Below are 60,948 nucleotides of genomic sequence, written 5' to 3' on the forward strand. Positions count from 1 at the left end.
ATGCTGACCTGTCCCTTTATTTAATTGAATCTATTTTTATTATTTTAAAATATATTTTTATTGATTCAGAGAGGAAGGGAGAGGGATAGAGAGGTAGAAACATCCTTGATGAGAGAGAGTCGTGGGCCGGCTGCCTCCTGCACGCCCGCCCCCCACACCGGAGATGGAGCCCGCAACCCGGGCCTGTGCCCTTGACTGGAATCGAACCCGGGACCCTTCTGTCTGCAGGCTGGCGCTCTGTCCACTGAGCCGCACAGGCTCAGCTTGGCATGTACCTTGGAAGCGCTCGGTTTGCGGTGTGGATGGTGTGGGGGTGGGAAAGGCCTGGGAGATGGGGGAGACGGGAGGGGGTGGAGGAGGAGGCAGCCGAGGGTGTTTTCCCATCACTTCGCCAGTAACACCAGGTGGAACCTGCAGGCCATCCATTAGGCGGCCGCAGAGCACCGGGCGGGCAGTGGCTGGGCCGTCAGGAGTGGTGATAACAGACCAGGGGAGTCCTGGGGGAGGCAGGGGTACCCCTGTCCTGAGGCCTGGAGGCCAGCCCCCACCCCGACCCCCACCCCATTTCCCGCCCCCTGCAGGGTGCTCCAACCCACTGAGCAGCCCAGGCCAGGGCAGAGGTGGAAGGGGGCGTCCGTCCGTCCATCTGTCGACCGGACTGGGACAGGACGCCGGGCCCCACCCCTCGCCGGCCATCCTAGGCCGGTGGCTTGGCCAGACCAGCTGGCTGGCCGCTGTGCCTCACTCTCTCCTTCCTGCTCCCCGATCTCTCCTTCCTGCTCCCCGATCTCTCCTTCCTGCTCCCCGATCTCTCCTTCCTGCTCCCCGATCTCCCCCTTCCTGCTCCCCGATCTCTCCTTTCCTGCTCCCCGATCTCTCCTTCCTGCTCCCCGATCTCTTCCTTCCTGCTCCCCGATCTCTCCTTCCTGCTCCCCGATCTCTCCCTTCCTGCTCCCCGATCTCTCCTTCCTGCTCCCCGATCTCTCCTTCCTGCTCCCCGATCTCTCCCTTCCTGCTCCCCAATCTCTCCTTCCTGCTCCCCGATCTCTCCCTTCCTGCTCCCCGATCTCTCCTTCCTGCTCCCCGATCTCTCCCTTCCTGCTCCCCGATCTCTCCTTCCTGCTCCCCGATCTCTCCCTTCCTGCTCCCCGATCTCTCCTTCCTGCTCCCCACAGGCACGGACGGACGGTGAATCTGCAGGACGCAGAGCCAGAGAGGGCCGCAGCCTCCGGGCACGGCGCCAGGAGCCCCGTGCTCCACCGGAAGCCTGCGTGTGCCCAGCCGGCTCGGGCGGGCGGAGGAGGGCAGCCTGCCCGCCAGCCAGCCAGGGCGGCAGGGCTGCCATCCGTTTCGTTCCGTGAGAAATGGGGTGTCCCCAGCCTCGGCCGCAATGTTCTTGTAATTTGCCAGGACGGCCGGGAGCGTCTCGGTGAGGAGCTCAGCATTCCTCTTGCTTATTCCCTGGGTCTCGGGGACAGGGAAGGAAGAGGGGAAAAGACCCCCCACACCCAGCCTCTCACACTCCGTCCTGTCCGCATCAGCGCTCGGGGGCCTCACGGGCTCCTTCTGAACCGCGAGGGCGAGGAAGGGCTGGCTGTCCGTTCTGAGAGGGCTCCAGGAAGGTGGGGCCGTAACCTCTGGACTGCTCTTTCTTTTTTTAAAAAATATCTTTTATTGATTTCACAGAGGAAGGGAGAGGGAGAGATAGAAGCATCAATGATGAGAGAGAATCATGGACCCGATGCCTCCTGTACGCCTCCTCCTGGGGATCAATGGATAGAGCATCAGCCTGTGGACTGAAGGGGCCCAAGTTCCATTCCGGCCAAGGGCACAGGCCCGGGTTGCAAGCTCCATCCCCAGTGTGGGGCGTGCAGGAGGCAGCCGGCCTGTGGTTCTCTCTCCTCATGGACGTTTCTCTCTCTCTCTCTCTCTCTCTCTCTCTCCTCCCTTCCCCTCTGAAATCAGTTAAAATACTTTTTTAAAAATCTGACATGGAGCAGGAGCCACACAGTCCCCCTTCGGGAATGGGAACACTGGGAGGCCAACAGGGGGTGATCTCTCACTGATGCTCCGGCCACCCTCGCCTACACCCACGGGAGGTGTGACCTCACACGTGTTAGAGTCACGTCCACGTGAAGCCTGAGAACAGACAGTGCGGGCACCGGGTGCTGCAAGCACCTGAGGAACACAGCTGCTTCCCCGGGCTGTCTGTGGCCAGGAAACGGTCAGCGCCCATGTCTGCCTCCCTGAGACCCCAGCACCCATGTCTGCCTCCCTGAGGCCCCAGCACCCAGGTCTGCCTCCCTGAGGCCCCAGCACCCAGGTCTGCCTCCCTGAGACCCCAGCACCCAGGTCTGCCTCCCTGAGGCCCCAGCACCCAGGTCTGCCTCCCTGAGACCCCAGCACCCATGTCTGTCTCCCTGAGGCCCCAGCACCCATGTCTGCCTCCCTGAGGCCCCAGCACCCATGTCTGTCTCCCTGAGGTCCCAGCACCCAGGTCTGCCTCCCTGGGACCCCAGCACACATGTCTGTCTCCCTGGGGCCCCAGCACACATGTCTGTCTCCCTGGGGCCCCAGCCTGAGGCCCCAGCACCCATGTCTGTCTCCCTGGGACCCCAGCACCCATGTCTGTCTCCCTGAGGCCCCAGCACCCATGTCTGCCTCCCTGAGGCCCCAGCACCCATGTCTGTCTCCCTGGGACCCCAGCCTGAGGCCCCAGCCAGCCCTCCCGCAGTCCATACTGGCCCTTCTCCTCTGAGGCGGCTCTGGGGCGGCAGTCACAGGCGCCCGGGGATCACAGCTGCCCTCCGACCAGGCCAGCCTCTTCCCTGCAACCTCCTGGGATCCAGAGGACCCATGTCCTTAACCTCCCCTCTGGGTGTGCTGGTTAGTCATGCAGGTTAGTTATTAAAGCTGGTTAATGATGCGGATTAACCGTTAACCGGCGAGTACTGCGGGTTTTGTCACCAAAGAAAACACCATAGTCTAGAGAGAAGCATCAGGAGTGCTTTATTCAAAGTAATGTCCATCACTAGCACTTTTCTTCAATAATGAAACCTTCCCGCAAATGCTTTTTTTTTTTTCCTTTGGCACAAAATTTGACCTTTTTAAGCATAAAAATATCCACGATGTTAACACCTTTCAGAAAATTTGACGTGTGAAGTCTCGAAGCTTGTTGCCAATACAATAGCATACACATCAAAGCATCGGTCAAATGTGTGACCCCCATCGATCGAGAAGAGCCCGCATTGTTAACCAGTTCACCTAGTTAACAACTGGCCAAACTGGACAACCCCCAAGTGGCAGGAAGTTTCCATGGCTCCTGCGGGGACTCGTGGCGCCCTCTGGTGGCCTATCCTGGAGTGGCAGCCAGAGTTGCCTTCAGCCACAGCTCTCCGCTGGGCCTCTCCATCTGGGCAAACCCCCCATCCCCACCCGCCATCTCAGACCCTCTCCACCCGCCCTCCTTTCTGGACGCAGCTCCCACCCAGAGCTGTCCTCTCTTGTGCCTGAGGAACCTGGGGGAGGAGGGGCAGTGGAGTGGGATGGGGATGAGAGGGAGGCAGCTGGGCACTCATTGCCCAGGCCTGGAGGACCACCTGAGGCTGCGGCCCAGGGCCTGGGCAGCCCAGCAATGCCCGTGGGAATGGCATTGGCCCTCTGTCTGTGCCTGCGAGGGGAAACCTCAGGCCTTTGTCCTGAGATCTCGCTAGAAAACAAGGGCCTCACGACCTGGGCCATAAAAGAGGCAAATGTCCTCCTGGCAGCTGTGGCCCAAGCCACGCGGCCCCCTCTGTCTGGGAACAAGAGGAGGGAGTGGGCGGGCCGGGACCAGGGGACCCCCTGTGCTCAGGCTGAAGCCCAGAGCCTGCAACAAGGAGCCCGCCACGCCCCGGAGACGGCCCCCAGGAGGCGGCGCAGGCCCAGGCCGGTCTCATGAACTGGATATTAAAGCTCCCTCCAGCACCAGCCACCTTGTTAGTGAGACCGCTACTGGCCATGTGCCGCGGAGGGTCACCCTAGGGGACAGCAACCAGACTAGGACTGTCAGAACAGAATCCCGCCTGCTGGAGGGGCTGTCCGTGGCCCAGGAGCCCCCTCGTCCGAACCAGCTCATTTCCTCTGGGGAATCACCCCTGCCCCGGCCGCCGAGCACCCCAGCCTCCTCTCACCCAGCTCTGTAACAGCCGATCTACAGGGACTGCTTTAATCATTACAGAGGTCAGTGAAACGAGTGCAAGGATTTTTTTAAATTTTTATTTCGGAGAAGGCCGGAGAGGGAGAGACGGAAACATCAACGATGAGAGAACCACTGAGTGGCTGCCTCCTGCAGACAGCCTGCACCCAGGCATGTGCTCTTGAACATGACCTCCTGGGTTGTAGGTCAGCGCTCAGCCACTGACACCACAGACCGGCCACACGTGCCACCCTGTGCCCTGCCTACCCCGGCCTGTGCAGAGGGTCCTCCTTTTGTCCGCGTTCCTGCCGGGATCGTGGAAAAGTACTGGCAGGGAAGCTCGGGACCGGGGATGTTTGCCAGCTCGGTTTCCTTGGGAAGAGAGGGAGGGTTCTTTGGCTCTTGCTTTAAATAGAGCAGAGAACTTTGCTTCCTCAGAAAGGCCATTTTTAAATGTCTGCTTTCCCGTCCGAGGGAAGAGAGGAACATGCCTCCGCGTCCCCTCAGCTGGGGCAGGTCGGTGGCTCCATCCTCCCTGCAGCAATGCAGCCGGCGGCCCCGGGACCAGCCGCACCCAGACCCGCCGTGCCCAGCCCCGTCCTGGCACAGGGAGCCCAGAACAAACAGAGCAGCCGCTCCTGCTGGCTCTGTGCTCAGGGGAAGGTGAGGCGTGGCCCACGCCTCCTGCCCAGCCCTGGGACACGCAGCAGCCCTGGGACAGAGCTGCACGGAGTGGCAGGCCCTTCACAGATGGGCTCTGTAAGCTTTGAAACGGGTTCACAGCCGTTTCGCTCTGTGTAAGCTGCTCCTGCTGAGAGAAGTGCTGTTTGGGCGGCTATTGGTGAGGTTCCTATCACCCCCCACCCCATCGGGGAAGCCGAGGCCCGGCCACTGCTCGGATCTCCACTGTGTCCTCAGCTCTCCTCCAGCACGCGGTTCCCAGCACAGAACGAAGCAGAGGCTCAAGTGCTACCCGCTTCCCCCACAGGCGCTGGAGACGGCCACGCGGGTGGCCACGGGCCCGTAGGCACCGGGACCAACACGGCGCCCACACGCCAACCACACGCTGAACACCAACACACAGTCCAAAGTTTGTTTGTTTTAATTCCAGCCACTGGAACAACATGGAAGTTATTGCTCAGATAAATAAACCTAGTCTACGAGGAAAGAAAGCGGATAAAGAACAACAAAACCCCAAAGTGAAAACGCAAGTTCCCAATATGGTAACAGTAAACGGAGAACTCCTCCCACGAGGATTTACTGGATTCCTGTGCCTCCGGCACGGACGAGCTGGCTGGGGTCCAGCAGCGCGGGCGGGTGTGTGCGTGAGAAGGTGCGGGCCCTCAGCCAGCACGTCCCCGACAACCACAAACGGCTCTCACGGAAAAAATACAAAAGGTGTCAAAAATTTTTAGTTGTTTTTTTTCTTTTTTCCAAAGAGTTCTGGAAAACGATCCATCGGAATAGAAATAGCACCGTGTACAGACAGGCTGGCCTGGCCAGTCCTGGGCCAGCGGAGGCCGCGGCCGCTCACTCCCGGCCGGGCACGGCCCCGGCGCAGCGCGCACACACGTAGTCCTCCTTCGCCGCCATCTCTGGGGAGACACCAACACACACCTGATGGAACCACTGGTTGCAGCTGCCATCACACTGGACCCAGTCCACCTGGTACAAAGAGCAGGGAGACGGGTGTTGAGGGGAACGGCGACGGAGGCCCCGCCGAGCGTCCAGGCAGCCGGTGCAGAGCCACTCTTCGCCGCGGCCGAGCCGGGCGCACCCCCCACCTGTCGGCGCCGGGCGGAGGCCGAGGAGCAGAAGAGGAAGAGGGAGGAAGAGTGTCTTCAGGAAAAGGGAGAAGCCCGGAGCCGGTAGAGCAGAGCCCGGCGAGGTCCCGGAGCAGAGCAGGCGGCAGAGAGACAGACGGGCGGGCACAGGCGGAGCTAGGGGCAAGCGCGTCCTCGAGGCCAAGCCGCACTGACCTCGTCTCCCTCCGGCTGCAGGCAGCTCCCCGCCGGGCAGATGGCGTCCTCGTCCTCCGAGTCCTCCTGCTCCGAGGAGGACGTGTCCGAGGGCAGCGAGTGGGTGTCGGCCGCGCGGACGGCGAAGCCGCGCCCGCCCTCCAGCGGGAAAGCGTCCAAGTCCTGGGGGCCCAGCCTGAGCCGCTTCCGCCCGGGCGCCCAGGCCTTCCGCACACGGCCCCAGCGCTCGCCGGCCTCGTCGCTGTCCGGGCGGCGCTTCAGCCTCTGCTCCAGGCCGCCGCCCTCCCGCGCGGCGCGGCAGCAGTCGCCCTGGGAGAGAGAGCAGAGCAGCTTGGCCTCCAGCCGCCCACAGCCCGCGGGGCCCAGGTCCGCCCGGAGAGCCCCACGCGCCCCTCGGTGCTGAGAAACACTGCCTGACCCGGTCAGCACTCGGCACCAGCACCTCGGCTCACCCGCCCTCCCACCGGCTGTCTCGTGAGGTCAGAGGCGAAAAGCAGGTGTTGAACAAGCCCGGAGAACATCTGTGCATTCGGAAGGTTTCTCCCAAAAGGCCTTCCCACCAGGCCCGCATCTCCTCTCTGCGTGTGTCACGGAGACACCGGCCTGCCTGCCTCCACACCGAGGTGGAGAGAGAACCCCAGCCGCCCGCGTGCAGGACCGGAGCCAGGCCGAGCCCCGGCAGGTGTGCACGGTGCCTGCTCCCACGGACTCTCCTGCCCTCCGCCCGCCAGGCCCCCAGCGCACGCACACTCACACTCACACACTCACACAGGCTCACACACACACACACAGGCTCACACACACACACACACACTCACACACACACACACACTCTCACACTCACACACTCACACAGGCTCACACACACACACACTCACACAGGCTCACACACACACACACACTCACACACTCACACAGGCTCACACACACACACACACACACTCACACAGGCTCACACACACAGGCTCACACACTCACACACACTCACACACACACACAGGCTCACACACATAGGCTCACACACACAAACACACTCACACACACACAGGTTCACACACACACACTCACACAGGCTCACACACACACACTCACACAGGCTCACACACTCACACACACACACTCACACAGGCTCACACACTTACACAGGCTCACACACTCACTCACACACACACACACACACACACACACTCTCACACTCACACAGGCTCACACACACACTCACACACACTCACACAGGCTCACACACTCACACACACTCACCTTCTCGCCGCCGGGCCTGCCCGGGGAGCTGCGGCCGGCCTGGGGGGCGGGGCTGGGCTTGGCGAGCAGCGCCTGGTAGAGCTCCTGGATCTCGGGAAGGGTGACCTGCAGCAGCTGCGCCTCCATCAGCAGCTCGCTCACCTCCGGGCTCACACCTGCCAGGAGCAGACAGGTCACTGCTGACGGCCACGGGGGCACCCACAGCCAGCCCGGGGCACCCACCGCCAGCCGCCACCCCCGTCCTTCCGGAGCCCAGCTCTGAACACCCTGAGCCCACACTCCACCTCCTGCTTCCGGACGACCAGAGGCCCACAGACCCCACCCCGACCCTGCCCACTGCGCTCCAACGCCACCGCGACCTCGCTGACAGACGGCAGAGAGCGGGCGCCGCTTCCGCGGGCTCACGGCGGGCGCGACAGGCCGAGGGGAGGCAGCTCCTGTGGCTCACCCCACCCTCCACCCCTCCCCACGGCTCAGCCCGAGGAGCCGCCTGGATTCTCAGCTGAGACGGTTCCCCCTTTCTCTCCCCCCCTCCTCTCCGAGAGAAATGGCTCCCGGCCTCCCCTCCTGATCGAAGGTGTGCACACAGGCTCCTCCTGTCCAACGCCTGGTCCCCCCCCCCCCCCCCACGAGGACGAGCTCTCGGTGGTGGGTGGCACCCTCACCCACAGGACGGACCCGTGCGACCCGCCCGTGCGACCCGCCCGCCCCAGCGCCAGCCGCACCGTGCAGGGGGACGCAGCTCCATCTGGCCGCCAAGGGGGCGTGCAGAGACGAGCTGCTGCCGTCCTGGTCGCCGGGCTCGGGGGCCGCGGGGCCCGGAGGCTGGGGCGCCTGTGGAAGGAAGCGCCGTCAGGTCACTGGCCCACGGGCCTCGGCCTCGGCCTCCGGGGCGGGCACACAGAGGCAGGTCCCCTGCCGTTCCCGGACGGCCGTACGCGGAGCGGCCGGGAGCTGAGTGTCTCCCCTCGGCGGGCAGAGCTGCGCACGGGACACGCCTCCCGCCGCCTGCCGAGCGCCAGGCCTGGCCTCACAGGATCCACACGCCTGTGCCCCTCGCTCTCGAGGACGCGGGGACCTCCGCCGCCGGCGGTTCCCGGGAGGAAGCTGCCTCCGGGGAGCGCTCTCCGTGCGCCGGACCCTCCAGCCTGTCCTCCCCGAACAGCAGGCCGAGGGCAGCGAGTCCGAGCGGAACGGGGGAACAGGCAAACGCACGCACGCCCACACCCACACCCACACCCACACACCAGACACGGGCCCGGGCCTGCGCAGACACGGAGCACACACACACACACACACACACACACACACACCAGACACGGGCCCGGGCCTGCGCAGACACGGAGCACACACACACACACACACACCAGACACGGGCCCGGGCCTGTGCAGACACGGAGCACACACACACACACACCAGACACGGGCCCGGGCCTGCGCAGACACGGAGCGCGCGCACACACACACACACACACACACACACACCAGACACGGGCCCGCCTGCGCAGACACGGAGCGCGCACACACACACACACACACACACACACACACACACACCAGACACGGGCCCGGGCCTGCGCAGACACGGAGCACACACACACACACACACACACACACACACCAGACACGGGCCCGGGCCTGTGCAGACACGGAGCACACACACACACACACACACACCAGACACGGGCCCGGGCCTGCGCAGACACGGAGCACACACACACACACACACCAGACACGGGCCCGCCTGCGCAGACACGGAGCACACACACACACACACACACACACACCAGACACGGGCCCGGGCCTGCGCAGACACGGAGCGCGCACACACACACACACACACACACACACACCAGACACGGGCCCGCCTGCGCAGACACGGAGCACACACACACACACACACACACACACACCAGACACGGGCCCGGGCCTGCTCAGACAGGGAACACACACACACACACACACACACCAGACACGGGCCCGGGCCTGCTCAGACAGGGAACACACACACACACACACACACACACACACCAGACACGGGCCCGCCTGCGCAGACACGGAGCGCCGTGTGCCCCGGGCGCTCTGGGCACAGAGTGGCCGTGGAGCCGAGCGCGCTCACCTGGCTGGCGCCGGGCCCCCGGCCGCGGGTCGGCGCGAGGCCGCCGGCCGCCAGCAGCTGCCGGGCGCGGTGCTGCCAGCTCACCGTCCGCTCGATCACGTAGCGCAGGGCGTCGCCCTCGGGCAGGCGCACGCGCAGGCGCTGCAGCGAGGCCAGCAGCGGCAGGATCTTCTCCAGCGGCGGCTTCTCCGAGCGCCGGCACCGCGGGCACAGCCAGAGGCGGGGGCCGGGCGGGGCGCCGGGCGCCGCCACGCAGCCCATGTGGAAGGCGTCCCGGCACAGCTCGCACTGCAGCATCGGGGCGGCCGGGGCCCTCTGGCACACGCACACCCTGGCCTCCGCCTCCGGGCCCGGCGCCCGCAGCTTCCCCTCGTTGGCCAGGCGCAGGGCCTGCAGCGCCTGCATCTCCCGGAGCCGGGCCTCCCCCAGCGCCGCCATCTGGAAGGCATGACCGGAGTCCATCACACGCGTGCTGGGCGAGCACACGCTCTGTGCACACACAGACACACACACCCCGCCCCCAGGTCTGCCGGCCCCTGTGCCTCTGCCGCAGGACACTCCCTCCCACCATCCTCAACACGTCTTTCTGGGAGAGCTGAGTGTCTGTCACACGGCCCTCCCGCAGCCCGCCCCACAGGCGTGTGATGGGGGGGCCGGGGGGGGGCCGGGGGGGAGGGGAGGGCGAGGGGGGAGGGGGAGGGGCCACACACCGCGGCGGCCGTCTCCTGGCTCTCGGCCAGGACGCGCTCCAGGTCGCTCAGGCTCTCCAGCCGGCCGCTCCGCTTCTTCCCGCTGGGCAGGGGCTCCTTGGCCTTCCTCAGCTTCCGCTTGGACCCCAGCAGGCCGACATCACAGCGAGGACACAGCACCTGTGAGGGCGCAGCACAAGCTCGGCCCCAGTGCCCAGCCCAGGGACGGGGGTGAGGGGTGGGGGGAGGCCACGTTTCTGACCGTCCAGCCTCCCATCAGGGAGGACGGGGAGACGGGAGGAAGCACAGACCCCGATTCCAGTGGTGCCAGGGCCAGCCCTCCCAGGCGTCTGCAGGGGGAGGTCCCCTCTCAGCCGACGGAAACCTCGAGGACAGCCCTTCTCCGACACGGGGCACCCCGGGGCGTCGCTCCTGCGGCTGGGAGCCGGGTGGGGCGGCCGCTCGCTCACCTCCAGGAGGGAGTACGGGGAGTTCTCCGTCAGGAACGTGTTGGCAGCACATTCCTTCCAGGCCTGGACCTCGGCCACCAGGGCCTCCAGCCGCGGCAGGGAGCTCAGGTGCACGGGGATGCAGCGGCCGCGTGTGACCAGCTCCACCAGGGCGTCCAGCACGGGCACACGCCCTCCGGCCTGCACGCCGAGGAGAGCAGCGAGTCAGGGACACACAGACGCCGGCAGCGGGAGGGCCGCCTCCGGTGACCAGCGAGGGGAGGAGCCAGGAAACAGCCTGGGCCCAGGGACAACCCGAGTCCCTTCGCTCCAGCCAGAGACTGCACCTGAACGCCCCAAGGACGTTCGCAGACAGAGGGACTCCCCTCGGTCACGCTGTGGCCAGCAGGGCTCACGCCTTCACTGTGGACCAATGTGTATCACACGGCACAGCTGCAAACATCTGGCTAAACGTGTCAGCAGCTGATTGAATGACACCTCTTAAAATAACACAAATGTTCAGAAAACAAGGTGGCATTTTATTCCTAGAATCTGATGGCTTTAAGAAAAACAGAATTTGAAACTCAAAAACAATATAAATTAAAAATGTAAAGCCTAGCCCGTTGAGCAGTTCAAAGACCTTTTTTCTCAATGGGTCCCGAGATCTTTGGTTTGTGAAGATTAGAGAGAAAGGGAGACGTCCCCACATGAACCACTGTCCAAACCAAGCCGCCCTGGAGCTCGACAGTCCCCACACGCAGTCTGCCGCCATCTCTCTAGCTGGCGCGGGCACAGCACTCTGAACCTCACTTCCCGGACCGGCTCTGTGACGGCACCCAGGACGCACTGAACCATGACCCTCGGGTGCCTCCATCCAAGTGGCCGACACACCAACCAGAGACAACCACACTCACCGAAGACTAAAAATTCAATCTCTCTCAAATTCACATTTAGCTTTTTCTTTGATCCCCATTTTTATCAAAGACTAAATATCTGTCCCAATGGTCACCGATAGGTGGGCAAAGACATCAGCACCCGGCCGCACAGTCGGGGACGGACAGACGCACCTGCAGGGCCTCCGCGTCCTGCAGCCAGTCCCTGGCCCTCTGCACCGCATCCTTCAGCACGGCCCCGCTGGGCAGGTAGGCGGGGATCTCCTCCACCTCCTTCAGCGCCGCGGCCAGGCTGGCCAGCGACTGCCGGGGCCTGGGGAGAGCAGAGGAGCCAGCGTCAGCGCCGGCCGCCGGCCTTTCCCGGGGGTTTACCGAGGAACGAGAAAACCACCGGAGGACAGTCCGTCTAGCAGGTCCTTTCTTAAAATGGCAACAACTATAGATGTCCCACTGATTAGCTTTGGGTGGCTGCCCGGGACTTAAGAGCATCCAAGTGACAGTTAAGGACTTAGCGAAGCATTAAGTTCTCCTCAGTCCTCGCTGTGTGTGCGTCAACCACTCTTCCCCTCGCAGCTCAGCATCCTTCGTGTCAAAACAGATTCACTAAGAAAATTAAGATCATCCAGGAAGTCACAACAGACAGAGGGTGTTTGTAGACCTGAAGCCCATGTAATTTAATTAGCCAGGGTCACCCCAGCCAATTCAGCTAGATTCTCCAGGACAGCACAGAGCCAGGGTGACAAACCCTTGTGCTCTGCCAACGACCCGCTGGGCTACAGAGCGCCTGTGATTGGACTGTTTCTGTGCGTTACGTTGTCAGCTGGGTCAGAAGGACACAGGATGGCGGACGGTCTGCCTGGCCCAGTGCCCTCTCGGGACAGACGAGGCGCCCGCCACCCTCGGCAGCAGCCGGGGTCCAGCCGGCCCTCCTGCCGCAGAGCCAGCACGAGCTCAGACCTCTCCCCAAGGCCCCCCGGACCCCATTCATTCACCGAGTGAACAACTTTCTGTCAAATACTCTCTCTCAAAGACGTAGAAAAGGCGTGACTCCTCTCATAACCAGAAGGAAAACTTCCAAGCCAGCCCAGCACCCCCTCAGCTTCTCCCTGCACCCGGTCCCCGGGCACCGAGGCAGCGCCGAGTGCCCCCCTCCACACTCTCTCTCTCTCTCTCTCTCTCACACACACACACACACACACACACACACCCCGGCCGGCCGCCCGGCTCACCGGGCGCGCAGCAGGCTCCGGGCTTTGTCGTCCCAGTGCTCGGACACCGTGAGCAGCTCCTGCAGCCGGGCCATGGCCCGCTCCACGGCGGCGCAGGGGGCCAGGCCCACGCCCAGGTCGATGAGGCGCCGCATGTCGTCCAGGGTGAGGGAGCCGGGGTCCAGGCTCGCCTGCTGCACCTCCTCCAGCCAGCGGGCCTGCTCCAGGCGCACGCGCACGGCCGAGAGCTCGGGCAGGGCCACGTCGAACGCAAAGCTCACGTCCAGCAGCGCCTGCAGCTGGGCCGCGCTGGGCGTCTCCTCCGAGAGCACCTTCTGGCTCTGCAGCTGGAGCTCCTCCACGCGGCCCAGCAGGTCCTAGAAGGCACCGGGGTGGCATCAAACCCTGATCTTGTCGCTGGTTTCCTCCCGACGCAGGATCCCTGCTGTCAGCGTGCCCCTCCCCGCCTCACGAACGTTAGAGTGACACGACGAGTGAGGTGGCACCCAGCTCAACGGCCTGAGGCAGCGGCTGTAAAGACCTGCCGCTCCCCCAGCCCCAGTCCTGAGCAGAGTCCCTCCCTGCACCCCGTCAGCGCCCGCCGAGCCCCCCGCCCTGAGCCGCATCCCTCCCTGCACGCCGTCAGCATCCCTCCCTGCACACCGTCAGAGCCCCCCGCCCTGCACCCCGTCAGCGCCCGCAGAGCCCCCCGCCCTGCACCCCGTCAGCACCCGCAGAGCCCCCCGCCCCGCACCCCGTCAGCGCCCGCAGAGCCCCCTGCCCTGCACCCCGTCAGCGCCCGCCGAGCCCCCAGCCAGCGTTACCTTCAGCAGCGGAGCCTGGCTCAGGGCGCAGGGCAGCGCGTACAGCTGCGTCACAAACTGCCGCAGCTCGCTCACCGTCAGCTGGTTCGGGGACTTGCCTCCCCCGGATCGGAACCTTGGGAGACACAGGCAGAAGCCGCGTGAGCACGCACACCCCCCCGCCTGCCCCCCGCCCGGCTCAGCCCGTGCGCCCGCGCCCGGCACGCTCGCACCTCGTCTGCCGCTTCCCGGTGAGCAGCTGCTGGGCGACGGCGGCGCACTTCTCCGCGTCCTGCGTCACTAGGCGCAGGTGGCGCAGCAGGTCGTTGTCCGGGAACTTCTTCGTCTCAGACTCTTCGATCAGAGCCTTCAAGCTGGCGAGGCCTGGAGGAGGGAGAGGCGCCCCCAGTGGGTCTCACGAACGGTGTGCCGAGGGGCGCCGCTCCCACCGGCTCTGCTCATGGCACCGCCAACGCTCAGCACGGAGTGTCTCCAACGAGCACCTCGGTGCCCTCAGAGCGGGACCTGAGCGGCACCGTGTACACGAGGGCAGCCAGTGCATCGGAGCGGCCAGTGCATCGGAGCGGTCAGCGCAGACCCTGGCCGTGCGGCTGGACACTGAGGGCACCCGCCAGGAGGCCCAGCCCACCGAGGGGCGGGAGCAGAGCGGAGAGCGGGACCGACACTGGCACTCGAGTGCCGTCCCGTTAACAAGTCCCTGAGGCTCCGGGTGAAACGTGAGCCACGCTGTTTCTGAGACAAAGAGGTGCAGTCACTGCGCCTCACCTGTGGCCGCCGTGAAGCCCCCATCGGCTCTGCCCCCCAGGGCACCCGCCCCTGCCCTCCGCCCGCTGCCCCGGCCCTCGGGCCACGCACTTCTCTTCTTGCTGAGCTTGGCCTCCAGCGCGTCGCTCACGGTCAGGGCCCACTCGTCGTAGGACTCGGCGCGCAGCCTGAGCGCGTCCACCATGGGGTACAGGTCGTCCAGGGTGTACCGGTACCGCAGCGTGTGCCTGCGGGGGGGGCAGGCGCACAGCTCGGCCGCGTGGTGCAGGCACGCCAGCAGGCCGGGCTGGCACTCGCAGGACACGGCCGACATGAAGCACGTCGTCTTGCACTTGACGCACTGGCGCTCATCGTCCGGCAGCAGCTCAAACTCCAGCCTGGCCGCGTCGACGACTCCCTGGGACGGGCAGACAGACAGACAGACCCCTGTGGTTGGCTCGTCCGACACGACTTGTATGAAAGCACCGGAGGCCTCAGAGCTCCGCCAGCAGACCCACGGGCGGACCCGCCGCGCGGACCCACCCCGGACCCACGGGCGGCGGGCTCCGCTCACCAGCTTGCGGGTGGTCTCGCGGAGCGCCCGTTCGTCCTCGATCATGACGGCCATGTCCTTCTGCACGGTGGAGGCCACCACCACGTCCAGCGCGCCGGCCTTGGCGGCCATGCGGCAGATCATCTCGTCGTGCGAGAACACGCAGTAGCGGTGCAGCAGGCGGTAGTGCTCCACGCACTGGCGGCCCAGGGGCAGCTGGGGAGACAGGAAGCACGTGAGCCCCGAGCCTGGCCGAGCCGCCTCGGTGGAAAGGCACTGACGAGCCCCGTGTGTCAGCGGTGCCTCGCCGGTCACAGCCAGGCAGAGCGGAGTGGGAACGTGGATGTACAATCTCTGCAGCCGCCGTGTCGACCCCCAGGGACAAGGAGCAGCCATTGCTCGCCGGCACCATCACCACACGTCAATCAGCGCCTTGTTGGTGGACGGCAGCGAGAGCACCGACAGGAAACCCCCCCAACACACAACCGAGAGCGGCTGCTCAGTGAGGACCGGCTTCAGACTACACCGCCATCCATTTGCAACGAGGCACTGAGCTTCGTTCAAACGTAAATCCAGAGGCTCCTTGTAGAGCCTTTTTCACAAGAAACAGCTGTCCACAGCCGGGCAGAGGGCTCAGGACGGGTGTGTGCGAGCACCTGGTCTCGCCCGGGGGCAAGAGGCGGGTGGGGGTCCACTACCCGCCAACCAGCCTTCCAAGGGCGATAGGTCTGAGCACACACACTGCCCGATACTGACCGGCCCTCCGAGGGCGCTGGGTCTGAGCACACACACTGCCCGAGACCGGCCCTCCGAGGGCGCTGGGTCTGAGCACACACACTGCCCGATACTGACCGGCCCTCCGAGGGCGATAGGTCTGAGCACACACACTGCCTGAGACCGGCCCTCCGAGGGCGCTGGGTCTGAGCACACACACTGCCCGAGACCGGCCCTCCGAGGGCGCTGGGTCTGGGCGTGCCCGGCCCGCACGGCCGTACCCAGTCCACGGTGCAGAAGTTCACGGCCTCGGCGAAGTTGAAGCCCTGGTTGAAGCCGCTGTGGTAGGCTCTCGGGAACGTGATCACGAACTCCCCGGCACACTGGTTGGTCCGGTAAACCTGCGGAGATGGAGGGGGGGTTCTCAGTGACACCTGCACAGAGGCCGCCTGGACGCCGACATCAGAGGCTCCGAGGGTGGCTTTCTGCTCGTGCACGTGAGCCAGAAAGAAAGAGAACTGGCCGCTGCAGGGAAGCAGGGACACAGCGCCCTGACCACAGGGCCGTGCAGGACACATCCTCCTAACGCAGCCACAGCCAAGAACATCCTACATCAAACCACCAGAGGCCGCTGGTTCCATTCCCCCGCCCCCTGCGCCCGGCCGGGGGTGAAGCCGGAGGCGGGGACCTACAGGCACTTGGTGTGTCATCAGGGTGTTGGGGTTCATGATGGTCACCAGCTGGTGCAGCAGGTCCGGCTGGGACACGAACAGCTCGGGCGCCAGCCTCTTCATGACGCTCTCCAGCTGCTCGGCCGCGTACCCGGGGACGCCGTACCAGGTCTTGGGCTCGCCCCTGAACAGATGAGAAAGCCCGCCTCAGAACACGGCAAACACGTCAATCACACACATTCACAGAAGAATCGCAACCTCAACACGAGCTGGCGGAGCGGCCCCCTCGGGCCCCGCGAGCTCCCCACACGGAGCCCACGCCGGGAGCGGGAGCCGGGAGCGGGACCTGACCGTCCGCGCTGCGGCCTTCCCTCCACGAGATCCCCGGCCTCCGTCTGCCCTGGGAAACGCAGGACCTGGAGTTTCCGGGAGGGCCCGGTGTTGGGGCTACAGGACGCCGGGCGCCACCACTGCCCAGGCTGACATGGAAGGACAGCTCTCCTTTCCCCAGCCCCGCGGTCGGCAAACTCATCCGTCCACACGATGGACGTGCCTTTGGAGAGCCACATTTTTTAAACGTAAACTTCTTCCAACGCCACTTCTTCAACACAGACTTGCCCAGGCCGTGGTGATCTGTGGAAGAGCCACGCTCCAGGGGCCAAGGAGCGCAGTTGGCCCACAGGTCTGGTCCATTAATGCAGACACTAACAAGGCAATCGGCATTTCTAAAGAGCTCTAGTTTTTCACAGCACTTTCGATTGTCACCCAATTAACCTGAGCATCCCTGGGAGGGATGGTAAACAATCCTCATTTCCAGCTGGAGCCATTGCTGGGGACCAGGCAGGGGAGCTACAGACAGACTCCGCCCTTTCTTGCGGCACACCCTTAGTTCCTGGTGCTGGGATTCACCGAGTTACGGGTCAGCATAGCTTTGTGTGTAGAAAAGAGGGGCATGGGGAGGGGAGGGCCTGTGTGGGGAAATGGCTTTGGTGAAGAGTTTAAAAGCTGCCCAGCCTCCACCCCTTCGGGGGCGGGGCCAGAATCCACACCACAAACAGCAGCGGGAAGTCCCCGGCCCCGGAGGGCACCGCCTGCCCGCCACGCGCCACACACAACACGCCACGCAGCACACACAACACGCCACGCGCCCCAAAGGGCACCGAGGGGCAGCCTGTGAGGAAAGCCGTGGACGACTGGGTGACACTCAGACTTAACAACAGCGTGTGCGCAACTTCAAGGCTCATGGGCTTCCCATAAATCCTGCAGCCACTTCCTTAACGTGTCAGGACGCCTGTCCCCAGCAGTGGCCCTCCTCAGTGAGGGGGACTGGCCTCACCAGTGCAGGTAGTTGATGGAGTAGCTCCAGTGGTCCTCGATGTGCCAGCAGAAGGACGAGAAGCACATGCCCACGTACAGCCAGGGCAGCTTCATGCCGCAGATGTCGGCCGTGATGTGGGCCAGGACCGACTGCTCCATCACCGGCATGTTGTTCAAGTTCCAGCCGCTGTCCAGGTATTCCTGCCGAGACAGTGCGAGGCTCAGCTACCGCAGCTCCGAGAGCGGGGCTTTGTTAACACGATGGGGAGCACAGTCCCCCGGAAACAGAAACAGAAATGCCGGGAGGGAGCGAGGGAGGGAGGGAGGACCACTGGGCTGACCCGGACGCCACAGTCGGATCCTACAGCACAGGTCTGTGTCCCCGCCACCTCCATTTGACTACAGAAGAGTGTGGACAACGTGAGTGGGTTTGCATAAAGTTACAAAAATGGACAAGTCACTCTAAGGTGTGAGTGAGCACAGTGCTGTGGGGCAGAGGCTGTCTGAGGCGGGAGGTGGGAGGGCAGGGGGACGGAGGAGCTGCTGTGCTGGGGGACAGGGACAGCCTGCCCATCAAGCCACACACATGTGGTTGCGTGCTTTTCGGTGCAAAGATTAGATTTCACGAAAGTTTACCCCAAAACATCTCACTTCTTACTAGACAGGAACAGAAACCATGCTAGGAGCTTGCTAGTGTGGAAATGATGGACTCCAACCTTAACATTCAAGACAAGGGGGCCTGGTCCCAATCGCTCAGCTTTCCCTCAAAGAGCCCGTCTGAGGCCGAGGGCCGAAGCAGCGGCCGCCGTCGCTCTGCGGTGGCCCCGCTGGGACCCGGGTCACTATTCTCTTGAAATCATAAAAACCTGGCACCTCGCCTCCAGCCGACCAGGGGGCCGAAGCAGCGGCCGCCGTCGCTCTGCGGTGGCCCCGCTGGGACCTGGGTCACTATTCTCTTGAAATCATAAAAACCTGGCACCTCGCCTCCAGCTGACCAGGGGGCCGGAGCAGGGCGCTCCCTGTGCGGCCGGCCGAGAACACCCACCTCGTCCTCGGGGGAGAGCTTGGCCTTGCCGTCGCGGACCGGGAAGCCGCTGCCAAACTCCTTGGAGGCGATGTCGGCCCCGTACTCGACGGTGACGTCCTCTTCGATGGTGCTCACCAGGCGCCAGAACTCCTTCTCCACCAGCTCCGTGGGAACCATCTGCAGACAGAGCGCCGTGAGCGAGAGCAGGAGCGTGTTTCCAGACAAGCACACGGTTGGTAATTCAGTAAACCTGTGAGTTTTTCTTTAAGTTACACTTGCTGAGCTGGGAGGGTCAGTGGAGATTTCGTGACTGCTGCCCTGCAGTCTGTGTGGCCACCCCATGTCTAGATGGCGCTCTGGGACTTAATACCACTAAACGAGTGGCAGGTGTCCCTGTGCAGACCAAGGACTACCAGGTCTAAGTGCCATCTCAAATTTGCCTTCAGACCCACCTTCTCTAAAAGTTATCAGAATCCTACATCAGAGCAGCATGCGTGTACGTACGTGGACTGGCATGTTGAAGTAGTCAGATTTGAACGCATCTGCCATCTCCCCAAAAGTCCGGAGGGTGTAGTCTCTGGCTGCTTGCTCAAAGCCAAATGCTTCCTGTGGCTTACTGCACTCCTGCCCAAAACACAGTCACTCACATGAACACAGAGAAGCAGGTACCCCAGCTGCTCATGTGACAGCTCCTCTACAGAGAGGAGTCTGGGAGAATTACATCACGGCGGCAGCGGTGGTCCCTGTGGGTTAGTCACATTCCATTGTTACTCCACCCGGCGTTGGAGACTCCCCGGGGAAGCAGCTCTCCGGCCCCTCGCTGGCCGGCTCAGCCGGAGACGCCGCCCGCCGGCCCGCGGCCCGCGGCCCCTCCTCACCTGGGCCACACACTTAGGACACCGCCAGTCTCCCTTGGGCACGTCGTGCAGGGGTGGGACCAGGCAGAAGGTGTGGTAGCTGTCGTCACACCCGTCACACAGCAGCAGCCGGTCCTCGTCGCTGCCGCTGCCGCACAGGAGGCACACGTACAGGTCCACCTGCAGCCGATGCACACAGCACGCGAGTCAGCAGCTCCGAGACTCCGAGCACCCACTGGGCGCAGGCGTGACCCGGCCTCTCCTACTGCCGATGACCTGCCCTCCCCGCCCGTCCCCCGCCCCCAGCACACACAGGCCACCCAGCCCCGCTCCCCTCTCCTCCCTGTTCCTTCCAAGCTGGAAAGTTGGAAAACGCCTACTTGGTTTTTAAAATATATATTTAAATTCATTTCAGAGAGAGGAAGGAAGAGATAGGAACGTCAGTGATGAGAGGGAATCACGGATCGGCTGTGTCCTGCACGCCCCCAAGCCAGGTGTGTGCCCTGACAGGGAATCCAACTGGTCGACGCTCAGCCACTGAGCCACACCAGCTGGCAAGACCTGCGTGATTTTCTATCTGGCCTTTAGCTCATCGGGAGGAGCTGGTGACGCGTGAGCAATTCTGAGTCACCCGCTCGCCCCCTCGGCGCTCGCGTGTCCCTCCGCGTGTCTCCTCATTACAGGCTGATCCGATGGCTGACTGTCAGACACCGAGCGAGCGGCCTCAGGAAGGCCCGAAGGCACCAGCTTGGGGGAGTGCTCAGAGGCCAACTCACCGCACTGGTGGCTTTCTTGGGTCGGCTCTTGGGCTTCTCCTTCTCACCCTCTGCCAGGTGCTCCTTCTTCTCCGTGGGCTCCTGCTTGATGCTGCTTTTCATGTCTTTCTCTGCAAGAGGCATCCCCATCAGCTCTGTCCTGTGTTCTGCCTCCTCCCTCCTCTCCCTCCCAATCCACTCAGCATGCCAACATCCTCCAATCCTTCCTCAGTATTACTGGGCTCAACTCACGAGGGACCTCACCCATCCAACCCACCCAATCCAAGGCGAGGGACAGATGCTGCTCAGTCTGTGACCGTGTGACACGTACTGAGGGTGAGGGGGGAATGGAAACGGAGGGAGAACACAGCACACAGTGTGGGGCGGTGGGGCCAGACGCATCCGCCTGAGCCCGATAGACAGCCCTTGGGGACGTCCAACTCGATGTTTCCCGACAAACAAAACGACGTTTTTACTTCCCTCCCTTTACGACTTACCGTTTTCGTACTTCGGAGCTGGACAGCCCATTCGGCGCCGCAGATTGTGAGTTCTGGCTGCGGCCGTCTCCTCTGGTTCTGTCTTAACATTCGTGGCCTCCGCTCGCATGCGCTTGGCACGCCGGGCGGGGGGGCAGGTCTCCAGGGGCGGCACAGCCTGCCGCTGGGGGATGTCGTGGGGCTTGTACTCCTTGTCCTTGGTGTCCGTGGCCAGGTTCGGCTTCTGCAGACACTGGAAATCACACACGGATTCACCATTACTTACCAGACACAATAGGCCTGCAGCCTTTTCATCTAAACCCACGCTTAGCCCACGCTTCCTGCCTCACACACAGACACGTACACACACACAGACAAGTTACTCCAGGTCTGGCCTTGAAGGCAGAGGGCTTTACGTCCTCCACTGCCTTCCCCGTTCCAGAAACGAACTGCTGAGCACACACTCTCACCACAGAACGAGAAACTGAACAACTCACAGAGCAGTCTCCACACTCTGTGGAGGGCGACGGGCCCGTGGCGATGGGGCCGTGGCACTCACCCGCAGGCTGTCCCCCGACAGGAACAGGTTGTAGGGGTGGAGGATGCGCTCGTAATGGCCTCTGATGTGGGAGCCCACGGCTTTGCCGGGAGCAAACCCCATCTTGGTGGCAATTTTGGTCCATTTTCTGTCCTTGCAAACAACGGCAAACCCACCTTCTTCTGCAACTAACTGTGAAAAGAAAAGAAATCAGAAACACCGACACGGAGACCACTTCTGATTCCCTCACGCCTGGGTCTGACCCTAAAAACAGAATGTCTCGGCTCTGGCAATCTTCTAAAAATGCATTTTCTAAGCCAAAAGGAAATACACACACACACTACTTCTTTTTAGAGAATCTCTTTTTCTCTCTAATCCTCACCAGAGAGAGGATATGTTTCTTAATTGATTCTTCCTGAGACAGAGAAAAAAAGAGAGGGGGTGGTGGTGGTGACATGAATGTAAGAGGAAGCATCAATACATTGCCTCCTATACACCCCCAACTGGGGACCCAGCTCCCAACCTCAGTAAATGCCCCGACCGAACCACCCCACAAGTTTTGGGTTGAGAGAAAGCGCCAACCAACTGAGCCACCGGCAGGCGGCACCGTTATGTTTAACCTAGAAAATTAAACATCGCTTTCGACAGCTGCTCCAACCTCACTCTGTACCCCAAAGCGAAGTGGAGATTTCCTGGGAGGAAGCACTAGATAACAACGAAATATCGCTCTCTCATCATTGATGTTTCTCTCTCTCTCCCTCTCCCTTCCTCTCTGAAATCAACAAAAATATATTTTAAAACAAAACCAGAAAACAGGTGGCAGCAAAATATTTCACAAGATCAGGCTTTCAAGACCTGCCGAGTAAGAGCCTATCATCTAGACCGAACGAAGAACTTCATTGTACACATCTCCAGCAACAAAGTCTGTGCCTTAAGGCAAAGAGGAGCCGGACGACGGTCAGATGGGGACGCCCCTCCTCACCTTATTCAGCTGAAACAAGTCCAGGATCCTCCTCTCCACGTGGGGGATCTTCAGCGTGCTGCCCTGCAGCTCCCAGTACTTGGCAATCTGGTCCAGGAAATTCAGCTTCACCCGGGTCTGCGCCTGGACCACACAGAATTGTGTTTGGCCACTGAAGCCACTAGCCCTGGGGGAGCCTCTGGCCGGGATTCTCCCCCGCGCCCCCCCCCCCCCCCAGGCACCAGCGCAGCCCTGAGGGCAGTACCTCCAGCTCGTTCAGCCTCTGGATCCGGGGCGTGAAGTGAAGCTTGTCGACATCACATGCGAACGGTGGCTGCCAATCCTGGGGGCGAGCAAAGACTGTGTTAGAACAACTTCTAATTCTGGCATTTTAAAAACTATTTCCAATCAAAACCCTGGGCCCTGGGGTCTTAATGGATACTTTTGGGTTATTTCCTTTACTTTCCAATAATGTTCACTATGAACAAAACAGCGTACTTTAGGGAAGCTTGTGATAGCCTCCCAGTGGTCCAGCTCTCGCATCCTGCAGTTTGCGGGGAAAATCAGCCTGAGCACAGCCGCTTGGACAAGAATGGGGCTCCTTACGTAACAACTGTTTCTAAAGAGGAACTAAAACTTACAGCTGCCTGCATAAAACAGTGCTACTGTGCTCAATAAATGTTACTGAGCCGAAACCGGTTTGGCTCAATGGATAGAGCGTCGGCTTGGGGACTGAAGGACCCGGGTTCGATTCCGGTCAAGAGCATGTACCTTGGTTGCGGGCACATCCTCAGTAGTGGGTGTGCAAGAGGCAGCTGATCGATGACTCTTTCTCATCGATGTTTCTAACTCTCTATCTCTCTCCCTTCCTCTCTGTACAAAATCAATAAAATATATTTTTAAAAAAATAAATGTTACTGAGCAACGAAAAATTCTAATTAGGAAAGTTAAATTTTTTCTTTATTGATTTTAGAGAGAAAGAGAGGAAGAGAGAGACATCAATTTGTTGTTCCACTTATTCATGCATTCATTGGTTGATTTTTTAAAATATATTTTAAATATATTTTTGTTGGTGCACACCCCCCTACTGGGGATCGAACCCACAACCCTGGCATGTGCCTCGGAATTGCACCCAGGACCCTGAATGCACAGGTCACCGCTCTATCCCGAGCCAAACTGGCGAGGACCACTGGTTGATTCTCGTGTGTGCCCTGTCTGGGGGTGAACTCACAGCCATAGAGTACCCGGAGGAGGCTCTGACCAACTGCGCTGCCCAACCAGGGCTGTAGGAAAGTTAAATTTAAATGTTTCTATGGAGCTGAAGGTGAAAAGTAGAAAATCAAAAGCTGACTGCTAAAAAGTTGCCAATCTAGACAACTTAGTGACAAGACTCTGTAAACAAAGAGAAGAAACACACCTACACCTTCTTAGATGGTAATTGTATCAACTGAGGTTCACACCGTGGCAGGGTTTCCCTTCACTGAGATACACACACCCACAGCTTTAATGTTTAAACCCTCCCCGACAACAGGAAGAGGCTGCAAGAAGATACAGGTGTCCTTTAAAACAACTCAGCTGCTCATCTACCCAGTCCTATCTTGAGAAAAACATCAGATAAATTCCTACAAAATACCCAGCTGGTCAGCACTCCTCAAAACCAAAAACAAGGAAGAGTCTGAGAAACCCTATCAATAACAAATGTGTTATTCTACCCTACTATCCTTTCCACAGGATCTCACAACCAAATTACCTTGGATCTAATCAAATTCTAAACTCTGCCCCTCCCCTCAAAGCATCTTGGTGAGCAATGACCTATCATATAAAAACATGTATTTCTGCAAATGACGCTGGGACAGCCACAGGTGGGGAGTGGAAAGACACAGGTCAGAGGAACCCGGAGAATGGGCTGCTGTCAAGTTCAAGGGTCTCAAACCGGAACCCACACCTACACAGAGCTGAGGCCAGCTCCCACAGGGGTTTGGTGACGCTTCCCAATTTGTCCAAAACGTGTCCTAATCCTGGCCAGAGCCGCTCTGGAAGAACAAGCTGGGATCCCTGGAATCTTACACACTGAAGGTTACATGTACCCCCAATTCTCTCTACAGATCTCTCTCCGCCCACCCCCTCACCTTTGACCCACAAACTAAGATACCAGAATGCAAATCCTAAGATCCTGCTCTCCCGGTCTCCTCCCTCCTGGTGAGGAGAGGCGGTACCATCTGGTTTAAATATTACCAAGGATGAGTTGGTACAACCACACAGAAAATTGGGAGGATCTTGCCTTGAAGACCTTGTAATTATGTGGTTTTGATTGGGATTTGTTCTTTGTTTCTGGAGTTATGAGATTAAACTGGTACTGTTTGGGGATCTCTAGTCTGGAGTATGTATGCTCATAGGAACATGCTTAATAAAAGCTCTAACCAAGGGTTCTGAGGCTTTAGACTTTAGTTCTCTCAACGTTAGGATGTGGTCAAGCTGGAGAGGGCGAGAATTCACACAGGAACGCTCCGCTCTGCCTGCAGCACATCCACAGCTCAGCTCCCGCACGGAGATACGGAAATTGACACGGGCACCGGGAAGAACACTGCGTATATCTAGACTGCAGTATCGAGGGAATTTCTCAAGATAAAGACAAACTGCTCTGGACACAGAGTATACTAGTTTATGGGTCCGCCTCAGAGGAAATGCTAGAGGTTTATTTAACAAAACACTGGAAAATCCAGGTTTGTGTGGTTCTAATTAGCTTTTCTGTTAAGTCTGCCTGATAATAAAGAATAAATAAATATGATCCAGCCTGAGAATTTTACCCTATCCCTCTTCTGCAAGTAAAATAATTGTTGAATATTTAAAACTCAATCTATTTACCCTCCTGTCAGGCAAGAGGCGGATTCCACAGCATCATAGCCATCCCATTCTAGGGGCAATTAGATAATTTTAAGCACATAACTCACCAAATACCAACTCCTGCCTGTATACACACACTACCCTAAATACACGTAAACACACACGAACCTGCAACTTCCCTGAAATAATTAAGTTTTTCTTTAAGTTCCGAGGTACGGAAGAGTCCGCCTGCACCAGGGAAGAATTACATTCTGTATATTCTAGTTCTGATGCCGGTGGCCTTCTCACTTTTTAAAAACCCCTTCGCTACAGGAGAGAAGGAGGGACGTGTTTGGCACTAACCCGTCTCACTAAGTCTGTCCCCATTCTCCGCAGTAAGCAAATAGGCCTGGGGTAAGCTCCTTGAAAGCCATCAATTAATTAACCGGACAGCAGCCCTGGGTCAGTGTCGATCCCCTTATGCTTACTTCGGAGAAAAATAACTTTGTCCGAGGTCCTGATGGAATTAGATTCAAGATTCTACCGGTTATTTGTTTTTTAGATTTAGAAACAGTTGCTCCTTCATTTGCATAAGAGAAACTGACTTTTAAAAACATAAAAATCCACTCTCTCCCCCTTTGATAAAAATTTTATCCCAGCAAAATAGACTTAAGTTTTGCATCTGTTGTAAAGTAACAGATTGCCACGTGAAGTGAAATCGTGTTCTAAAAAGCATTATTGTGATCTTCGCCTGGCAGTGTTCATCGGTCTTTCACCGGAGAAACACAGCTATTCTTTTTTTTTTTCTTTTTTTTTTTTTAATATTTTATTGATTTTGTACAGAGAGGAAGGGAGAGAGATAGAGAGTTAGAAACATCGATGAGAGAGAGTCATCGATCAGTTGCCTCTTGCACACCCCCTACTGGGGATATGCCTGCAACCAAGGTACATGCCCTTGACCGGAATCGAACCCGGGTCCCTTCAGTCCCCAAGCCGAGGCTCTATCCATTGAGCCAAACCGGTCTCGGTGAAACACAGCTATTCTTGAAGGGAAAAGTGCTTAGATTTTAGGGTTTTGGCAGAAAATATTTCCCAGAGACCTGACTTTTAAGCTGTTCTTTAATTAGTTGGTGCTGCCTACACATTAGATAGCAACTCTGCTGCGGAGAAACGGCGGTCTGGCTGAAGTCAAATCGGACCCACTCATTGGGGCCGCCTTTTCCAGCCTTTTCCAGAAGCGGGCTGTTCCACCTCCTGGTGGTCCTGACCCCCCGCTGTTTGGCTGGTGGGGAGGAACCTGGACACACAGCAGAACGGAGAATGCCTCCACCCACTACCCAACAGCGTGCCAAGAGCGGCCTGAAGACAGTCAGGTTCTACAGATTCCAGCAAACGTGTAACAAAGCTGCAAAACCACTGCCAAGACGGACATGCACCCCATCTAGCGGGAGAGCTGACATCACCCCTTTCCCAACTGCCCAGACCCACTCGCCCCCAGTAACTTCACAAATGGGTATGGGGTTTCTTTGGGGGATGAAAATGTTCTAGTGTGGACTATGGTGATGGTTGTACAATTCTGTGAAAACATGAAAAATCAATGAATTATATCTCAATAAAGCTGTTATTTGTTCTTCCTTAGTTTAAGAATGTTTCTATAGCCAAAACCGGTTTGGCTCAGTGGATAGAGCGTCGGCCTGCGGACTGAAAGGTCCCGGGTTCGATTCCGGTAAGGGCATGTACCTTGGTTGCGGGCACATCCCCAGTGGGGTGGGGGGGGTGCAGGAGGCAGCTGTTCGATGTTTCTCTTTCTCTCTCTTCCTTTCTGTAGAAAATCAAAATTATATATTTTTTAAAATGTTTCTATAAATAAGCCTTTTCTTCAAATGTCAAGGGTTTAATTTGGCCAAAGAATCACAACTACAGAAAACTTTTGTGACAGACACAGAAAAAAAAAACACAGAAAACCAGAGAAAGCGAGGCCCAAGTTAATCAAGCAGCCCTAGCAGGTTTGCTCAGTGGATAGAGGTCTGCCCTTGGACGGACGGAAGGTCCCGGGTTTGACTCTGGCCAAAGGCACATACTTGGGCTGCAGGCTCAGTCCTCAGCCCTGATCTGGGCATGCCAGGAAGGCAACCAATCCATGTCTCTCTGTCTCTCACGTGGATGTTTCTCTCTTGCTGTCTCCCCCCGACCCCTTCTTTCTACTCTCTCTCTGAAGAAAAAAAGATAAAAATTAAAAAAGAAAAGAAAAGAAAAACAGTGGGGGGAAAAAGAAAGTCCTCCAGTGAGGACTAACAACAAAACCAAGCAAACCGAAAACCAGGGAGAAGGATAGGCTGGAATAAGCGTGAGCTCCACATCACTAACACTTCTTTGCACAAAAAGGATTTACTTCTTATCCGTCCCTAAAGGCGGAACCAGTAGACTCAAAGATGCTGACTGTGTTAAAACACACGTTTGTTTTACACTCTGGCCACAATGGTGAAGGATCGAATTAATGACCACAGGAAGTTACAGGTGAAAAAATGTGCCTGGTGCCATGGGACATCGCCAGAGGCCAGAGAGGAACCTGTGAATCCTGCTGCCTATGGAGTGAGTTCCCATCACACGTGGCAGAGGCAGAAGCCCATGGAGTCTGCCTGGCGGTCCCTCCCCCAAGTCATCATCTCCAAGCACCACAGCGGACACGGCACAGGGCACCCATCCTCAGGGACACCGAGTTCCTCCAGAGGGAAACAGAAACAAAGCCCGAAGCCAGGCTAACTGAGAAGTAACACAGCCCAGGACCCGAGCCTGCTACCCGACAGCGGAAGGAACTGGAAACCAAGGCCCCTGTCCCCTCTCAGCTTTTACCCCAGGGGCAGTCTCCATCCCTCATCACTTGTCTTCCTACATCCCCACCAACCTCTGTGGACCGACCCCGTGCTTTCAAAGGGAAGGCAGGCTGGGCCCCTCCCTGAGCAAGCAGCGACCCGCCACCTCCGGCCACACACGGGAGACCCACAGAGCAGGCGCCAACACATGCTCCCCAGTGCCTGCCCTCAGCTCCGAGGACAAGACCCGGGAGCCACTCGGGGCCCCAAACTTAGGGAGCCAGACTCCCCCAGAAACAGACATTATGTAACACTGCAAAACCCACAGCTCTCCTCCTCGCTACTTTGTTTCTACGACACGAAGCCACTTGCTCACAATTAGCTCCTGGAACGCAAGTTTCCGAAACACTGTTTCCACCTCCCTGGCGCCTTTGTTCCCCAGTGCCCCCTCCCCAGAGCCCGGCTCCCGGAGAGGCTCCTCGAGATCCCCTCTCTGCCCCGGGCCCGGCCCGGAGACAAAGGAGGCGGCGGCGCGGGGGGCCCGGGCGCGGGGAGCGGGGCGGCCTCCCCACACGGGATGCCGGCGCCCTTCGTGTCCCCTCCCCGCACACCCTGCAGGGACCACCACGCGCATCGGAGCCAAGCGGGGACCCGAACCACGGCCCCGCCATCCTGGTGGGGAAGGCCCGGAACAGGCGTCGGGGGAGAGAGATAGGGGGGCGGGAGGGCCGGTTCCTCACGCGCCACGCGGGCGGCTCGCTCCCGGGGCCGCGGCCCCTCCCGGTGAACTCCCCGGCCCGGCGCGCCCCAGCCCCGCGCCTTCCCAGCCCGAAGCCGGGGCTGCGGCCGGGCCGGGAGGACGGGTTCGGGTCCCCGGGCTGCGCCCCGCTCCCCCGCTCCTCCGCTCCCCCGCTCCTCCTCCCCCCGCCCGGCAGCGTCCCGGGCGCACAGGCCGGGTCCGAGGGCGAACTTAACAAAAACTACAGCCGGGGGGGGAGGGGGGGGGGGGCCGGTGCTGTAATTGGGAGGGATCGATCGGTGCTGTAATTGGGGAGGGTCGATCGGTGCTATAATTGGGGGGGGTCGGTGATGTAATTGGGGGGGTTGGTGCTGTAATTGGGAGGGATCGATCGGTGCTGTAATTGGGGGGGTCGATCGGTGCTGTAATTGGGGGGTCGGTGTGTAATGGGGGTCGGTGCTGTAATTGCGGGGGGATCGATCGGTGCTGTAATTGGGGGGGGGGGGTCGATCGGTGCTATAATTGGGGGGGCGCGGCTGGAACACGGGGTTCCCGGTGGGGAGCGCGCTGAAAACAGGGGTCGCCGCGAGGAGGCGCTGCCGCCACGGCGAAGGTCACGGCGGCGGCCCGGGAGGAGCGGCGGGGGCGGGCCGGGCCGGAGGAAGGGAGGGGCCGGGCGGGGGGCGACTCCGCAGCGGCAGTTGGAGCCCAACGGCCCCGCCGTCCAACCGCCGTCCGACCCACGGTTGCAGCCGTTGGAGACCGTTCCGGGGGCCCCCACCGACCCCGATCGGTCGCGGCCACGGCGCGAGGGGGCGCCCCAGCCCCGGGCAGGGGGCCGGCTCCGGGGCCCGGAGGGGGGTGCCGCCCGCGCGCCCCCGGCCCGTCCCCGCCCGGCCGCCCGCCCCCCGGGGCCGCCGCCGCCGCACAAAGGGCCGCGCCGCCGCCATATTGAAACTTTGCTGCCGCCGGGACTCCCCGCCCGCGCCCCGCGCCCCGGCCCCCGCGCCCCCGCGCCCCCGGCCCCCGCCCCGGCCCCGGCCCCGGGCGCCCCGCACTCACCGGCGGCGGCCGCACCTTGCAGATGCCCGTCTGCTCGGCCACCGGCCGGATCTTGTGGATGAAGGCGAACGGGTCGGCGAACTCCTCGCGGCTGGGCTCGAACACCGGGCACTCGGGCGGCGGCAGGAACTCGCCCAGCGGCCCGGGGCCCCCGAGCGGCGGCGGCGGCGGCGGCGCGGGGCGCGGGCCGGGGGGCGGCGCGGCGGCGGCGGCGGGGTCCATGGCCGCGGCGCGGGGTCCGGGGTGCGGGCTGCGGGCTCCGGGGTGCGGGGTCCGGGGCTCCGGGCTGCGAAGCCTCCGCGGGGCCTCGGCCTCGGCCTTCCTCCTCCTCCTCCTCCTCCGCCTCCGCCTCCCCGTCCGCGGACGACGGTGTCCGGCTGCGCAGCCACGCCGTGCCCCTCCGCGCCGCGGCAGAAAAAGAAGTCCCGCCCCGCCCCCGCCGCCGCCCCGGACCCCTCCCTCCCTCCCTCCCGCCCCGCGCGGGGCTTCGGGCTCTGCCCCCCGCCCCTCCCAGCCGCCTCTGGGGAGGGAGGGGCCCGCGGTGGCATTGCGCCCCGAGCTGCGTGCCAGGGGAGGGGGGGGTTGCACCCTTGGGGGGACCCAGGAGGAGGAGGGTGCCCTCTGGGGGGACCCTCGGGGGCACAGGCACCAGCTCCCCGCGGGGACACCCAGGAGGGAAGGATGGAGCCGAAACCGGTGTGGCTCAGTATGTAGAGCGTCGGCCTGCGGACTGAAGGGTCCCGGGTTCGATTTTGGTTAAGGGCACGTACTCTGGTTGCGGGCGCATCCCCAGTGGGGGATGTGCAGAAGGCAGCTGATCGATGATTCTCTCTCATCGATGTTTCTGACTATCCCTCTTCCTCTCTGTAAAAAAAATTAATAAAATATATAAAGAAAGAAAGGTCAGCCGGGGAGGGCCACAGCGGCGTCCCCTCCGGACCTGGTGACGGGGGGAGGGGGGGTCTCTGGTGCAGGGGGAGACCCCGCAGGCCCGGGGGGACATGTGGGAAGCGGGGTGCCCGCCCTGAGCCCCGGCATGTCTGAGCATCATGAATAGCTCCTTATCTGCGGGCGCGGAATTAGTCTGTTGGCTTATCGGAGCTCCGCCGCCATCCTGTGGGGCGGGAGCTGCTGGTATCCCGGTCCTGCAGAGCGGGCGACGGTACCCAGAGGGTGAGGGACTCTAGGCCTTGAACACGTTTGGCACTATTTTTTTTTTTTTTTTTTTTTTTTTTTTTGCTAGGGTCCTGCCCCAGAAAATGGGGAGAGAGGAAACTCAGACGATAAGACTCCGCCCTAAAAAGACCTCATTTTATCCGGAGGGCGGCCCCCCGCCCCCAGGACTGTTGCGGGGGCCTCCTGAGGAGGGAGCCGCAGAGGCCTAGCCTGGCTCCTGGGCCTTAGGGATGCTTCAGCCAGAAAAAGCCGCCTCCCCCATAAAAACTTCCCACAAAGACTGGCCCCTCAAGAGCTGAGGGGGTCCCTGCAGAGGCCGCCCTCCCCTGGCCCCCCAGGACCCACGGGCCGCAGACCGAGCCGGGGGCAGGGGGCAGCGCATTAGAGGAAGCCGCCAGTGCCCGGCGAGTGGTCCCATGTTCACGGTGGGATTCTAGGGGGGAAGCACAGAGGAAGAATTTGCTGCAGAAATGTTTTGTTTTAATATATTTTATTGATCTTTTACAGAGAGGGAGAGGGAGAGTTAGAAACATCGATGAGAATCATCCATCCGCTGCCTCCTGCACCCCCCCTCCCCCACTGGGGATGTGCCCGCCACCAAGGTACATGCCCTTGACCGGGATGGCACCCTTCAGTCTGCAGGCCGGGCTCTATGCAGAAATGTGTTCACTTTGCTGAGGATGTGGCACTTTTTCATAACAAAACGGGGGAGAAAAGCCATCCCGAGCTCCTTTGCAAAGGGGCGGGCTGAGCTTTGGAGGGTCTAGGAGTTGAGTTCCTGCCCTGGGAGGTCCTGGGGGGCCTTGGGGGGCCCTGGGGAGCCGGTCACACCTAACACTGGCGCCCTCGGACCCAGGCGGGCACCCCCCTGGTTGGGAGGGAAGTTGCAGACGCGTGAATCGTGCCTCTCCCTCGGCTGGGGCACACAGATCACCCGCCCCCGGCTGCCCCCCGCCCCTCCGCCCGCGGCCCCAGGTGCGCCCCCGTTTCCGGCCTCGCGCGGCCCCCCGCGGGCAGCCGGCAGGGCTCCCAGGTGAGCGGCGCCGTGACGTCAGGGGGCGGTGCCGTGACGTCAGGGGGCGGTGCGGCCCCCGCCTTTATGATGCGTGTTTACATGGCGGAGGGATCCGCCAGCTGGTGCCGCAACCGGACCTTCTTTTTTTAAAGAGCCCGGCCGCGGGCGCCCATTGGCCGCGGGGCGCGGGGGGCGGGGCCCTGCCGCGGGCGTCCATTGGCCGCGGGCGCCGGGGGGCGGGGCCCTCGCTCATTGTCTGGTCCCGGCCCTGGGGCGCCCTGGAGGCCTGACCGACCGACCGGCCGCCCGGGATCTGCCGCCCGCGGGGCTCCGATCGCGGGGCCGGGGCCGGCGCGGTCTCCCGGGGGGCAGCAGGGCCGGAGCCCGTGGGCCCGGGCGGAGCCAGCGCGACTCGCGGTGCCACGTCCCCAGGAGCCCTCCCTTCCCATCCCCCGACACCCCGCCCTGCCGTCCCCGCCGCACCAACCGCGCAGCCGGAGCCTCGGGACGCGCTCCGGGGCCGCATCCCCCCTCCCCGGCCCCCAAGACCTAGGAGGGGCGGGCTCGGCCTCCCTTTGGGGTCGCGAAGGGCCCCGGGTTTGGGGGGATTTGGGGCCACGAGCTTCCCGGCCCCCGCGCCCCGCCGGCCCGGTAGGAGGAGGAGGGGCGGGCTGCTCCCCGCGGCCGGGCGGGGGCGCGGGCCGGGCGCTCGCGCAGCACGTAGCGCACGTGTGGGGTGCTGCCCCGCCCCGCCCCCCGCGAACCCGCCCCGCCGCCTCCCGGGGCTCGCTTCCGCCCGGGCCTCCGGTCTGCGCCTTCCCGGGACGGCGGCCCCTCTGCCTGCAGCTGCCCCCCTGGAGTCCGGGGTCAGGGGCCCTGCTCCCTCTCCCCGTCTCCCCCCCCCGCCCCGAAGCCCCCAATCCCCTGCCCGGGCCCCCCGTCTCCGCGCTCCTCCACCTCGGGGCCTGCGATGCCCGGCGGCGGACGGACGAACGTTCCGGGTGGAGCCCGCAGGCCCCGCGACCTCACAATGCAGTGGCTTTTGAGGCCTCCTGCCCGGCCATTGTGTCCCCTCGTTTTTTCCGGGGGGGGAGCGTTTAACGGGGTGCTGGCCTCTCCCCGAGTCTTCTCTGCCCCCAACCCCGGCCCACACCCTCCCTGTTCCTGCCCATCCCTCCCGTAGCTCAGCTGCAGAGGGAGGAGAGGCCTTGAGCGCTGGCTGCGGGTGGAGTGGGGGCCTGATGTGAAATGCTGGCTTCCGGTGGAGAGAGCGACAGCCGGTCAGCACGTGGGGGCCAGGGGCACCCCATTGCCCGGCCCCGTTCATCCCCCTGGAACTCGCCACCCCTTCTCCGCGGGTCTGTCTTCTGTGTGTGGCCTCTGTGCCCCCCCCCCCCCCACCCAGTTCTGTCCCAGCCCAGCCATGGCAGCCTCCCCCCTGCTGACCCGCTTCCACCAGGACCAGGGCCTCATTTCTGAGCTACTGTCCCTGGGAAGCTGGGTCTGGGTCCGGGGAAGGCACCTACTCCTGCTGCTGCTTATCCCCTCCCTCTCCTCCTCCCCTCCCCTTCTTTCCCCTTCCTTCTCTCCACCCTTTCTCCTCCCCCCCTCCATATCCCCACCCCTCCCACTTCTCCTCCTCCCCACCTCTCCTCCTCCCTAACCTTCCTCCTCATCCCCTTCCCCTCCCCACCTCCTCCTCCTCCCTACCTCTCCCCTTCCTCCTCATCCCCATCCCTTTCTCCTCTCCATTCCCTCCTCCCCAGTCCTGCCACCCTTACTCAGCTGCCTCAGCTCAGGGAACCCAGGTTGGGCCTCTTTACAGGGTCCCAGACCCAGGCTCCCAGCCCGGAGCCGCTGAGAGGCAGAGGGGAAACTGGATCCCCTGGTCCTCCTGCCACCCCACCCCTCGGCTGAGGGCCCCTCCCAGCATGCTCCCCGGCTTGGAGGGCTTGGGATTCTCTGTCAGTCTTCCCTGCACAAACTACATCCGGACTCAGGCAGCACGGAACCTGCCAAGCTCGTTTGAAACACAGAGTCCAACCTGCCAAGCTCGTTTGAAACACAGAGTCCAACAGAGTCCAACCAAACTGTGTGTCCTCAGCCCAAGGAGCACAGGTCTGGCATCTGACGTCTTACAGCTAGTCCCTCCTGGCCAGCAGGGACCATGTGAGCACACGGATACACTGTGCTATTGGGAAGAGGACAGGGTCCGGGTCGGGGGAAAAACCTGTCCTCTCCTGGGCACATCCACCCCGAGAATGGGCATCGACACCACTTTTCAGATGGAGAAACTGAGGCTCAGGAAGGTTCATTAGCCCTGGCCGGTGTGGCTCATTGGATAGAGCGTCGGCCTGCGGACTGAAGGGTCCCGGGTTCGGTTCCGGCCAAGGGCATGTGCCTTGGTTGCAGGCACATCCCCAGCAGGGGGTGTGCAGGAGGCAGCTGATGGATGTTTCTCTCTCATAGATGTTTCTGACTCTCTATCCCTCTCCCTTCCTCTCTGTAAAAAAACAATAAAATATATTAAAAAAAAAAAAAAAAAGATGAGAAAGGAAGGAAGTGAGGGCATGGAATTCAGGGAGGGAAGGGAGGGTCACTGCAGGGGTGAGGAAGGAGAAGACGAGGGAGTGGGAGTTGGGCACCTCCCCCTACAGGGTGTGGTGCAGGGAGTTTGGGCCCTCAGTGCTCGGACCTCTTTTCCCCGAAGAGAGGCTGGTGCTGCCCCTCCAGACGCATCACAGTGCCCAGTGCCAGTCCCTGCGCGGGCGCCCTGCCCCTGGGGGCGCCCTGCCCCTGGCACCTGTGATGCCGGCGGGGAGCAGTACACAGGGGCCACATCACAGAGGCAGCCTGGTTCAGGGTGGAGACCTGAAGGGGCCTCCGGGTAATTGCCAGTCCCCCTCCCGCCCACCCCTGTTCAGACACCTACACTGGGTCCTGGCACCCACATCCTCACCTCTGGTGGACTCCTGTGGGGGTCGGAGGGCCGGATGCTGGTGCCCCAGAGTGACAGGTAAAGGACACGGGGGGGGGGGGGCCCGCTGAGGGGACAGAGCCACGGTGTGAACACCTCTGGCTGTAACAGGAAAGCTGCCTCGCACGGTATACACCCTCCCGCGCCCTGCTGTTCTAGAGGAGAGCAGCCTGGTTTTGTTGGGTTTTTTAAAAATATATATATTTTATTTATTTTTTGCAGAGAGGAAGGGAGAGGGATAGAGAGAGAAACATCGACCAGCTGCCTCTTGCACACCCCGCACTGGGGATGTGTCTGGAACCACTGTATATGCCCTTGACCGGAATCGAACTGGGACCCTTCAGTCCGCAGGCCGACGCTCTATCCACTGAGCCACACCAGTTAGGGCAGACTGCTTTTTAAAATGTATTTTTATTGATTTCAGAGAAAAAGGGAGAAGGAGAGATAGAAGCATCCGTGATGAGAGAGAATCATGAATCGGCTGCCTCCTGCACGCCCCTCACTGTGGATCAACCCTACAACCTGGGCCTGTGCCCTAGACCTGAATCAAACCTGGGACCCCTCAGTCTGCAGGCCGACGCTCTATCCGCTGAGCCAAGCTGACTAGGGCCAGCCTATTTCTTAAAGTGGTTGGTATCTGAATCACCTCTGACAAAAAAGCCTGGAAAGAAAAGTTTTATCTGTGAACCCCTACTACTGCTGTATTTTAATAACTCCTACCACATGGGCACGGCCAGCATGGCTCAGTGGTTGGGCGTCCACCTAGGAACCAGGAAGTCACGGTTCGATTCCCGGTCAGGGCACATGCCCAGGTTGTGGGCTCCATTCCCAGTGGGGGACGTGCAGGAGGCAGCTGGTCCATGATTCTCTCTCCTTGTGGATGTTTCTCTCTTTCTCTCTGACATCAATAATAATAATAATAATAATTTTTAAAGCTAAATGGTTAAGGGGAGGAGCCTGCTAACCTCCACTGAATGCTGACCTGGCAGGGCTCCACGGAAATGGAAAGATGAGAGAATGCCGTGGCCTCAGGAAGCATAGAGACCACTGACCGCGGTTTCCTTTGTGTTCGAAACGCGCCTGTGAGAATCGGGACCTGGTGACAAGCCCATTAGAGGCTGCCCTCTGATCACGTAGAGACAGAGGAAAACATTCTCCCTGGAGAAAAGCCGCCGAGGAGGGGAGCACAGGCGGGCGTCTGCGGCCGCACCAGCCGGATTCCAGCAGCCCAACCCTCAGGAAAGGGCTGGTGTGCACCCAGCTCCCAGGACCTGTGCTGACCAAGGCCCGTGAATAAGATCACGGACCGGGGGGGGGGGGGGGGGGGGGGGGGGGGGGAGAAGAGTTGAAGGGAAATGGAAATACTTTCTTATTAAAGAGCAAAGAAAGGCCCCCAGGTTGACTAGCACTTAGCAGCCCTTCGCCAAGTTCAGCTGCTGTATGCAATAGTTTCACTTCTACTGGGAAAAGCAGGTTGGGCTGGGGAACATCTGTTTTCTGAGGTAAACAGACCTCATCCCTGAGGGGGCCACCGTGTGTGCGTGTGATTGAGAGTGTGCATGTGCGTGTGAGTGTGTGTGAGTGTGCGTGAGTGTGTGTGTGTGCATGTATGTGTGAGTGTGCACATGTGCGTGTGCGTGTGCATGTGCGTGTAAGTGTATGTGAGTGTGTGTGTGAGTGTGCGTGTGCTTGTGCATGTGCAGCTGGCACTCTCCCTGAGAGGGAAACATGCTGGTAAAGTGAAAGCAGCACAGAGAAGTCAGCAGGTCCCAGGACAGGCAGCCCCCCGCCTGGAGGGGTCAGCACAGCTAGTCCCTGAGGTCCCAGCTCAAATGAAAAGACAGGCTTGAGCCCTGGCCAGTTTGTCTCAAGACAAGAGCATTGGCCCAAACCAGTGTGGCTCAGTGGCTAGAGCGTCAGCCTGCGGACTCAACGATCCCAGGTTCAATTCAGGTCAAGGGCATGGACCTTGGTTGCGGGCACATACCCAGTGGGGAGTGTGTGGGAGGTAGCTGATCGATGTTTCTCTCTCTCCCTCTCCCTTCCTCTCTGTAAAAAAATCAATAAAACATATTAAAAAAACATATTTTAAAAACGTATTTAAAAAAACATACTTTATTTTAAAAATAAAAAGAAGAGGAAGGGTAGGGCCTGCAGGGCTCCAGGATGAGGCTCTCGGGGGGTGAGGGGAGCTGTCGGCAGGGCCGGGCCGGGCCGTCCCCAGGGTGCGTGTCCACTTTTGGCTGCAGGAGCCGAGAGCCAGCCCTGACACCATGCGGTGCTCCCTCACACACTGCCTCTTCACCGCCCTGGCCGCCGGGTTCCTGTGGCTCTTCCTCACTCTGCAGCTCCCCGGGGACATGGACCAGGATCGACATGTAACGGCCCCGAGGCTCAGAGGGAACGGAGGATGGGGGGAGAGGAGGCAGACTCCCAAAGTGCCCGTCCCCTCCACCTGAGAGCAGGAAGCTCCAGAGGAGGTGGGGGAGGATGGGGACCGGCTGGTCCATAAAGAAGCCGCATCCCCCTTCCCATCCCCGCTCTGCTCCACGGGCTGAGGGGAGGAAGGCAGCAAACCCAGCTGGAGCCTGGATCCTTGGGCCGGCAGTCAGACGTCCTGAGAGTGCCCGGGACTCACCTGGGGGACCCGCTCCCCCTCCCCTTCCCCCTGGGATGCTCTGGGGCGCCCCCCCTCCCCCGAGCTAACCCTGGTTCTCTTCCTGAAAGAAGGTCCATGCTTTGCTTTCGTAGACGCCCCGGGACCGTTATGGCGGGAGGAAGGCCCCGAGATCACCAGCAAACTGGCAAGACCTCACCGCCACGTACATGAAAAGGATCCAGCAAAGAAGGAAGAGTGAGTTCTGGGGGTGGGGACGGGGGGGGGGGGAATGGGGTCCATGGGAGGCAGGGGCGTCCCGGGAAGTCAGGCAGCGAGGAGGGAGAGAGGGAGGAGAGAAGACGCTCAGCCCTTTGCCCGGGAATATCGGAATCTGGCGACGTCCTCCCCACCGCGTCACCTGCCCGGCAGGCCCCGGGAGGGTGGGCAGACACAGCTACCTGCTCCAGGGAAGCAGAATCGTGGGATTAGAGAACACGGGGACAGGACAGGCCTTAGCGTCACACGGTCCCACCCCCTCCGGTTTACGGATCAGGAAGGAGGCTGGGGGTGAAGGGACTTGGGAGAGGTCACACCATCGGTGGCGGAAAACCTTGGGGGGGGGGGAAACCTTGGGTTCCTGGCTTGTAGGAGAAGTGCCTTTCCTTTTCTTCTTTTTTTTCTTTTTATTGTGGGGGGAGGGGAATCACTTAAAATGACACAGGGGGGATCAAAGTGGGGAATCAAAATGGCACAGGAGAATCAGAGGGGGGTTATCATTTTAGTATCCCCTTTTGATCCTCCTGTGTCACCTTGATTGCCCCCTCTGATCCTCCTGTGTCATTCCAAGTGATCCCCCTCTTTCTCTCTTTCTTTCTTTCTTTCTTTCTTTCTTTCTTTCTTTCTTCTTTCTTTCTTTCTTTCTTTCTTTTTTTTTAAATATATGTATATTTCTTAATTGATTTCAGAGAGGAAGGGAGAGGGAGAGAGAGACAGAAACATCAAGGAGGGGAGCGAATCATGGACTGGCTGCCTCCTGCACGCCCCCATTGGGGATCAAGCCCACAATCTTGGTGTGTGTCCTTGACCGGAATCGAACCTGGGACCTTTCAGTTCGCAGGCCGGCACTCCATCCACTGAGCCACACCGGTTTCGGCTCTCATTGATGTTTCTATATCTCTCCCTTTCCCTCCCTCTCCCTCTCTGACATTAAAAAAAAAAAATTAATAATTAAAAAAAATAGCTGAAACCGGTGTGGCTCAGTGAATAGAGCGTCAGCCTGCGGACTGAAAGGTCCCAGGTTTGATTCCGGTCAAGAGCATGGACGTTGGTTGCAGGCACATCCCCAGTGCGGGGTATGCAGGAGGCAGCTGATCGGTGTTTCTCTCTCGTCGATGTTTCTAACTATCCCTCTCCCTTCCTCTGTGTAAAAAAAACAATAAAGTATATTTAAAAGTAATAATAATAAAAAGAAAATAGGAGGGGAAGAAAGGAAGAGAAGAGCCCCAAAGAACTCACACCCACTCCCTTGACCACCTCCCCGCCCCCCCCCCCCCCATGGGCCTGACCGCGGTCCCTGTTACTCCCCAGCGTGGCTGACGGTGGGCATCTCCTCGGGGCCGGGCCGGGACCCCTACGGCCTCCTGTACACGCTGAGCTCCCTGTTCCGCGCCTCCTCCACGGCGGAGCAGAAACACCTCACGGTGCTGGTGCACCTCGCCGACGCCGACGTGGCCTGGCTCCGGGAGACCGTGGCCCGGGTCGCCCGCCTCTTCGGCCCCCAGGTCCTGGCGGGGCGGCTGGTGCTGATCCACACGCCCTCCGACGCCTACTCTTCGGCCGGTCCGGTCATCGGGGGCCGGGAAGCCCGCTGGGGGGACGCCGCCTCCCAGCAGAACGCCGACCACGCCTTCCTGGCGAGCTCTGCCGCCGGGCACTCGGACTACTTCCTCCTGCTGCGGGACAACGTCTACTGCGCGCCTGGCTTCCTCGCCCACATCCGTCGGAAGGTGTGGGCCCTGCGCGCGCGCCCGTGGGCGCTGCTGGAGTTCTCCAACCGCGCCTCCCTGGCCAAGCTGTTCCGGGCGCGCGACCTGCCCCGGCTGGCCCGCTACCTCCTGCTCTTCCGCCACGACCAGCCCCTGGGCTGGCTGATCCCGCGCTTCAGCATCCTGCAGGCCCAGCGGCGGCCCATCCTCTTCAGGCCTTTCCTCTTTTACTACCGGGTCTCCTACCGCCGGGCCGCCCGGGGCCCCAAGGCCAAGGCCAAGGCCAAGGCCATGCCGGTGGCTCCGAGCCGGGGCCCGCCCCCCGGCCCCCACAACCCACCGGGGGCCGTGTTCACCGACATGAGGGTCCTCGGCGTCCACGCCCCCTGGGAGGCCTACACCCTGGACGAGTCCTTCTTCTGGACCCACAACGTCAGCGCCGGCAGCCACCTCACCGTGATCCTGAACCGGCCGGCCAGCCTGAGCCGCGTGCAGGTGCTCACGGGCACGCTGGTGGAGGGCACGCATGCGCTGCGGACGGGGCAGGTGGAGCTGGGCCGCGGCCCCGAGGGGGTGCCCCCGTTCTGCACCAGCTTCGTCCTGCTGGGCCCGCTGCGCGAGGGGCAGCTGGACGAGGAGGCGCTGCCGGCGGCCGCGGGGTCCAACGTGAGCTGCGTGAAGCTGGTGGTGAACGCCGACCAGCCGGGCGGGCTCATGGTCAGGCACGTCTACCTCTGGGAGGAGGAGAGCCCGGGGCCCGCGGCCGTGGTGGCTTGGGGGTGAAGATAAATCCGTCAAGGGTGCCAACAATGAGAGCCCGGAACGCCGTTTCATTCCAGCCCGGCTGATGGGCGGGAGGGGGGGAGAGGGCAGAGGGAGCCGGCTCCATCAGGCGTCCCGTTCTGCAGAGACATCAGGAGGCCTGTCCCTTCCCTTTGTTCCCGGACGAGTGACTCATACCGTCTGTTCTGTCCTTTTTTAAAAAAATATTTTATTTTCAGAGAGGAACTGAGAGGGACGGAGAGACAGAAACATCAATGATGAGAGAATCAGGAATCGGCTGCCTCCTGCACGCCCCACCCTGGGGATCGAGCCCACAACCCGGGCCTGTGCCCTGACCGGGAATCAAACCGTGACCTCCTGGTTTTTGGGTCGATGCTCAGCCCCTGAGCCAGGATCATTTTCCAAACGTTTACTGAGTCTCCCCTGTGTGGGGAGTGAGGGAGGGCCTCTGGCAAACGCGTCTCCTGCAGCCTCTGTGGGGAGTGCTCGCCCTCGGAGGACGGGATAATGAGGTTCAGGGAGCCCACCTCTTTCCCCCCCTCGCCGCCAGCCAGGACCGCTCCCACCTGGCACAGTGAGGGTGGAGAGGGGGGTAGATGAGGGGTGAGCGGTGACTTCAGGGGGATGCACACTGCCCTCTGCCCTCCCAGCCCGTCCCTCCTGCCCAGGAGCTTCAGGGACCCAGACGGGTGGGTAGGACAGGCCCAGGCAGGTAGGATGCTCGGCCCAGTAGGTGGGGAAGGGCGGATTTTCCCACCTGAAGGCCTGGGGGCAGCGTCCTCCTGTGTGTGTGTGGGTGGCAGAGGCAGGCCCGGCTCCAGGCCAAGGCCGGAACTCCATCACCAAGTTTTGTTTCTTGTTCCTTCTGTCCCTGGGAAGGAAGACCGAGCCTCATGGTGCAGGTCAGGTGGCAGGGACACAGGGTCACCGACATTCATCACACCCCTGGAACCCTGACTCCCTGCCCCTGAGATCCCAGGCGGTCACCTCCGCTCTGTCCACAGCTCCGGCTTCAAACTACGTGACCTGCCTGTGGGGATGTGACCTGCCTGGGGGGAGGGTCTGGGATGGGTGAGTGACCTAGGACTTCCTCCCTGGGCCACGTGGGGTCTGTCTGGTGCCTTGTAGGTTGGTGAGCAGCCTCCCTGGTCTCCACTTTTCTTTTTCTTTTTCTTTTTTTAAATATATTTTTTATTGATTTTGTACAGAGAGGAAGGGAGGGAGATAGAAACATCGATGAGAGAGAGTCATCGATCAGCTGCCTCTTGCACACCCCCTACTGGGGATATGCCCGCAACCAAGGTACATGCCCTTGACCGGAATTGAACCCAGGTCCCTTCAGTCCCCAAGCCGACGCTCTATCCATTGAGCCAAACCGGTCCCGGCTCCACTTCTTTTCTGGTTTGGGGCCTGAGGGGAGGGCCCGGCAGGGAGTTTATGCAAATGATTAGCTCATCCGGCTGCGAGCCTGCCTCCCTGGGTGGCTGTGCTGGGAAGACCGGAGGGAGGTCAGCTCCTGGTTTCTGGGCGAAGAGACCAGTAGAGCCAGCCCTACAGGCCCAGCAGACACAGGCCCATCCTTGAACGGGTGCCGGGCAGGTTTTCCCAACCACTTTCCCTGCCAACTGAGCCCCAGCTCCACCCCTAACCCGAGCCCTTGGGTCCCAAGGAACCCGGAGGCCGAGAGTCAGCCGGAACAGCTTTGCCGACACACAGTCTCCCGTGGAAAGCCAACAGCCATGACACGGCTTCGGAGGGATCAAGACAGGGCGCTCAGGCAGGCCCAGGGCCTTGCCTCAAGCAGGCCCCTCAGACGAATGCTAATTCGTTACGTAGCCCCCCAGAGGCCTTTCCAGGCAGGCCTGAAGCTCACGGGAGCTTAAAAAGAACAGAAACATCCCTGTCCTTCAGAATCCTGGGACCACAGGGCCTGGACTGGGCCAGGCCCTGAACGGGAAGCTGGCCCCTGCGGACAGGCCTGTGGCTGCAGCCTCTACTGCCCTCTGCTGGCTGCCAAGAGGGAGGACAAGCAAAGTGCAGGCTGCCGGCTGACATTGAAATTGAGTACAGGATGCTTGGGGGCAGGTACACTTTCAATGGCTCTCACTAGAACCTTTACAACGCTGTGCCTAATTGGCTGCTAAAACCTCCCACTGAGTTATTAATTTTGGTTACTGGATTAAAAAATTTTTTGTTTTGTTTTGTTAATCCTCATTTGGTATATTTTCCTTTGTTTTTTAGAGATCAGGAGAGGGGAGAGAACAGAGAAACATGGATATGAGAGACCCATCGGTTGGCTGCCTCCCACATAAGCCCAAACCAAAGTTGGGGCTCCAGCCTCCATCTGAGGAATGTGCACGTGACCGGAATCGAACCTGGGACCCTTCAGTCCGCAGGCTGATGCTCTATGCGCTGAGCCACAGTGGCTAGGGCTGATGTCTTCTGACTTAAAAAGCATTCTGTCCAGCCAGGACTGGTTTGGCTCAGTAAAATGTCGCCACACCACTGTCCAGCTTTGGTTGTTAAAAAAGAATTTTGTAGGAACGAGTCCTTCGGAAAATCAACCTCTCCCCCACAGGAAGGCAACTTTCTCTCCTCAGAACAGAGCGTGTGCCTCCTCTGCCTTATGGTGTGAGGGAGACCAAGAGATGACTGATTAACTCAAGGTCAATCTCAAGTTTCAGCTCTCCTCTGGTGTCTAAAATTAGATGTTCTTTCCAAGGACGTACAGGAGTATAATGTCCATTGTTTAAATGCCTTTATTTCTTTCAAATCAAACTGAAAAGGCAGGATAACAGCCTGATACTCTTTGGCTACTGGGCAACAGTGTCTGGCAATTCTCAAAAGAAATACAAATCACTACTAAGTATATAAAAACTTCATTAGAAATAACAAATGCAAATAAAAATGAGACTATTGTTCCTATTAAAGTGACAAAATATATATTTTTTTTGAGAGAAACGTCGATTCGTTGTTCCACATATCAGTGCATTCCCTGGTTGATTCTTGCATCTATACCGACCGGAGGTTGGACCCGCAACCAGGACGTTATCTGGACGGCACTCTAACCGAGTTACGTGGCCAGGGCCACGTGCTCTTCTAGAGAGAACTCATGCCCGGTGGTAGGACGGTTCAGCAGCGGGAGTCTGCCTCCATCTGGAGGGTAAGTGGCGTGGCCAGATCTGAGGCATGTGCACAGCAGACCCTGTCATCCCACTTCCTACCCCGAGGGAACCATTGGGAACGTGCGTCTAGCTGCAATCTAACGGGGACTGCTTACATAAACACAGACATACAATGCCACGCTAAACACGAGGGCGGACACCGGGGAGAGCTACACACAAGAGAAGTTGGCGTGTTGTTAAGTGGAGAAAGCTAACTATAACCGAGCCCAGTATGGGCTCATGCTTGTTTTAAGCCGTACACGCGTACGTACGCGTAGAAAACATTGAGATGGACATATGCAGCATTACCATCTGTGGATGTGGAACTACGAGGGATTAAAAGATGTTTATGACCCTTTTTGTGTGTATCTGCAACGAATGGGTATGATTTCTGTGATTAAAAAAGGAAAGAAAAGTCAGAGCCCAGTTTTAGAAAATGCTTCGCCTGGACATGGCTGTGCCGGGAGGGGCCCCTCACCCACAGAGGCCTCTGCTTGGCTTTGTCCCTTCCAACCTGAGTGGAGAATTCTCACAGCTGTCTTTCTGTAAACGACATAACCATGGACCCTAGACCGCTTGTCTAGAGAATGGCTCTCCCCCTTCTGCGGGAGCTCACTGGGGCTCTGACCGAGCAGGAGGAGGCAGGCCAGTCGCAGAACCATGCCCAAGACCCACCCGTCGGTGAGGGACCCCTAGAGGAAGCTCTGGGGGGAGGGGACAGACGGACGGCAGAGAGGCGGCCTCCGGTTAGTCCTCCTGCAATGCCAGCCTCCCGGGTCTGAGTGGTGGGTGATGGGGAGGAACCTGGACCCAGCCACACAGAGGTGAGTCGTTCCAGGAGAACTCAAGTCCTACTGGGAGGGGAGATACTGCGCTAAGATCACCCGGTTAGAGCGACTCCCCCGCTGCAGCCACCGAGGCCTCTGGGTGGAAGGTCTGTGTTGGGGGCTGGCGCAAAGATTCCAAATGAACCAGGCCCAGCAGGTTCAGCAAAGACATTATCCATTAAGGAAGTCTTTCCTGAGAACAAAGGAAGCATTCACTTGTCCAGAAAAGACAAACCTACAAACTCCTGTGTAATATGGCAAAGGCCTATTCCTCTTAGACCCCACATCCAATGGCCTCAGATACAATGGGGTGGAAAGTCTGGTTCTCGACGTACAGGCTGTAAACCTCATCGGAGTTGGGAGGGAAGAGGGGCTGCCTTCATCTTCACCACGAAGGGCTTCTGACAACCTGGAGGTGAGGGTTTCACACCTGGCACGGAGGTGCACCTCGGCATTCCTGATCAGGAGCCTAAATACCAAAGCCTGGCAAGGTCACACGTTTAAAAAGAATGAATAAACGCCTGTGTGCAATCAGCCGCACAGCAGCACCACTCTCAGACGCCCGCGTGCCTTCTGGGATGGAGAGAGAGGTGAAGCCTCGACTATCAGCACGTGAGCACCGCCGTGGCCATGGCTGAAGGGTGGGCGGTGCCCGTCCAGAGCAGGCAGCCAGGGAGCCCTGGGTAAAAGAGAGCCCAGCAGGATGCAGGGGTGAGAGGAGAAGGGCGGGGCGCTCCCCGTGTCCGCAGCTGGGGGGAGGGGGCGGGAGCTTAGGCGCGGCATGGTACTCCGTGAACTAGAAGAGGCATGTGCGCCAGACTCTGAGAAAGCAGGGCTGTCCCCGCCCGTTCGGCGAGATGCGTCCACGCCCACCAGGACAGAGACGAGCGGCAGAGCCGTGGCACTGGGTTAAAAGCCAGTTCTTGGGACGGGGCGGCTCTGACGCCTGGGGGTCACTCGTGGGAGACCCGTTCCAAGGCCACGTAGAAGCTGTGCTTGTCGTCCAGGCAGTGCCAGCCGATGGGCCCGATCTCGCAGTCGGCGCACACCAGGAACTTGACGTTGCCCACGTCCTTGGTGAAGCCCACGTTCTCGAAGGTGAACATGTCCTCCACCAGCCAGTGCTCCTGCAGGAGGTCCCCGTCGGGGCTGCCGCCGTCCGCCAGGGCCGGCTTCTTCCTCATGGAGGGCAGGAAGAGCTGCAGGGGGGAGGGGGGAACACAGGAACGCCAGCCACGCTGAGCACCGGTCACGCCAGCTCCCCGCGCACCGTGGACTGCACGCGGTGCCCCCACAAACCAGACACGCAGTCCCGTCAGGGACAGACCAGGATGCGGGTGGCTCCTCTGTTGCCTGGGCTCTGTGCCCTGATTCTTTTTATTTTATTTTTTAAAATATATTTTATTGATTTTTTTTCATAGAGAGGAAGGGAGAGAGTTAGAAATATCAATCAGCTGCCTCCTGCACACTCCCCACTGGGGTTGTGCCTGAAACCAAGGCACATGCCCTTGACTGGAATTGAACCTGGGACCCTTCAGTCCACAGGCCGACGCTCTATCCACTCAGCCAAATTAGCTAGGGCTGTGCCCTGATTCTAAAGAGGTTGAAAAAGGAACTCTGGCCCTGACTGGTGTGGCTCAGTGGATAGAGCCTCGGCCTGTGGACTGAAGGGTCCCGGGTTCAATTCCGGTCAAAGGCATGGATCTTGGTTGCGGGCACACCCCCAGTAGGGGGTGTGCAGGAGGCACCTGATCGATGTTTCTCTCTATCCCTTTCCCTTCCTCTCTGTAAAAAATCAATAAATTAAAAAAAGGGAACTCTAACCAGCTGCATTGGTAACTTATCTTCACTGCTATCCTGACCTTGGGCTTCTAACCTCCCCCGAGTTTACCCTGCTCCAGTCTACATGCAGGGTAAGTCTACTCTGCCCTCGGGTCTTGGCAAGGCCAGCCCCTCTTTTTAATATTCAGCTCAAAAGTAACCTCCTCAGTTGGTCTTCCTTAACTTGGCAAGCATGCTACAATGTAGATGAGAATGGAAACTGTTACAACAGAGAGTAAACTTCTGTTACCTTGTTTCTAACTTCTCCCTTCCTCTGAGGACTTGCGGTGGTTTTAAAACCTGGTCGCAAATTCTGCGACAACCCTTCCACCCAGCGGTGCTCACTCCTGTGCCCTGGAGCCCAGCAGGCCCTGTGGAGGCCCCGAGGTCAGGGCCCTGGAGGCGACACCTGTGCTGGGAGCCGCTAGGTACCCCCACTACTCCGGTGTCGCTGCGACCTCAGCTCAGAAAAGACCCCGAGTGAGAACTGGCGGGACACAGGCCTCCTGGTGCAGCAGTAAAAACGACCAGTGTCACAGCCCCGGCCGGGACCCCACGTGTGAAGTCTCAGGTGTGGGATGAGGTCCCAGGTGTGGGATGAGGTCCTAGGTGTGGAATGAGGTCCCAGCTGTGGGGTCCCAGGTGTGGGATGAGGTCCCAGGTGTGGGATGAGGTCCCAGGTGTGGGATGAGGTCTCAGGTGTGGGATTCCAGGTGTAGAATCACAGGTGAGAGGTCCCAGGTGTGGGATCCCAGGTGTAACGTCCCAGGTGTGAGGTCCCAGGGATGGGACCCCAGGTGTGTGGTGCCCCCGGCCCCGCTAACTGCGTCCCCGCCTTAGCGGAACCCGGCCCCAGGGACCGGCGCTGCGGGCGGAGCCCCCGGGAGAGACTCAGGGGAGAGAACCCGGGGGCCGGTGGAAGGAGGGCACTGAGGCCCGCGCCCCGGAGGAAGCAGGGCCCGGGTCCCCGGCGCGGAGGCTCGCCCCCGCCCGGCGCCTACCTGCCGGCGGGAGAAGAGCGCCGCGCCCGGCTGCAGCACCCGCGAGCCGCAGCGCTGGCACAGCACCGCCTTCCGGTTCCGGCCCTCCGCCGACACCAGCTCGCTCGGCGGCGCCTCCGCGGGCTCCATCGCCGCCGCCGCCGCCCCGGGGCCCGCACCGCGCAGGCGCGGCTCCCGCAGGGGGCGGGGCGGACGGCCACTGCTTCCTGCGCAGGCGCCCTCTGCCCGCGCCGGCTCCACTGCGCACGCGCAGGCCCGCCCCGCGGCCCTGAGTGGCGGGGGCCGGCGGCTTTGTGACAGGACCCGGGCAGGGCGGACACGTGTCCCCGACTCCCTTACTATTGGGTCATCGGAGCTGCTCGGACCTCCCAGTCTCCGGAGACGTGGATTCAGGGCCGGCGGAGGGGACGGAAGGCAATGTAGGTCCCACCCGCGGGGACACGCACCCCTCCTTTGCCGGAAGCCGGAAGCCGGAAGCCGGAAGCCGAGGGCCGGTCGGTGCTAAGCAGTGAGCTCTCTCCCAGGGGTGGAGGCGCTTTAGGACCGAGCTGGACCGCCACTGCCTCCCTGTGGCTGTGGCTCATCCATCCGACGGGCGCAGCGAGGAGGGTCCGGGTCAGAGGGGACCTCCCGGGAAGCACGGGTCCAGGCACAGCCGTCATCACATCCCCAGGTTCTCGGTTCAGAGCTGCGGGTTCAGCACCCACTGGGTCAGGCCAGGTGTCACCCACCACCCTTGACCCACCTGCATTTCCTCCTCTTCCGTCAACTCAGGGTTCAAGCACTCACATGACATGCTAACCCCCCAGGATCCATGGAGATGGGCACTTTGGGCCAGAAATAAGTTGTACATTTCCTGAAAACTTGCTGCATGTCAGGTACTGCCATGACCCCAGCTGTGCTGGGAAAGTTAGCAGGACAAACGGAGGGCCTGGGCTGGAAGAAAGAGAGGTGGCAAGGACATCAGGAGGCCACTGCTCCACGGGTCCCGGCGAGAAAGGCCTGCACTATAAGGGAGTGAAAATACAGGAATGGATTTGGGACAGAGATAAAACAAAACCATGCAGAACCCAGAAACTAATCAAATGCATGCCCACAAAGTGAATGATAGCTTTCTGCGGTGGATAACCAAGTGACTGGCTTCCAGTTAAGAGACAGAGAAAGGCAGGAGGAACTACCAGGATAGGGGCACCCCTTGGGGGAGCATGAGGAGGGAACACTGCCAAACATCCTGTTGTAGTGTCATGTCAGAACTCCTGGGAATTTGATTTTTTTAAAAAATATATATTTTATTGATTTTTTACAGAGAGGAAGAGAGAGGGATTGTTAGAAACATCAATGAGAGAGAATCATCGATCAGCCGCCTCCTGCACACCCCCCACCGGGGATGTGCCCACAACCAAGGTACATGCCCTTGACTGGAACCGAACCTGGGACCTTTCAGTCTGCAAGCCGACCACTGAGCCAAACCGATTTCGGCGGAACTCCTGAGAATTTGATCTGAAACTCATGTGAGGAGCTCCTAGTCTGTCTCTCCAGGGACTCTGGCTGAGAGGCATGTTTTGTAGCTGTAGTTTCACCAGCAGGCACAGTCCATCTGCTGGAGAGAGCTTGGCAGGCTCTTCAGCAAACCAGTTCCTCTTTGCCCCCCATTCCCTGGGAATAGCTGCACTTCTGCATAGCTGTTTCTATCACGTGCCATAAACTGAAGCAAATGGAGGGGCTGGGATGATTAAAACCCTGAAATTCAAGTGCATACTAAATGAGCTTCTTGATTCCCTTTAGGGTTCAAGGACAATCCAAGCGTTAGAGGAGTCAATGGATATGGCAAACTCAGAAACATTTCCTGGTGAGACTCTCACAGCTGATCTGTCTGCTCCCCCAAACATAGGAGGACAGTGCTGGTTTGCCACAAATTCTCTTAAGGCATTTGAGACAGATTATTTTTAATATTTTCTTAAAAATATACAAAGGAAATGAACTCTTTAGGTCAATTCAATTCAGGGAGAGGAAAAAATGGAATTCCAATGTAAAAGGACTGTTTTCTTGTTCAGGTCATCACATTCCCACATGCCCAATACCCACCACGCAGGAATTTCCCTCGGTAACACAGGAGAGCCTAGAACGGTGGCTCAGAAAAGGTGCAAGCAGGTACCGGAGAACACAGGACGCTGGCCGTCCTTTGATTCTTCTGTCTGGGGATGAACATCATCCACTCTAAGGACAGGCTGGGAGCCCGGCAGTAGGTCAAGGACGAGCTGTACCAAACAGCAGTAAAAACCACTCTCAGCACAAGTGTGCGCTTAAAAGGACGGGCAATACTAAGTGGCTGACCTTGCAGGCTGCTGCACCCCACCCCTGCCCCCAATAAATAGTAAGGAAATGTTCCAGCATAGAAGGATCTGATTCAAAGACGACTTCTCCCCCAAGGCGAACCTTGCTGCGGGGAACGAGCCCTGGCAGGAGTGAGACAAACAGAACTCACAGGTACTTCTTTGTGCCCCGCGTCTCCAGACCGCCCACCTGACACTGGTTCACTGTGCTCGTCTCGCACAGGGCCAGGGCCAGGGCAGGCAAGCCACACTGCAGTTCAGACATTCCGGGGACTCGGAAGACCCTTCTGACATCCACCCTGCCTTCCAGGTCTCCCGTCGTGGAGTCCAGTCTCGCTCACGCCAGTGAGTTCAGGTCACTGCGCTCTCAGCCCAGTTCGGATACAGCAGCTCTGCCCGCCACGGAGTGTGACAAAGGTGTCTCCCAAGCCCACCACCGTGACAGGCGCTTCCCTCGGTTCCCCTCCAGCACAGAGCTACGTGCAGCTCCCGCAGACCAGGAAGTACACTTAGTCCTGAAAAACAGGACTTGTACTTCATCAGGCTGACGCAAGCCGGAATCCTTCCAATCCAGACGTCGGCTGGACACTGCCCACCTCTAGTAGGTCACCCTCACTTTTGTTCTCTGCAACACACGGGCGCGACGTACGCATGTCCTCCTGAGCACACGGAGAGTCAGGCACGGCCAGAGGGCCGCCCAGACCAGGAGAGGTGGCCTGGCCTCGCACATCCCCTCAGAGCTTCCTTTTCCCGCGAGTGCCATTCACCACTCTACTCAGGGACCAGTCCCAGCGCGAGGGGGAGTGTGTGCAAATAAAGACCACCATCACCAACCCTGGTGCTTGTAATCACCCCGAGCACACAGCGAGAAGCAGACATTCTGGACACGACCCTTGATTCGCCTGCTCTCTGGCCCCTGGACTGGTCACTAGCTCTGGATGGAGCTCCAACAAGGTCACTTCTCTCGGAGAACACACACGCCAGCATCACAGCGCTGGGTTCCCATGGAGGTCACCACTTCCCAGCTGTCGATGACAGGGTCATAGCACTCGATGCTGCTCAGCAGGCAGTTCCCATCATAACTGAGTGGGGAAGAAGCGAGAGAGGGAAATGAGCTTTCTGTTCCTCTCCACCCACACCCCACACTGAGGTCTCCATGGACACATCTCCCCTGACCCACACTCTGTCTCCACCCAACAGTGTGGAGGGGATCATGTTGCCCTGATGCATGATGGTCCCAGCCTGGTTTTAAATCCTCACCCTGCGATTGCATAGAGTCGGCCCCGAAGCACCGTGGCCCCCACATAGCATCGGGGGGTGGTCATGCTAGTGACAGCTGCCCAGGAATCGGTACGGATGTTGTACGCTTCCACGGAAGAAAGGTGGGCGGTGCCATCAAATCCCCCCACCACATAGATATGGTCATTCAGCAGGGCTACTCCTGCACCTGGAAAAAGGCAGAGAGGTCACTACTCCTGAACTGAGGCTGGATTCCAGAAAGAAAACATGGTCGCTGATGCCCAGCTGAACCCTCAGGTAAACCCACTGGTGGGAGTTGAAATGAGAAGAAAAAAACACAAAATGGTTCTCATCTTTACTTTCACTAATTCAGAGCCCAACCCTCTCCGTTAACGGAAATAGAAAAAGGAGGCGATGGAGGAGGGAGGAGGGAAAGGAGCTGTGACGGTTCTGAGCAGTTTTTACGGAAAAAGTGAATCAGAACAGCACAGCCTTCTCCTGCCTCAGAGCCCAGCTCCTCTGTCCAGGAAGTTCTGCCGGCATTCGCCCACGTAACATGTTAAACACACACGACTGTACCAGACGTGCCAATGCTGGGATTTAAAAAGGGAATAAAACAAGGAGGCTTCTGTCCTCAAATGTAGACTTCATCTGAAAAGCTGTCTTCATTCTCAGGACACGGAGATCAGAGGTCAGGAGGAGGGTGAACTCTGACTCCTGCTTCACTGAAGTCGGAGCAAAGAGGAACTACAACCCTGACCGACGGGCTGTCCCGTGACTGCCCCCCACCGTGCAAGCAGGGACCTGACCTCGGACGCCCCCCTCACACCCGACAGTCTTACCCGAGCGCTTGGTGGCCATTGGTGTAACAGTAGTCCAGTGTCCTGTGTGGGGGTCATATTTCTCAACCGAATTTAAGATATTCACGCCGTCGTATCCTCCTGAAAGACAGCAGAGGCCATTCCAGGGAGAATGACACATCCTGACCCCCTTTAATCCCAGCTCTCCTTCAAGGCTGCCCACAGTCCAAAGAGAAATCTAACAGAAGCCATGTTCTGCTTCCATGAGAAAGACAATCCCAGTTAATGGAACTGTACTGGGACAGACCAGGATTTTACTTGAAGGCCATCTATGAACTTGATTCTGGTAAAAAGGGAACCCTCCCCCACCCCTGCCTCCCCGGGTCAACACCTAGACAGTAGATCACTCCACCGGCCACCACCAGCCCCGCGCCTTCCCGGGCTGTCTGCATGTCTCCCAGCATGCTCCACTGGTCAATGTTGGGGTCATAGCGCTCCATACTGGTGTGACGCCTGCTCCCGTCAAAGCCTCCAGAGACGTAGATCATATCTGCTCAGAATTAACAAACCACAGACTCTCAGAGATGTAGAGATTTATTTTTATGATGTGAATTTAAACATTCTAATCATAAATCACTCTAATTATATCAACAGCTTCATTATTCACTAAGAAATTTCTTTTTTTATTTTTATTTCAGGTCTTTATTGTTTCAAGTATTACACAGGTCTCCTTTTTCCCCACTGAACTCTCCCCGACCACCCCTCCCCCATCACCGCCCTCCCCGCAAGAAGGTTTCTAATCCCTCTTTTCTCCACCAGTTTCCCACAAGTCCTTCACGTGTTTGGGAGCAAACCCACATGTTTCTTATGGGACAAGTCAATGAAGTCGTATTGATAAGGAAGAGAGCACAGGCCTCAAATGCAGACAGTGGATGAAACCCTCAAAGCACTCCGAGACCAGCCGAGGGTCCCAGAAATCCAGGCCAACGTCCCCCTCAGTATGCTGCAGCCCCACCCAGCCTGTTGTCAGCGCTGAAGCGCCGGTGAACACAGAACAGCGTTGTAATGGTTATTGCCCGAGCAAACAGGAGCGTCTGGCCTCACCGGGACCCTCCACAGGCCATGCTCCTGCCAGACATCAGGGAGTCTGAGCCCCGATCCAGCCCCATAGCATGGCCACGCCACCCTGTGCACCCAGCCTACCTCCGAGGGTGGTAGCGCCGGCCAGGCCTCGCCGGACATTCATTGGGGCCACTGAGTACCACACCCCGTCCTCCTCCGCTGTGTAGTCCAGACATTCCACTGAACTGAGGCGGGAGCGGCCATCGTAGCCACCGATGACATAGACCCGGTCGTGTAAAGACACGGAGGCCACGTAACGTCTCTTCCGAGTGATGCTCTGGTTCAGGAGAGAAGGGGACAGAGCACGTCAGTCCCGCAGCTCGGCCTCCTCCCGGCTCTCCGTCCTGATCCCGCCTCTTCACTCGACAGCAGGAGCCGTCGGGAGCAGCGCTCCGCAGTGGCCTCCAGCTGTCCGCCCCCCTCCCTGTCTCCCAGCAGACACTCTCCTTGTTGTGATGCTCTAGCATCGAGCTGTCTGCACCCCTGCCTCCTCCAAAGCTTTCCGTCATCCAGGGTCTCATCCTTTCTGCTCCACAGGGCTCTGTGCTACAGACTAAGATCCTCCCACAGAAGGAAGTTTCCCCGATCTGCTAATCAAAGGACCAGACTCAAGGATCCAAAGTCATGAGGACTGACTGGAAGATTTCCACATTTCCTGAGAATTGTTATTTTCACCACTCAAACAGAGACAACGTGAGAAAGATACAAACTTGAGTTCAGCTCAACACGACTTAACACCACGCTCAGGGTGACAGAGCAGGGCCAGTGGAGCATGCTGGGAGTTACAGACAGTTCAGGAAGGCGTGAAGCAGGGTGGCAGCTGACTCTGGCCACTGGCATTCTGAGGTCTAATCTAATGTAAATAGTTGACAACTATCTATTGGATATCTACTGTGAGCATGACACTGTGGTAAGGAGCGTTAGCAGTTACTAGGTTATCCTAGGTTTAGAGCTGGGAGCCAGGGACGGAGGACACATACTGGCAGAAAGCTCCACTGCTGAGTCTTGGGGTCATACTTCTCCACCACGTCGATGGGAGACTGCTGGCTGCCAAAGCCCCCCACCACCAGCAGCACCTCATTGGCCCCTGAGGAGAGAGGGAGGAAAAGGCAGGTCTCCCCCCGTCCGTGGCCGGGCACACACTCACAGGGACGCGTAGGCAGAAACAGTTCTACAATGGAGGTGCTGTTTACGTGGCCCAGAGAAGCCTCTGAAACAGAAGATTCACTGTAAGGTTGCCGAATGGGAAATTATTTCTTAGTCTAGAGGCTCTAGTTTGAGAACTCAAGTATCTTACATTGAAAGTCCTGGACACTAAAACTGCAGACGGCAAATCTGAGTCCCCACCTTCCCAACCCACGCAGACGCCTCTGGCCGACCTCCAGCTGAGGTTCCCCGTGCAGGGAGAAGCCCCCTGCCCTCCCAGCCTGCACCTCAAAACAGTGAAAAGACCGCTCTCCTAACCTCGCCTCAAAGAAACAGGAACCGAGCGATGCACTTGAAAGTCTCTTTCCCCAGCCCTGGCCGGTGTGGTTCGGTTGAGTGTCATCCAGTGCACTGAGAGGTCACTGGTTTGAGTCCCAGTCAGGGCACATGTCTGGGTTATTGGGCTTGATCCCCAGTGGGGGCCGGGCAGGAGGCAGCCGATGGATGCTTCTCTCTCATCGATGTTTCTATTTCTCTACCCCTCTCAAATAATTAAAAACGTATTGTAGACGCACCCACCCAGCCTGGCTCGAGTAAGGGATCCACCTCACTGCAGGCCCCTGACCATCCCTGGGCTGTCCCCACCACCTGCTCCTCCTTCCTCCCTCACCCAGAAGGGAAAACACACGGGGAGAGGGGACAGGTGGATGGGGACATACTAAGTCCTCCATGACATTCTAAACAATTCCCAATTTACAGGCTCCTAACATATTGAAACTAAACTCAACAGTTTATAAATTGTCACACTTTGTCTCGTTGAAACCTCCACAGAGTTGTGCAAAACAGACATGGAAGAAAATTTGGTGGTAAAGTGATCTGAGGACCCGATGAAGAAAAGACGGAAGACAGGCCTGAGAGAAGGTCCTTGTATTTCCCACAGAATGTTCCCGGTAGATCCATCATCCACCAGGCAGGGGCAGCTCTCTGCGGACGCCAGCTCACCCAGACGAGCCCTGGTCCTGGGTCCCTGCATCTGACTCCGCAGCTCCGGCCGCAGGTGGAACTTCTTTGCCTCGTCGACGAGGTCCCTGCACTGGAGACTGCAGCGGATGAAAGGCTGGAACACAGAGCAGAGGGCCGTGTTACCGGGTAAACGGCATGTTGTCGTTAGCTTCTTAACTAGAAACCAGTTTCCAGACGTGGTCCCGAGGCTCTGGCAGTAACTGCGCTGTGGCGTCCGGAAATGACGACGGACCTGAGGCCACAGCACTACGCGGAGGACAGCCAGGCGCCGGCTCCGGTGTCTTCCAGGACTCACTCACCTCGGCGTCGATGACGTCGGTGATGTACCTGGGGGTGAGCAGGGGCATCCGGACGTACTGCAGCAGGTTAGGCAGGGACTCTTCTCGCTCCTTCTTGGCGTGCTTCACCCAGTTGATGACGGCCTCAAAGACCGGCTCTTCAGAATCCACCTGTCAGAGAACAATTACAGACCCGTGTTCCGCCAATCGCCTCACAGGCTCAAAAAGTAGCCATGCCTACCTTCCCCTCCCTGTTCCCCGTCCTCCGCCACCATTGCTAACATCTCCCAGGAAAGCGAGGCTCTTAGAAAACATCTTTTCCCACACCACTGCCTAGGACCAGGAAGAAGATAATGGTCAAAGTGGGTAAATCTCTGACACAGAGAGTGCCTAAGCAGCCCTCAGCCACAGGCTGGTGTTTGCTTCAGAATGTCCCCCACTCCCAAACCTTCTCTGGTCATTTCTGAAGCTCTCGGGGCCGTGGGGGAGGACCTGCTGCTGATTCAGAGCTCCCTCCTCGTGGCTCTGCGAGGTATTTCCCAGAAGCTCCTGACTGGGTCACAGCACCGGACCACCGGAGAGGAAGGCCTTAGGCCTGCGATACGAACAGCTCTGTGCGGGACCTCTCAGGATCCCGAGGCCTACATGCAATGAAGACTGCGAGGAAGTGGGCTGAAGTTCCCTTGCCAGACTCAGCACTGAACTCGGCCTTACACCCTTGTCCTAGACCGCTCCCTCTCACTTCCTGGTCCCCCACGTGGCACTCAGAATCTGGCTCCTGCTCACAGTCTCCAACCTCTGTCCCTTCCTTTCTGATCTGACTTAAATCAGGTTCACCCTTTGTTTTCCGATGCAATGTCTTCACTCTGAGTAGGCTCGTTATTCTCATTGCACTCTATGACGATCTGTTTTGGTGGTTGTGTTGTCTACACTGTGAATTCTCTAAAACAAGAACTGCCTCTTACTTCTGGGCCCATAGAACCTGGCACCTTGATTGCTATGTCACATATTCGCAACAAATGTTTGTCAATGAGTGAATGGGTAACAGAAATCCACTTTCCTTCCAACTTCTGCGTCATCCACTCTGTACAGCAATGATTCTTCAGCACTGGGCTCACACATTTCATTCAGGAAGGTGAACTCCCTCCATAAACATGCCAATAATTTGGCACGTGATCTCAGGGGCATTTAATGAAGTAAGAAGCCCTGCTGTAGAAACACGGAAGGCCACCTTGCTCTTTGGAATGGCCCAATCTTAAAGAAGCCACATAAGAAGCCAAGTCTGTACCTGAATTTCATCACACTTGATTAGCTTTTCCACCTCTCCTTGACTCAGGAGGATGAATTCTTCGTGCTGTACCACTTCGGGAAAGTGCTTCTGGCTAAAAACCTCCGCGGCTTGCATCAGGTCGACACAACTGTGAGTTTCAGCAAAATCCCTGATACCCAGGCAGTTAGAAGGGTCCAACTGACTTTCTAAGAACTCGCAGCAGGCTTGCTTCACACCTGGGACAAACACAGACATTGGATGCTTCAGGACACGTGGCCAGCTGTGCCCGGTCTTTATTCTCCATCATAACCTCTTCTCTACCCAGAGTTAGAGAACCCTGGCTCAGCACTAAGAACCAGGTTAGAAATTTCATGCTTAAGGAATGCAAACCCATTTCTGTGTTATGCACTAGGTGACCTCCAACAGGCCTTTGTGGTGGTCTCTGCTTCAGCTTTAAAACAAGTAGAGCAAGACAAACTGCTTCTGCGGACACTGGCACAATTAAGCAAAACTGCCCATAAAACTTGAAAATCAAGCTATAAAACCAGTTCTAATTCAGCATAATGTACCTAATTTCTACTCTATGTGAAAATTTCCCTTGGAAGTTACATAAATGTGAAACCACTACATTGTACCCTGGAAACTAACATAATATCTAATGTCAACTGTAATTGAAAAGTTTTTGTTTTTTTTAAACTTTCTAAGAGACTCCAGAGAAGGAAAAATAGGACACTAATATCGAGCTCATGCTTCTCTACCTGAGGAGTTCAGAGCATAAGTCTAGCTGTGCAGTAATGCAAAGCCCTCCCATTGTCTCAATCATTGAATCGGAAAACAACAGAAACAGCACGGACGGGGCCCTGGAAGGGTCACCTCTGCTAACTCTGAAAACCTGACACTTCCTCTGTGTGTGTCAATTAAAGTTTCCCACACACACTCTGCGCGGTGCAGGAGAGTACGGTGCAAAGGGCTCCTGTGAGCAGTCCCCGTGCCTCCCTACCCCCTGGCCAGCGCAGCCTCTACGTGGGCGACAACAGTATCGGTTTCTCATGTCCTTGCAGGGCTATTGTGCACATGCGTGCAAGGAAGCGCACCTGTCCTCTCCTCCGTTTTCCTGGAAACAGAACAGGGTAAACGATCTCTCCTACAGAGCCCGGCCCTCACATGGGGAGAGGCCCTTCTACTGCGCCCAGAACCCGATCTGTGTGCCACGGGCAGGAACTGAGAGCGCCCACTCTGTCTCCACTTTAAACATTCCGGGCCATCTTGGCGCGCACAATGGTAACACCTGTACCTTTCAGCTGGAGCAGACAAGCCGCAGGGAGCAGCTCCTGCACGTTCTCCACCGTCACGTGCACCGTTTCCGTGTACACAAAGTCCAACAGGATTTCCATGGTGGAGGCTGTCAAACCCTGGATATCGACGTACGGTTTCCCTTTCTCAGAAAGCTGAAAATTCAAAGGGCGTGAAATACCCGTGGTTATCATTCTCCATGACAAAGGCAGCATCTCATATCCAACAGCCTGAGGGATGTTAATAACACGAACTGAATACACATTTTCTTAAAATCATAGTCTATTTTGTTTGAAGCATGCATTGGTAGCTGTTCCACCGGGGAACGAACTGAATGTAACCCAAGAGCACACAGTGAGATGACACCTTCCTGGAATATCAGCTTTACCGAGTGGTTTGATACTCTGCAAGATACGGGGTTAACCTGACTTTGGGATCACCGAATCGCTGATGGTATATTTTGCCTAGAATACATCCTTGGAGTTACAAGTAATAATTATTCTTGAAAATAAAGACGAAAACTCTTGAGAATCAAGCCATAAAACCAACGAATGTCTGCCAAACTTCTACTTTTATACTCAAAAGGGCAGGCACCTCACCTCGCTGGTGAACATGGCACAGAAGTAATCGCTGCAGGCAGCCAGCACGATCCGATGGGCAGGGAAGTCTTTCTGCTCCACCTTCAGCGTCACGTCGCACAGGGTGTTGCTCTTCCTGAGGGAGTTCATTGTGTTGAGGATGGACTTAGCATGTGTGTTTGTCATGATATCTTTGGGGGCCATAATGCCTCCCATCAAGCAAAGTGGAGAAACAGCGAAAGGGGTCCTTGGAGTCTGGGAACACAAGAGGAAACGCAGTGAGCACAGGTGAAATGGGACGCTTTTCGCGTAGCTTTCCAAACTAAGGCGGCTTCCTCAGAACCAAACATGGAGTCGAGAGCACTCTTCCTGGCATCACCCCCACAGTCCAGCCGCCAATCATCCCAAGAAAGAATGCCTCCCCCCTGAATTCCCAGAGTGCCCCCGCCACTTGGCACTCATCATCATCACTCAGCTCTGAACAGAAACGATCCAGGTCCCTCAGAGCTTTACAGGGCTGTTGTCTGAGATGATGGAAAAATAAAATTGCTTAAAGCCCTCTATCACTATTATCGAATATCCATAAGCAGGTTTAAATGGGTAAGTATTTAGAGGATGGGGACCCATTGTGTATATATACATATATTTTTTAAAAATATATTTTTATTGAGTTCAGACAGCAACGGAGAGGGAGAGAGAGAAACATCAACGATGAGAGAATCATTGACCGGCTGTCTCCTGTTCGCCCTCTACCGGGGATCAAGCCGGCAATCCAGGCATATACCCTGACGGGGAATCGAACCCAGGACCTTTCAGTCCCCAGGCCAACGCTCTATCCACTGAATCACACCCGCAGGTGTACAATAAATATGTAGTAAATGAATGCAAAAAAAAAAAAAAAAAAAAAGAATTGGGTATTCAACTTAGAGCAATAAAAGCCAGAGCAAGCAAAAATAACACCCCCTCTCCCCCCAAAGAAGAATGCAGAGAATTTTGTATGAAGATTTCCAAATATACCTGGACCCACTGAGGACCCAGTGCCTACACTGGACCATGGAAACCACACAAGCCTGTCTATGGACTTACACTTGGCTAAGCTGTTACAAACCTTTCACGGAAGGGTCTCCCTTCTCTGCATCATTAATAGATGTCCATCAACACCAGCAAGTCAGCATTTGTAGAAATTCTCCTCTACTGAAACAAAGAGCCTTACTAGGACAGAAACTAACCAAAACTCACTTCTCATTTTCTGCCACAGTCACTTGTACGCGTCAGTTAAATAAACTCAGCAACAGATTCCACATTTAAAAGAAGCCAAAGTAATAAGTACTTTCTCGATTATTGATGGGGTTTAGCCACACTACACTTTTCTTTTTCTTTTTTTAATATATTTTATTGACTTTTTACAGAGAGAAAGGAGGGATAGAGCTAGAAACATCGATGAGAGAGAAACATCGACCAGCTGCCTCCTGCACATCCCCTGGACCGGAATCGAACCTGGGACCTTTCAATCCGCAGGCCCACGTTCTATCCGCTGAGCTACACCGGTTTCGGCTACATTTTTCTTTAACGACAACTTGTGGGGCATGAAATGGGGTGGTTACTAAGAGACTATCTTTTTTGGATTCCACAGATGATTCAAGAATAACAAACCAAACCAAACCACAAGCCCACAGCTCACAGCCGCGATCTCTGAAGAGCACACAGGACATCCTGAATCCCCACCACGGCGGCGTTCACAGCCGGCCGGGCGGTTCCCCTCACCGCCCCTCCCTCAGCCCCGCAGACCCAGGGGACAGAGGAGGGGTGTGTCACCCCAGCGGACGTTGTTTCCCAGCTTCGGGTGCAAACTCCGGGGATCTAGGAAGGGGGATCCCCCGGCCCTGGGCTGGGCTGCACCATTTCAGGGTCAAACCGGGTCGCTGTGGTGCAGCGTGGGGCTCGGCCTCCGGAGCGAGGCCAGCATCCTCCCCCAACTCCCCCAGGAACTTCGCGGACACCGGGATGGGGTTTCCCCGCCGGAGGCTCAGGAGCGGCGTCAGACTCCGGAACCGCCACGGCCCAGGGGGGAGAAGAGCGGGGAAGCCCCCGGCCGCTGGCGCCGCAGGAGGAGGTGCCCTCCGAGGGGCGGAGAGCCCCGCCACCCGGTCCCCGCGGAAAGGGCCGTGGGGGCCAGGCCCGCCCGGGCGGACGGACGGACGGACGGACGGAGAAGACCGGGCGCCCCGCCCACCAGCTCACCCGCGCCCGCCGCTGGGGTCGAGAGGGGGGCGCGCGGCCAGCAGGCGGCTCAGGAGGAACCCAGGCGCCGCCGCCGCCGCCGCCGCCCCGACCCGGAGACTCGGGAGCCGTCCCTTCGCTCCTCTCGCTCAGTCGGCCCCGCGGCCGCGCGACGTGATGACGTTTCAGCTCAAAGGCCGACCCTTTCCAGCATCACGTGACCGCCAGGGCCAGCGGGCCGCGCGACGTGATGACGCACAGCGCGCGAGCCGGACCGGATCACGTGACCCACCCGGGACCCGGCGCCCGGTGGCTGCGGGCCCGTTGCGGGCGGAGCGGGAAGGGGTGGGCGGGGAGGCCGGGCAGCGATTCTCCCGTAGCTGATGGCTGTACGTCTTCCCCGCGCGACGCCCGGGAGCCCGCTCCCGTCGGGAAAAACCCACGGAGGCGCCCAGGTTCTCCCAGGCCGGTGCCCAGCGGGGCCTTTCGGGCGGACCCTGGCCGCGGCGCCCGCCGTCACCCCCTGTCACTGCGCGTCGGAAGCCTCGGTCCTCACCGCCCCCGCTCCCCGGGCTGAGCGAGTCAGTCTGGACGTTTTGCTTCTCATCGATTTGAGTGTCCTTAGCCTAGTGCCCTGGTCGGCAAACTGC

The 60,948-nt window shown here is 58.9% G+C and overlaps 4 protein-coding genes across 6 annotated transcripts; 1 reads left to right on the plus strand and 3 right to left on the minus strand.

The window, feature by feature from the left end:
• Positions 1 to 5,611: 5,611 nt before the first annotated feature.
• KDM5B (lysine demethylase 5B) lies at positions 5,612 to 29,907 on the minus strand. Its single transcript, XM_045576160.1, has 25 exons — positions 29,649 to 29,907; positions 22,477 to 22,554; positions 22,233 to 22,355; positions 21,272 to 21,442; positions 20,734 to 20,965; positions 20,258 to 20,367; positions 19,503 to 19,661; positions 19,129 to 19,248; positions 18,643 to 18,801; positions 17,617 to 17,798; positions 16,302 to 16,464; positions 15,891 to 16,010; positions 14,917 to 15,111; positions 14,454 to 14,760; positions 13,811 to 13,961; positions 13,599 to 13,713; positions 12,796 to 13,151; positions 11,741 to 11,879; positions 10,695 to 10,874; positions 10,246 to 10,404; positions 9,536 to 9,973; positions 8,142 to 8,250; positions 7,417 to 7,571; positions 6,157 to 6,465; positions 5,612 to 5,842 (listed from the first exon to the last, which is right to left on the minus strand). Exons 1-25 carry the CDS (start codon positions 29,868 to 29,870, stop codon positions 5,708 to 5,710), a joined length of 4,587 nt encoding a protein of 1,528 aa, XP_045432116.1. The 5' UTR covers positions 29,871 to 29,907; the 3' UTR covers positions 5,612 to 5,707.
• A 6,980-nt stretch (positions 29,908 to 36,887) lies between these two features.
• Positions 36,888 to 40,455, plus strand: LOC118710503 (alpha-1,3-mannosyl-glycoprotein 4-beta-N-acetylglucosaminyltransferase-like protein MGAT4E). The gene is given in 3 exon segments (XM_036423012.2): positions 36,888 to 37,194; positions 37,544 to 37,670; positions 39,003 to 40,455. Coding segments are annotated over 3 exon segments (1,413 nt in total). The 5' UTR covers positions 36,888 to 37,089; the 3' UTR covers positions 40,184 to 40,455.
• A 2,469-nt stretch (positions 40,456 to 42,924) lies between these two features.
• On the minus strand, positions 42,925 to 47,595 carry RABIF (RAB interacting factor). Its single transcript, XM_036423011.2, is given in 4 exon segments — positions 42,925 to 45,373; positions 46,997 to 47,396; positions 47,398 to 47,514; positions 47,516 to 47,595. Coding segments are annotated over 4 exon segments (828 nt in total). The 5' UTR covers positions 47,581 to 47,595; the 3' UTR covers positions 42,925 to 45,127.
• A 1,330-nt stretch (positions 47,596 to 48,925) lies between these two features.
• On the minus strand, positions 48,926 to 60,478 carry KLHL12 (kelch like family member 12). Of its 3 annotated transcripts, none has more exons than XM_045576181.1 (12): positions 60,320 to 60,478; positions 58,100 to 58,333; positions 57,502 to 57,655; positions 56,226 to 56,443; positions 54,959 to 55,108; positions 54,639 to 54,753; positions 53,471 to 53,577; positions 52,572 to 52,767; positions 51,760 to 51,918; positions 51,411 to 51,509; positions 50,590 to 50,776; positions 48,926 to 50,411 (listed from the first exon to the last, which is right to left on the minus strand). In XM_045576181.1, exons 2-12 carry the CDS (start codon positions 58,292 to 58,294, stop codon positions 50,285 to 50,287), a joined length of 1,707 nt encoding a protein of 568 aa, XP_045432137.1. In that variant the 5' UTR covers positions 58,295 to 58,333; positions 60,320 to 60,478; the 3' UTR covers positions 48,926 to 50,284. The 3 variants fall into 3 exon arrangements, with proteins under 3 accessions (XP_045432137.1, XP_036278902.1, XP_036278903.1); XM_036423009.2 differs by lacking the exon at positions 60,320 to 60,478 and adding an exon at positions 59,308 to 59,438; XM_036423010.2 differs by lacking the exons at positions 51,760 to 51,918; positions 60,320 to 60,478 and adding an exon at positions 59,308 to 59,438.
• Positions 60,479 to 60,948: the final 470 nt, after the last annotated feature.

This window comes from Pipistrellus kuhlii, unplaced genomic scaffold, assembly GCF_014108245.1.
Source record: "Pipistrellus kuhlii isolate mPipKuh1 unplaced genomic scaffold, mPipKuh1.p scaffold_m20_p_75, whole genome shotgun sequence".
Taxonomy (NCBI): domain Eukaryota; kingdom Metazoa; phylum Chordata; class Mammalia; order Chiroptera; family Vespertilionidae; genus Pipistrellus; species Pipistrellus kuhlii.

Coding starts and splice junctions, on each gene's coding strand:
- KDM5B (XM_045576160.1), bottom strand. CDS start 29,870: ATGGACCCCGCCGCCGCCGCCGCGCCGCCCCCCGGCCCGCGCCCCGCG. Junction 20,966..21,271: donor TGTCGGGGGACAGCCTGCGG/GTGAGTGCCACG, acceptor TGTGATTTCCAG/TGTCTGCAGAAGCCGAACCT. Junction 11,880..12,795: donor CGGAGCCTGCTGCGCGCCCG/GTGAGCCGGGCG, acceptor TGCTCTCCCCAG/GCCCCGGCAGTCGCTGGCCA.
- KLHL12 (XM_045576181.1), bottom strand. CDS start 58,294: ATGGGAGGCATTATGGCCCCCAAAGATATCATGACAAACACACATGCT. Junction 57,656..58,099: donor GTGCCATGTTCACCAGCGAG/GTGAGGTGCCTG, acceptor TTGAATTTTCAG/CTTTCTGAGAAAGGGAAACC. Junction 52,768..53,470: donor AGCAGTGGAGCTTTCTGCCA/GTATGTGTCCTC, acceptor CTCCTGAACCAG/AGCATCACTCGGAAGAGACG.